The 68,013-nt window shown below is 56.2% G+C and overlaps 5 protein-coding genes across 15 annotated transcripts; 2 read left to right on the forward strand and 3 right to left on the reverse strand.

Annotated features, from left to right (window-relative positions):
- Positions 1–628: 628 nt before the first annotated feature.
- Positions 629–12,245, forward strand: DLGAP3 (DLG associated protein 3). Of its 2 annotated transcripts, none has more exons than XM_059868821.1 (11): positions 629–766; positions 3,368–4,448; positions 5,368–5,570; positions 6,042–6,156; positions 6,256–6,490; positions 6,960–7,300; positions 7,407–7,492; positions 8,849–9,273; positions 9,505–9,596; positions 9,800–9,943; positions 10,294–12,245. In XM_059868821.1, the coding sequence occupies exons 2-11, from the start codon at positions 3,423–3,425 to the stop codon at positions 10,510–10,512; spliced, it is 2,886 nt and encodes a 961-aa protein (XP_059724804.1). In that variant the 5' UTR covers positions 629–766; positions 3,368–3,422; the 3' UTR covers positions 10,513–12,245. The 2 variants fall into 2 exon arrangements, with proteins under 2 accessions (XP_059724804.1, XP_059724805.1); XM_059868822.1 differs by having other exon boundaries at positions 6,090–6,156.
- A 930-nt stretch (positions 12,246–13,175) lies between these two features.
- Positions 13,176–14,240, forward strand: SMIM12 (small integral membrane protein 12). The gene is made up of 2 exons (XM_059868776.1): positions 13,176–13,781; positions 13,912–14,240. The coding sequence occupies exon 1, from the start codon at positions 13,366–13,368 to the stop codon at positions 13,642–13,644; it is 279 nt and encodes a 92-aa protein (XP_059724759.1). The 5' UTR covers positions 13,176–13,365; the 3' UTR covers positions 13,645–13,781; positions 13,912–14,240.
- A 5,319-nt stretch (positions 14,241–19,559) lies between these two features.
- On the reverse strand, positions 19,560–23,201 carry GJA4 (gap junction protein alpha 4). Of its 2 annotated transcripts, none has more exons than XM_059868884.1 (2): positions 23,047–23,201; positions 19,560–21,737 (listed from the first exon to the last, which is right to left on the reverse strand). In XM_059868884.1, exon 2 carries the CDS (start codon positions 21,715–21,717, stop codon positions 20,686–20,688), a length of 1,032 nt encoding a protein of 343 aa, XP_059724867.1. In that variant the 5' UTR covers positions 21,718–21,737; positions 23,047–23,201; the 3' UTR covers positions 19,560–20,685. The 2 variants fall into 2 exon arrangements, with proteins under 2 accessions (XP_059724867.1, XP_059724866.1); XM_059868883.1 differs by having other exon boundaries at positions 22,566–23,201.
- Positions 23,202–23,648: 447 nt separating this feature from the next.
- GJB3 (gap junction protein beta 3) lies at positions 23,649–28,418 on the reverse strand. Of its 6 annotated transcripts, XM_059868891.1 has the most exons (4): positions 27,593–28,102; positions 26,289–26,424; positions 24,623–25,410; positions 23,649–24,343 (listed from the first exon to the last, which is right to left on the reverse strand). In XM_059868891.1, exons 3-4 carry the CDS (start codon positions 25,378–25,380, stop codon positions 24,328–24,330), a joined length of 774 nt encoding a protein of 257 aa, XP_059724874.1. In that variant the 5' UTR covers positions 25,381–25,410; positions 26,289–26,424; positions 27,593–28,102; the 3' UTR covers positions 23,649–24,327. The 6 variants fall into 6 exon arrangements, with proteins under 6 accessions (XP_059724874.1, XP_059724868.1, XP_059724869.1 ...); XM_059868885.1 differs by lacking the exon at positions 23,649–24,343 and having other exon boundaries at positions 24,580–25,410; positions 27,593–28,394; XM_059868886.1 differs by lacking the exons at positions 23,649–24,343; positions 27,593–28,102 and adding an exon at positions 26,916–27,415 and having other exon boundaries at positions 24,580–25,410.
- A 2,700-nt stretch (positions 28,419–31,118) lies between these two features.
- LOC132338844 (gap junction beta-5 protein-like) lies at positions 31,119–33,852 on the reverse strand. Of its 4 annotated transcripts, none has more exons than XM_059868753.1 (2): positions 33,607–33,852; positions 31,119–32,584 (listed from the first exon to the last, which is right to left on the reverse strand). In XM_059868753.1, the coding sequence occupies exon 2, from the start codon at positions 32,558–32,560 to the stop codon at positions 31,739–31,741; it is 822 nt and encodes a 273-aa protein (XP_059724736.1). In that variant the 5' UTR covers positions 32,561–32,584; positions 33,607–33,852; the 3' UTR covers positions 31,119–31,738. The 4 variants fall into 4 exon arrangements, with proteins under 4 accessions (XP_059724736.1, XP_059724737.1, XP_059724739.1 ...); XM_059868754.1 differs by lacking the exon at positions 33,607–33,852 and adding an exon at positions 33,388–33,551; XM_059868756.1 differs by lacking the exon at positions 33,607–33,852 and adding an exon at positions 32,946–32,963.
- Positions 33,853–68,013: the final 34,161 nt, after the last annotated feature.

Raw genomic sequence — 68,013 nt, forward strand, 5'->3', positions numbered from 1 at the left:
AATGTTTGCTTTCCACAATCCTTCTCACTTACAACGAGCAGGGAAAGAGTAAATAGATTAAAAGCACGGTGGAAATGACCTGGCTGTGTTCCATATTTATTTTCTTCCGACGACCGTAGATCAAATTTGTTCAGCCCCTAAGTGGGAAAACCACTTTATTTTATTTTTTTCCCCGGCTCCAGCTCGCTCACGCTGCGTGTTTGTTCTCTCCCGCTTTCATCCCAAGCCATAAAGGTCCCCAGCAGGACCCAAGCTGGCAGAACCTCGCATTAATTTGCAGAGCAGAACGGGCCGAGCTCGCACCTCTCCCGGGCTGGAGGGTGGATAAAAAAGTCCCTTTGGTGACGCTGGAAAGGCGGGGTGGCGGGAGGAGGCTTTGTGGAGCGAGCGGCCGGAGCCGGAGCAAATGAAAGTCGATGGCGAGGTGGCCGCTGGGCCGGCTCTGGCACCCGCTGGCAGGAGATTGCATAACAGGATGGGACTGGGGATGGTTTTGGGGCTAAACTGGGTGAAACACGTGGCCGTGGCCGTGCGGAGCTGTCCCCGTTGCTGTGCTGGTGTGGGGCGGCCTCTGGTGAGGATGGAAGGCTGGGCTGGTAAAACTACACAGGGAGGTGGCTCAGGCTGGTTTTGGGGGGGAACACCCTTGCTCTGGTTTCATCCCCGTCCTGTTCCTCCCCCAGAGCCTGCTGCCCCAGGGATTCCCAGCGTGGAGGAGCTGCTGCTGGTGAGACCATGAGGACAGCATCCCCCTGAGCGCCGGGCGGTGAGTGCCACCAGCAGGCATCACTGGGACCCCAGCATGGGCTGCCCATGGTTGGGCTGCTGGGGAAGGCAGGGAGCCAGGACCCCCTGAGTGCAGGGCCACCAACCCCAGCTCTTGGGGTTAGACCTGGAAGTGTTGGAAAACCCAGTCTTGCCCTGTGTGAGGGCGGTTTGCCAGACCCAGACATTGTGGTGGGGTTTTGTTGTCCTCTCACATCCCCACTGGTGTTCCTGGAGCTGGAGGAAGGATGGGAGGATCCTGGGTGCTGTGGGGTCTCAGGGAAACTCAGGCTCCTGGTGGGTCTGCCCTGAATCCCTGCAGCCCTGGGCCTCAGCACGGTGCTGCCTCCAAGGCAGAGATCTCATGGGGCAGCTGCTGGGAAGTGGAGCTGCCTCAGCCAAGTGCTCCCATGGGAAATTAAGCAGGAGGCTGAGTTTCAGGATGGCCTGGAGCACCAGGGACTACGAGCTCCTCTCCTCCCTGTGCTGACCCTCAAAATGGGGAGAGACATCAGAGGGAGGTGGTGATGGGGAACCACTGGTGGGAGTTTCTCCAGGCGCTGGAAGCAATAAAGGCGAGGAGTGAGTTATTTGTAATGGTAATTATGCTCTTCCAGTTTATCCTAGCACATAATTGTGTGGGCGGTAGGTTCCCACTGGTGGTAATTACCCTGGTGTTAAATGGCACAAAATTCAGCTGGGCTGGGTTTTTCCCCCTTGACTTAAATCTGTGCCTTGGTGGCACAAATCCCTCCATCCCAAGGGCTGCTCGGTGCATTGGCCTTTGGAGGGACACAGCTCCAGCTCTCGGCCATCTGCCCATGAGCCACGCTCTGGCCAGCCTGCCCCTGTCCCACTGCCAGCCTGCCCAGACTGGGACAGGGGAGAGGAGTAGGCTCTCTCATCATGGCACGAGGCCATTCCTGCTGGCACATGGGATGGGGACCCTGTGCTGTGCCACCCATTCTGAGCCCCACAGGTTCTCTCCCGGCCCTTTCTCCATCCCGAGGTTGCCCTCAGGGAGCCTGGCTGGTCCCCGGGCAGGGCATAGACGCCTGTGTCGCCTTGGTGAGCTGGGACACGGATCCTCCACCACGGCATGTCCCCACCCGCTGCCGGCGCTCCGCAGGTGCGGGGGAGCTGCGGCGCTGCCTCGCCCGCGGTTCCGGCTTTGTTGAATTCCTGCACCTGCCGAGCACAAAAGCCCGGCGGGCTCGTGCTGACAGGCTCCGCAGATATTTTGACTCCTTCTTGCCGCCGCGGCAGCAATATTTGGATCAGCTGAGAGCTTCCCTCCCCGAGCAGGAGATGATAGCTCAGCCTGCAGAGGCAGAGCTGGGCTGGGAGCCTGTTTGTCTGTCTGTCCTTCCATCCCGCTGCTCGATCCCAGGCCAGGGAGGCAGCTCCATCCCACGCTGCTGCTCCTGCTCCTCGCAGCAGCTGTCTCGGGAGGGGAGAGGATTCATCTGTACCAGCTGCACCTTCCGCTCAGCAATCAGGGAGCCTTGTTAGAGCAGGAGCGGGATCTGAGGATGGGGAGCAGTGCAGGATGGAGCCATCCAGCCTCGAAGAAGCTGGGAAGGAAGTGGTGGCTTAGGGCAGAGGTGTTCCCAGGCCCTCTCTGCTACTCAGGGCCAACCTGCCCAGCCCCACACCCCTTGGGGACCCCCAGTTGCTCTCTCCTCCAAGGCTGCTCGGGGGCACAACCTCCTCCCACCAGCACTGGCCCTCCCAGTGTCCCTTGTTTCCAGTCTCCATGGTCAATCCCCATGTGAAACAGGGAGCGTCCCATGGTCACCTTTCCCTGCAGCCAGTCTGGGAGATGTGCTGCCTGCAGCACCCTGCCCGATTGTGTCAACAAGAGCGTTAACGATGCCTGTTAATTAGCCGAGATACCCTGGAGAATAAGTAATTTCCTCATTTACAGTCCAACCAAAGACAGAGCCTTTGAGGGGCTGCAAGGCACACAAACCTCCATGGGTGCAGGCGGCTCAGCCTTGGCTGGCACAGGCTCAACGCCGTCCATCCTCCTGCTTTGCCCTGGGGCTGCCCCTCACATAGCACAGCCACCTCTGCTCCTGGCTCCCCATCCAGCGGGCTTGCAGGGCAAGAGAGCCTTGGATCATGGGTCTCCATGTGGGGCTGGATGGAGACATCAGAGCGTGGCCCCCCCGCGCCCCGCGGCAGCTCATTAGCGGCGCTGTGAATCGCAACGGCTGAAAAACTCAGCCAGAGCCGCTTTCTAATGGAGAAACACTTCATAATATTTGGTGTTGGAGAAGAAAACAAGGATCTGCTGATGGCAGCATGTCCTCCCTCGCCGTCTGCGGGCCCTGCTGCCTGCATTGCCACTGGCAGCACCTTCTCCTTCCCACTGCCCCCTCCGAGCACTTGAGCCGGGGTAACCCCAGGTGCCTGGCTCAGGCACTGTGCTCCTGTCACCACATGGAAAGCCAGGATTCTGGCTCTTCACAGGGCTGAATCTTGCCCTGGAAGTTTTCCAGCCTTCTCAGCTGGTTCCTGTGAGGTAGCCCCCAATGTTTTGCTGGTTGGGGAGAGTGCAGAGGAGATCTTGACACTGTTTTTGTCCCTGTCCCCACAGATGAGCCCGCAGGGGCATCCCGGCAAGATGCCGAGGCTATGGGGTGGGTGCTGAAATGATGAAGGGCTACCATGGGGAGCCTAGCCAGACACAGCCCTCCTCCGGCCACCGCTGCCGCTGCATCCCTGAGAACTGCGAGCATCCCGCCGACTACATCCCGCACGGCCCCGAGGGCCAGCCGTCCTACCTGCCCAGCCCCAGCGAGCCGTGTTCCCTGGAGCATCCCTACTGCCCGGCGCGGAGCCCCGGCGCGGGCAGCGAGTGCCCGGGCGGGCCCCTGAGCGAGCCGCCCTCCGCCAGCGCCAGCAGCACCTTCCCGAGGATGCATCACGCGCAGCAGCCCTACGACTCCTGCGACGAATGCATGGCGACCGCCCACCCTGCCAGCAAGATCAACCGCCTGCCCCCCACGCTGCTGGACCAGTTCGAGAAGCAGCTGCCGCTGCACCACGACGGCTTCCACACGCTGCAGTACCCCCGGGCCGGCGGCGCCGAGCCCCGCAGCGAGAGCCCCAGCCGCATCCGCCACCTCGTCCACTCCGTCCAGAAGCTCTTCGCCAAGTCCCACTCCCTGGAGGCGCCGGCCAAGCGGGACTACAACGGTGCCAAGATGGACGGCCGCGGGGACGGCTACCACCACCACCACCACCACCACCATCACCACCACCACCACCAGTCCCGCCACGGCAAGCGCAGCAAGAGCAAGGACCGTAAGGTGGACTCCCGGCACCGGTCCAAGATGTTGGGCTGGTGGAGCTCCGACGACAACCTGGACAGCGACAGCAGCTACATGGTGTCCGGCCGGCACGCCGCCGACCAGGGCACCCAGTACTGCGTGGACGCTCCCGAAAGTGCCTTCAGAGACTTGACCTTGAAGAGTCTAAAGGGCGGCGGGGAAGGAAAATGCCTGGCCTGTGCCGGCATGTCCATGTCTCTGGACGGCCAGACGCTCAAGAGGAGTGCCTGGCACACCATGACCGTCAGCCAGGCCCGTGAAGCCTATCCCAGCGCCGGCGGCACCGAGAAGACCTTGATGCTTCAGGAAGCAAAGGCCAAAGACCGAGCGTACCAGTACCTGCAGGTGAGGGGCTGGGCAGGGTGAGGGGATTGGGGCTGACTGTGCTGTGGGGCGAGCCAGGGCTGGGACTCTCCATCCAGCAGCCTGGGATGCTGTGGGGATGCTCCAGCTCTGCTCCGTGTCCCCAGCCCCTGTGCCCCATTCCCACAGTCCTGTGCCGGTCCCCGATGTTCCCTTGAAGCTCATCTGCTGCCTCTTGCCCTGTGCTGCATTTGGGGTCAGACCAGCTCTGTCAGCTCAGGGCCACCAGCAGTCCCTGTGCCTGCTCCCTTCTCACTGCTTTTATCCTGCCTGTGTGTCTGGCTGGGTGCCACTGCCTGCCTCATCACCGGGCTCCCTTCTAGGTCACCCCCCTTCCAATTAAAAGCTAATTAACTCTTCTCTCCCTTTCCTGGGGGAAGGAGACAGGGAGCAGCAATGCTGTGCTGGCCGGGGGTGGGGGTGGCCGGGGCCTGTCTCTGCTGGCAGTGGGGGCATTGGGGCAGGGTGCCGGCCCCATCACCCTGGCTGGGGGCCCCAGGGGACACCATCCCCCTGCCACTGCCCTATAAGGACCCCGTGGTGCTGGCGTCAGCAGCACGTGGTGGCACTGGTGCCCGATACGTCAGGCGGGTGCTGCTCTGGCATGGGTGGGATTTGGCCCAGACGCTCCTGCCAGAGGGACCGTGAGGTGGGAGCTGCTGTGCCACCCCGTGTTGTGGGAATGGGGAGCTGTGCCTGTTAGGAGGGATCTGCTCTCCTGGATTTTGGCGTTTTCCAAAAGGGTCAGAGCCCCCAGCGTCTGTCCCTGCAGCTCTGGGGTGCTTGGGGAGGACAGGGGAGCTGGGCACACATGCTGGATTTGGGCTGGCACGTGGCCTGGTTCTGTCCCACCTGTGGGACCCCGGCCACCACGTCCTCCCACGCTTGCCTCCTGCTCCAGGTGCCGCAGGACGAGTGGAGCGGGTACCCGGCGGGCAAGGACGGGGAGATCCCGTGCCGGCGGATGCGCAGCGGCAGCTACATCAAGGCCATGGGCGACGAGGACAGCGCCGACTCGGACATCAGCTCCAAAGTGCTGCCCAGGGCGGCCACGCGGCGAGACAGCTACCGCCGCTCCTCCAGCGCCGACCAGGCCAGGACCAAGTAAGGGCTGCTGCCTCCCAGCCCCATCCCAGCTCTGCAGGCAGCAGTGGGGCCATGGGCCAGGGCTCCCTGGGAGGACAAGTGGCATGTCCCTGCTCACGGCATTGTCCTCACTCACAGCACCGTCCCTGCTCACAGCACTGTCCCTGCTCACAGCCGCAGTCCCCAGCGCAGCAACACCCAGCCCTGTCCCTGCTCTGTGTCAGGGCACTGGGGGGACATGGCTGTGCTGGGCTTTTGGGGGGGACATGCTGCTGCAGCCACATGTAGACCGTGGGGAGAAGAGAGATGTTCAAAAGGGGGATGAGTGAGATGTGCTCCAGTCCCAGTAGGTGACAGGTTTGGGGACAGTGAGGAGTGGGGACAGCAGCAGCGGCCAGCGGGAGGATCTCTGCAGCTGCGTTTCCCAATGCTCTGCTGGAATGTGTTGCTTTTGGTGCCATCCCTTCTATTCCCACTGTCTCTCATTAGGTTTGCAAGTAGGCACTATTCTGATTCATATATCTGTAACTGTCCCAGCTGCTGCACGCCACCGCGAATGCTCCCGCGGGGACAGAGCTACGGGCGTTCCTTCACCACCGGCCAGGTACGTTCTGTGGCTCAGGTTCCACGGGGCAGGCTGGGGCAGGGATGTCGCTCTGAGCATCCCCTGCCCGGGCTCAGCCTCACCCACCGCTCTCCCCAGATCAACGACGAGCTCAACCACCAGTTTGAGGCCGTCTGCGAGTCGGTGTTCGGCGAGGTGGAGTCGCAGGCCGTGGAGGCGCTGGACCTGCCCGGCTGCTTCCGCATGCGGAGCCACAGCTACCTGCGGGCCATCCAGGCAGGCTGCTCCCAGGACGATGACTGTCTCTCACTCTTCTCCATGTCGGCCCCTCCTGGGCCGCCCATCACCAGCAGCATCCTGAAGCCCAGCACTTGTGAGTCCTGGGGGGTGGCGAGGGCTTGGCCGCGTGAGGGAACCCCGCATCTCCCTGCCTGCTCACCCGGGCACCTGCCAAGGGCTGCTGCTGCCCTCCTCCTGGCCCTTGACTCCTGTAGTGCCCAGGACAGGGTGGGAGCATCCTGCTTGTCACCCAGTCCCAGTCAGGGGGGTGCTCTGTGTCCCCAGCACCCATTTGCCATCCCCTCCTTCTGCCCCTTGCTGGGTGCTGCAGCAATGTGGCCAGTGTGGGTCTGAGGTGTTTTCCAATGCCAAAAATTGGTCAAACAGCCCCTCTGAACTCTGGCCCATATCTAACCCAGCTTAGGGGTAAACCCTGGGGGGCCATGATCCCCATGCTGTGGGAGGAGACGGGCAGCATTCCCCGGGGTCCCTGTTCGTGGCGGGAAATGAGCAAGTGTCTGTGTTTTCACGTGCCTTTTCATCCTGCGCCTCTCCCACAACAGCCTTCAGTTACAGAAAAGCTCCACCTCCCATCCCTCCAGGAACCAAAGCCAAACCTCTCATCTCCGTCACGGCGCAGAGCAGCACCGAGTCCACCCACGAGAGCTACCTGCCCAGCGAGGTCGCCCGCAGCCCCGCCTGGTCCAAAGATGCCGCGGCCCGCTGCAACTCGGCCGAGAGCCTGGAGAGCTCCAAGGTGACGGCCGTGGCCCTCGACCTGCCCCCGGTCCAGCCCCGCGCCGCTCCCAAGCCCTCCACGCTCATCATCAAGGCCATCCCAGGCCGGGAGGAGCTGCGGAGCTTGGCTCGCCAGCGGAAGTGGCGACCCTCCATCGGCGTGCAGGTGGGCTCCGCTCCTCCCTGCGGGCTGCCCGAGTGGTGTGGGCCGTGCTGAGCTGCCACGCTGCGTTTTGGGGCTGCCCTCCAGCTCTCTCTCTGCCCCTCGGCAGGTTGAGGCCGTCTCTGACTCGGATACGGAGAGCCGGAGCCAGAGGGAGTTCCACTCCATCGGGGTGCAGGTGGAGGAGGACAAAAGGTACCACATGGCTGGGCTGGGCTGAGACCTGCCACACTGGGGCATTGGGTTCCTGCAGGCTTCCTGCACACCACTGCTACCCCACAGCATCTTTTCCCTCTCCCCTCTGGGTGAAACCCCAGAGCTCAGCACCATTCCCATCCCAGGCTAGCTGCAGAATTTGGCCTTTTCTTTGTCCTCTCTGCTGCCCACCTTGGGCAGGATTTGGCCTTTCCTTTGTCCTCTCTGCTGCCCAGGGAAGGGGCTGCCCTATTCCTCCCCTGTGCTGGATCTCCTCTGCTGGGCTCAGCCCTTAGCTTTGAGCCCACGCCAGGTGCAGATGAACCTTTGGGCATTTCTGTAGCTAACCATGACATTTTGGCTGGGATGGGAATGCCAGGTGTGCCAGAACCTGCATGGCCTGCGGGAGGGGAGCTCTGGCATTGTGCCTGTGCAGCCTGGTGCTCCTCTCCATCCCTGGTCCAGCGCTGGTAGCCATGGAAACAGGCTGAGAGCAGAGGAGATGAGGGACTGGCAGATCGCAGCTGCTCAGGGTTGTGCCTGTGGCCCTGAATGCTCCGGGATCCACCCTGGCATCCCCAGCCCCATCCTACCTGTGGGTGTCCCTCAGCCTGCCCCTGCCACTGTCATACCTGACAGTGGTTTATTAAAAAAATATGGATATTGATCTAGTACCAATATCCGACTGTGACAGAAAAGAACTCTCTAACAGTTTAAAGTTAGAAAGTGTGTGTTTATTATGGGCTAGCTCCCAAATACACACTGCAATTTACAGGTGATTACAGAGCCCTTTTATCTACACAAGTATTGAATACCCAAAATACAAATACATATTCATAACTTTGGTACATCCCATTCCCTGCTCCGTATGGTAATTAGTTCAAACGCCATTAACCATCCATAGTTTGTTCCTTGAAATGGGTCAGTGGTCCCTTTCATGGGGAGGGGTCCCAAAATGAGGAAGCAAATGAAGTCTTCCTTGTTCTGACCTTTCTGCCTTTTCAATGCAAATATGACAAATGAACCCTTGGTAGGACCCCCACTCCCCGTCTTCAATTGGTTTCAGAGCAGAGGAGGCCCACAAATGTCTGATGTTCCTAAAAGCTATTTATCAGTTTCTATATTCTTCATTACAAACCCAGCTAACCAAACATTGTGCTGACAAGCAATCAATTATTAGTTAACTACTAACTCCTAACTTCATCAAGGCCCTCCCATTTATTTTAATTACCTCCAATAAAGCTTATCTCTAACTAAAAATCTTAGCTACTCTAAATTCCTTAAAGTTTATGTCTCAGGGGGACAGGACAATCCCTGCTGGCAACGAGGGTCCCCACGCTGTCCCTCTCTCCGCAGGCGAGCGCGCTTCAAGCGCTCCAACAGCGTGACAGCGGGAGTGCAGGCGGACCTGGAGCTCGAGGGCTTCACCGGCCTGGCCGTGGCCACCGAGGACAAAGCCCTGCAGTTCGGGCGGCCCTTCCAGCGGCACTCCTCGGAGCCCGAGTCGGGCCGGCAGTACGCCGTGTACAAGACGGTGCACACGCAGGGGCAGTGGGCGTACCGCGAGGATTACCAGCTGCAGTACGACACGGTGGAGGTGCCCCGGCGGGACGCCTGGATCGAGCGGGGCTCCCGCAGCCTCCCCGACTCCGGCCGCGCCTCCCCGTGCCACCGCGACGGGGAGTGGTTCATCAAACTGCTGCAGGCAGAGGTGGAGAAGATGGAGGGCTGGTGCCAGCAGATGGAGAGGGAGGCGGAGGACTATGACCTGCCCGAGGAGAGTGAGTCTGGTGGGGTGTCACAGCAAAAGGAGGGGCTGGGGATCCTGCAGAGCTGGGGGGGCACAGTCCTGCAGTGCTCCCACCTTGGAGCATCTTCTCTGCCAAGGCTAAAGAGGTTGGGTGAGGGCAAGAAACACTGGGAAAGCCTCTGGGGCTAGAGGGATATGAAGGAGAAGAGAGGGTTTGTTGGAGGGCTCTGAGCTGCCTGTGACTGTCTGCTCTCCCCCCCAGTCCTGGAGAAGATCCGGAGCGCGGTGGGCAGTGCCCAGCTCCTCATGTCCCAGAAGGTGCAGCAGTTCTACCGCCTCTGCCAGCAGAACATGGTGAGTGTGGGCAGGGCAGCGTGCCAGGGGCCAGCTGTGCTGGGGAGGGGGTGTCTCATACTCTCAGCCAGTGACTATGGACCACCATGAAGGAGAGCTGAACATAGAGCCCCCAGCACAGGGGGCTGGGATGGCCCCATGGCCAGCAGAGCCAACATCCCACTGATGGATGAGGATGGCACTCTGTCCCTCTGTCCCCACAGGACCCCAACGCATTCCCTGTGCCCACCTTCCAAGACCTGGCTGGCTTCTGGGACCTCCTGCAGCTCTCCATTGAGGACGTCAGCATGAAGTTTGGGGAGCTCCAGCAGCTCAAGGCCAATGGGTGGAAGATCATGGAGCCCAAGGTGAGGGCAGGGCTCTGCCACTGGTTCCTGTTACCTCTTCCTCCCTCCTCATCCCCAAGCACATTGCATGTGCTTGCACCCAAACCACTGCTGGGCTCCCACTGCTGACTGCTTTTAGCAAACCCTTAAAAAACAGAGCTGGGAAAAAGCGAGGCTGGAGAAAGGCTGTTCTCCCACTGACATATCCCAGCAAAGGGCCAGGCAGGGTCCGGGCAAGGGATGGATAAAGGCATGTGCAGCCCTGCCTTGCAGCCTGTGGGAGGGTCTGTGGAGCCTCTCTCCATGGCTTGAGCCAGCTGGGATGGCCATTCCTGGGAGGTCCCAGCCTGAAGCCCCTGTTGTCTGTGCAGGAGGAGAAGAAGGTGCCTCCCCCGATACCAAAGAAGCCGCCGCGCTCCAAGGTGCACCCGGTGAAGGAGCGCTCCCTGGACTCGGTGGACCGGCAGCGGCAGGAGGCCCGCAAGCGGCTCCTGGCAGCCAAGCGAGCCGCCTCCTTCCGCCAGAGCTCGGCCACTGAGAGCGCGGACAGCATCGAGATCTACATCCCCGAGGCGCAGACCCGGCTGTGACCGCAGCCTCCGCTTTTCTACCCGGACTGGACGGCGCGGCCGTAGCTCACTGTGATGGGGGGCCGCGGGGACACCCTGGGGCAGCTCTTGGCCCCACTCACAGCTTCTCTCTTTTCTATCTTAGCCCTTTCGTGGATCCGACGGCGGGTGAACGCAAAGCCCGGTTCTGACCCGTCCCCTTGACATCCCCCCCCCCTCCGCCCGCATGCCCCTGCCAGCCTCTCCTGGGGTCCGGGGCTCTCCCTCCCTCTGCCCTCCCTGGGGCTGTGTCCCAGCTTTCTGTCCCCTTCCCACTCCCCAGCCCTTCTGCACACCCGCCCCTGCATCCCAACCCAAAGAGAGGTGACCTTCAGCACCCGGCCCTGCCGGGCTGGAGGGGAGGGGGCTGCAGGCAGGCCCCCCCGCCTCTCTGTACTCAGTGCAATCCCCTGGTGTGTGGCGGGACGGGCCCCCAGCCCCTGCCCGGCCACAGCCCCCCAGCCCTGCCCTGCCGGCACGAGGCTTTGGGACGTGCTGGGGACAAAGGGGTCCCCTCGCTGCTCCCCCCACCCACGGCTCAGGTGCCGTGGGGACCCAGGGCTCCCTCCCCTATATACATATATAAATATAACCCAAGGAATAAACCAGAAACTACACGTGACCAGCGCTGTGTCCTGCCTGGTGGGACGGGCCAGAGCAGCAGAGGCCCCCGGTCACGGCGAGCCGCCCCGCTTCCCTCGCACGGAGCATCGCCACGCGCTTCTCCCCTTCCCGCTCAGCCCTCCGTCCCTCAGTCCGTCCCTCATCTGTCTGTCCTTCCCTCCTGCCAGCCTGGAGGCCAGGAGCACCTCTGCAATGTGGCACTAGCCAGGGACAGGCAACAGTCCCCTCGTGCCTTGCTGCAGGTGGGAGACGCTCCCCCGGTGAGCCCACCTGCAGTGACAAGGATTACACTGGGCTTGGCACCAGTGGGTGGGACCGGAGTGTGGGCATGGCCAGCAGCTGTCCCTTGAGTGTGGAGCTAGAGACCCCCTCAGGGGGACATCCCTTCCCCCTGAACTCCTGGAACTCTGTGGGACGGGACACCCCAGGACAGGGCTGTCACGTACCTGATGCCTCTCAGGGCCAAGGGACACCCTGGGATGTGGCTGTTCCCAGCTCCCCCATCACTGTGCACAGAGCCAGGAACAGGGTGGAGAGCTCCCTCCAGGGCAGAGCAGTGTGGTGGGGCAGGAGGCTGCATCTGCCTCATCCCTGTCCTTAACCCCGTTCTCCAAACCTGTCCCCTCCCTCAGTGTCCCTTTTGGTGGCAGAGGGAGGAGGACCCCACCCCTGTCCCTCACTCTGCCGCGCCAGCAGCCCCACGCAGCATCACCAGCCACCCCCCCGGGCAGGGCCAGTGGGTGCCAGGGAGCTCCCGAAATCTGGGGCCAAACCTCCTGAAATCTGGGGCCAAACCTCGCTCAGGCCCTCAGGCAGGGCGGTGGGGTCAGAGGCACCTGGGGGACGCCTCGCTGGGGTCCCTCGCTCCTGGGGGTCCGTCGGTGCTAAACACCTCCGTGACGGCAGCACCCACTCAGCCACCCAAAGCCCTTCCCCACCCCACTCCCCCTGCACCCCCAATTTAGGGATGTGCCTGGGAAGGGCCCCCGGCCCCCGCCCCGGCCAGCGCCGTGCAGTGACCGTGACACGTGGCTCCCTTTTTATTGTAACGAACCGCCGCAATTAATAAAGATGACTTTGGTTACTCCGGGCCAGCGGCCACTTCCCTGCGGGGACACGGCCGGCACCGGGCTCGCCTTTCACCTGTCTCCCATCCTTTTGTGTCCGTGGGCTGGCAAAGGCATGTGTGTGGTGTGGGAAATTGGTGACCATGGGGTGGCAGAGGGGTTTTTGCAGGTCTCCTCATGGATCTTCCCATGGAAACCTCTCATGGGTCTTTTCCAGCGGGGTCTCTGCCTCTGAGTCTCTCCCCATGGGTGACCCCCTGTGGGTGTCTCTCTGTGGATGTCTCCCCGTGCCTCCCCCTGTGACTCCCCACGTGAGTCTCCCCTGTGACACCCCCGTGGGTGTCTCTCTGTGACACTCCTCGTGACTCCTGCATGACTCCGTCTCCCCGTGGCCAAGACACCCTCTGTGATTTGTGCGTGTCTCTCCCTGAATCGTCCCTAGGTCTTTGCTGGGACTCCTCTCTGTGTGTTGTGTCCCCCTGATGGGTGACACCCCATGACTCTCCCCGGGGGTCTCGCCTTGTGGGTGTCTCTCCGTGGCTCCCTCCGTGACACTCCTTGTCCCCCGCATGATTCCCCTCCATGTTCCCCCCGTCTATTCCTCCTGTCCCCCCGATTACTCCCCCTGTGTCCCCCCCATGCCCCCCCGTGTCCCCCCTCATGTCCCCTTGTGTCCCCCATGATTCCCCCCTCTGTGTCCCCCTCGGTGTCCCCCCCATGTTCCTCCCCGTGTCCACCCCTATCCCCCCCGTGTCCTCCATGACTCCCCCCCATGATTCCCCCCCATGATTCCCCCACATGTACCCCCCGTGTCCCCCTCGTGTCCCCTCCCGTGTCCCCTCGGGGTCCCCTCGGTGTCCCCCCGTGTCCCCGGCCGCTGTCGCTCCTCCAGCGCTGCGGTTCCCGCGCTGTCCGCCAGGGGGCAGCCCGGCCCCGCCGCCCCCTCACGGCCGTGACCGGAACGGGCGGGGCCGGGACCGGGGCCGGGGCTGGGCCCGGCTGAGCGGGGCCGGGCGGGGGTCCCTGCGGACCCGGGCGGGGGTCCCTGCGCGGCCCACGCGGGTCCCCATTCCCTGCTGCCATTGCTGAAGGCCCGGTGCGAGCGGGCCCGGCCGGTGACCGCCGCGTCCCGCCCCCGGCAGGCATGTGGTCCGTGCTGTGGGCGGCCGTGCGCTCCAAGGCCCCGTACGTCACCTTCCCGGTGGCCTTCGTGGTGGGGCTGGTGGGCTCCCAGCTGGAGTGGTTCCTGCGCGGAGACCCCCCGGCCACGGCCCAGGAGGAGAAGAGCATCTCGGAGCAGCGGGAGGACCGCAAGCTGCAGGAGATCGTGGGCGAGGACCTGACCAAGGTGGTGAGCCTGAAGGACAAGCTGGAGTTCGCCCCTCGGGCCGTGCTCAACAGGAACCGGCCCGAAAAGAGTTAATAAAGGGTGATTTGGGCAAAGGCGGTGCCCTGGAGCTGGGGACTCCCCTGACACCTGCACTGCTTCCACCAGCCTCCCTCCTCAGCCTGCCGGGCCCTCCGGAGGGTCAGGTTTGCCACCCCATGGATTTGCTCAAGGTACCCAGAGCTCGGTGGCAGAGCGGGCAGGGAGCCGTGTGTGGAGATGGAGAGAGTCTGAAATTCCTCAGCTCTCGCCAGGCCTGCACCACAAAACACTTTCGGTCTGGTTCCATCTGTGTCTCCTCAGGTTTGATTTCTTCCATGGTGTGAAAGTAGAAGAATTTTGGACCTGAGTGCCATGAGATGGGGTCAGGCTGACCATCAGTGACAGGAAGAACTGCTGCCCTGCTTCCAGATCCCCTGTGGCTCTCAATGAACCCCAACACAGCCCCACACCACAATGTACTACAGCAGCCATGGAGCTCTCTGGGGACCCTCTCCCTGCATCATCCCACCCAGGAACGGTGACAGGGGGAGGTGAAAGTCTTGGTCCTGCTCCGTTGTGGTGCTCTGAGCGTGGCGATGTGTTGGGAATGGGGAGATCTCTGCCCTCTGCGCAATAAACTTCTGTCAGTTCTTGGGCCTCTGTGTCTCCTGCATCAGCACAGCCCCAGCCCTGTCTCAGAGCATGTCTCTGCTCCCCGCGTGTTCAAGAAGCAACTGCTGCAGTGGGACAAATGCCATTGCTGTCCCTGGCCGGGCACTGCCCTCCAGGCCTGGCAGCAGGGTGGTGGGCAGGAAGGAGGAGGAGGCACCAAATTCCCAGCCTGTGCTGTGGCTGTGCCTCCCTCCCAGCTCCCCTAGCTGCGTCATCTCTTTCCTCTTCATTTGACCTCTTTATCTCGAGGAGAAGGGCTGTGACAGCATAGGGTGGGGTCCCAGGGGACAGGGGTCCTACTGGGGTGCTGAACAGGGAGAGACTGGCAACAGGCATTGGCTGGTGTCCCCTCCAGGCTCAGGCATTGCTGGCACAGCGGGGACAAACAGCCAGAGCTGCCTGAGCAGGGCCGGGGCCGGGGTTATCGCTGCCTCCTGGCTTGTTTTTTCCCGTGGTGCCTGAGCAAGGCCCTGGCTCTGCCCCGGCCCGGCCTTCCCCTCCCGGGGACGATAAATCTGCCGCGCCGGTGCGAGCGCCGAGGTCAGCAGGCAGTCAGCATTCACACCGCGCTGTGCTGTGCCCCGGGGCCATTCCTGCCCCGCTGACAGCTTTACTGCCCCGCTCCCGGCTCTGTTTGCTGCCCGAGCTGCTGTCCTGGGCTGGACTGCTGCCCTCGGCTGGGCTCATGGCCCGCCACCGCCGGGAACGCTCTGACCTTTGCTGCGAGGGCAGCTGAGCCTTGGGAGAAGGTGCAGGAGGAGCCTGGGTGTGATTTAGAGCCTGTCCCAGCCCTGTGCCACTGCCACCTCCCGCACTGGGGCTCGCAGTGCCCACCATGTCCCCCCAGCAGGCTGGCACGGTCCCTTGAAGTAGCCCCTTCCCCTTTGTCTCCTGCTTTCCCAGCCAGGCTGTGGGGTGACGGCTGTTCCCTATTGTGTGCTGCGGTGGGAATGGTCCTGTTCCTTCTCCCAGCTGGGACCAGCTCGGAAACTGTCTCTGAAATGCCTTTGTTCACCCCGCGCCGCAGCGGCTCCCCCGGCTGTTTACAGCCCATTGATCCCCTCGTTCCCAGGGCCGGCCGGGCACAATCGGCCTTTGGGGGGGCCTCGCTGCCCCATTTCCTGCTCCATGCAGTGTCGGTCGGGGAGGCTGCTCCAGCACAGTGCTGGAGGAATGCCCTGGGGAAGGACTGAGCCCTGATGGTGACAGCTTGGGCATTGATGGCACCTGGCCGGCAGCCCCTGCCCTGCTCCCATCCCCTGCCTGTGGCACTTCCAGCTGTTTTCCGTGTGTCTGGGACTCCCGCTGCAGGTCTGTGGATTCCAGCAGGCGCTGGGACAGGGGTGAAGCCGCTTCCCAGACTCGTTGCCTTTTCTCCTAAGCCTTCAGTGCTGTAAACCCACCCTTCCTCCCATTGAATCTCAACAATGTGCCGCTTGGGAAGTGCCGGCGGGACAAGAATAGGAGCGGGCAGCTCTTAGGGCTAGGGCGAGTAGTCGTGGTGGCTCACGAAAAGCCAGAGGAAGCTTTGCTGAATAAGCCATTATGGTAAAACCCTGCCCTCCCGAGCCTGCACTCAGCCACTCACGTGCAAATGCTCGGTCTGGTGCAGGGGGTTTGTGATCCAGCTGTTCCCAGCACGGCACAGCTGGGCGCTGCTGTGGAAGCCCTGCCTGCAGTGAGCCTGTCCCTGTGCAAGGAGTCCCATGCCTGGCCAGGAGGCCAGTGTGTGGTATGAGAACATCCTCCAGGCTTGTCCAGCTTCAGGGATGTCCACACATCTGTGACTGCATGGTGCCACAGATCAGGGGGTGAACCCAGCAGCCACAAGTACTCCTGGTCTCAGCCAGCCTGTGGTGGCTGTGCCCCAGGCTCACAGGGGGTCAGGCTGACTGCAGTGCTCTTGGCATGGCCCGAGGGCAGCTGCAGCTTCCCGATGGACCCTCTGTCCTGCCCAGGTCCTGCATTGCTCCTGGAATCCATCATGAACAGCTCATGAGAGGAGGAGAGGTAGTTTCCTCAGGCAGGATGCTGGCAGCGAGCTGTGCCCCAGCTCGCTGAGGGGACTGGGACAGCTGCTGTGTCTGGGGGACAGTGACATCCCCCTGGCCATCCGGCACACCTGGATGCCTGCTCTGGATGTCCGGTTAGATCAGAGCAGGGATGCTCCAGCTGGGGATGAGGTGACCCTGTGCTGGCACTGGGATGGCCCAAGGCCATCTGGGCCCTTCCTGCAAGGCCTGGAGTGATGATGCTTTGGGAGGAGAGGAGCTGGGTGGGAGCTGGTGGGGGCAGCAGGGGCTGGCAGGGACTCACACTCCGGTGTCCCATCCTTGTGCAGTGCAGTGGCCCCAGGACACCCTGGACCTGCCCACAGTGGGGTGACCATGGGTCACCCAGACCTTCCCACAGCATGGTGTCCCCACAGCCCTGGGGCATGGCGGGTGCTCACCCCGGCTGTGCTGGAGAGCAAATAAAACATCCCTCAGCGTGTGTCCCACAGCCCCTGGAGACTTCTGCTCCCTCCCAGCCCAGGCTTTTCCCAGGCTCTGGTTTTGCCCTTTTCCTGAGAGCAGCCAAGTCTTTCCCAGCCTCCACGTCTCGCTTCCTGCTATGGCTCCCTCCATGCTGCTCCTGGAGGATCCTTCTGTGGCCAGAAAAGGCCCTGAAGTGCCGTGGGAGAGGAGCAGCTCTGCTCTACACCAAGTCACATCCCTCAAGCCATGGCTGGGGACAGCTATAGGGGAACATGTTCCCTTCCCATTCAGCACTGGCTCTTCCTGCAGGTACAGCTCAGGCTTGATTCCCTATCCCCAGCACTCCAGGACCACTGTGGGTCCTTGTTTTTAGGCCACATGGCTCTTCCTATGCCACAAAAAGTCCCTGGCTTTGCAGGCAGCAGCCTCTGCTTGCCTGGTGTTGCATCAGGATGATGGCCTGAGGTGCTGGCAGGGTTAGGAGCCATGCCAGGGTGGGCACAGTGTGCTGGGCACTGCAGTCCTGGTGCCTCCACACGAGGAAACGGCCGGGGCGAGCGACAATGTCAGGATGCAGCTATTGAGTGCATTTCCTCCCTCCTGCAGTTCTCACACAGGGCGGCATTGTCTGCCATGCCTGTGCATGGAGGGACCCTAGTGGAGGGCTAAATATAACCCCAGGGAGGAAGGGAGCTCTGTGGGGTTTGCTTTTCCTTTACTGTGCACCATTGGCAGTGGCTGGAAAGGGAAGGATTATTCCTGGTTTGGGGTTGCCCCAGTGGTGCCTACTGTGGGCACAGACTGCTGGGGTCAGGGCTCTGTGCCTAGCCTGGGAGGATGCTCCTGACTGCTCCCAGACCCCTTGAGGACACACCTGGGCATTGACAGGGCCCTGTGGGCAAGTGTGGCCATGCTGTGGCTCTGCCTGGCACCCTCCTGCTCAGTGCCCTTCTTCCCCCTCAGCTGTGATTCTGCTCCCACCTCGGCTCTTCCTGAGTGGGTCAGATTTAGACACTTGCTGTTTGCTTCATGCTGGGAAAGGTTAAAAATAAACTCCTTGGTGCTTGGCCAGCACCTCAGGCAGAGCCTTTCAGGCAGGACAGCCCTCTGTGCCAGGCCATGGCAGAGCTGAGCAGGGTGCCTGGCATGGACTGGTCTTAGCTGGGAGGAGGGCAGAAACCTCCCTGCAGAGGAGCCCCAGGGCTCCTGGGGAGGGTGACTGGTGTTAGTCCAACATCTCCAGCAGGAATTGGGGTTCCGGGGAGTGTATGGTCCCTCCAGGACTAGCAGAGCTGCCTCACAGTGTTTCCTAACTCTGGGGGTGCCCATGGGAGCCCCTCACCTCAGCCCCCAGGCTGCCTGTGCCAGCATGGGGCTCAGCATCATCATCCAGGGCCGGCTGTTGGGGGAGCGAGTGCTGTTCCCACAAGGGACCAGAGGGAGCTGTTTACTCAGGAGGGAGTGTGGAGGTGTGAGAAAGGCCTGTCTGGCCACTGTCTGTCCCCGGGCTGTGCCAAAGGGCTCAGCCTGGGCTCTTATCAGCTCCAAACTTTTATTTGCCTAAGGGCTGCCCGCCCACCTTCTGGGAGGCTGCTGCCAACCCCAGCCCCGCTGCTGCCCCCTCCCCAGCCCGGCCCGCAGGTAAGCCCCTCGCTGTTGTTGTTGGCAGCACGTCCCGGCGGCGGGGGGGTCACTGCAGCTGCCCCGAGGCACTTTGTCACAACACGGGAACAATGGTGGGACACGGAGCTGTGTTTGTGCAGCGCCTGGGCACTGCACTATCCAGGCAATGGGAGGGGGGGTCTCGGCTGTCTTGTTTTCCACCTTGCAGGGTCACTAGGAAAAGCGTGATGCTCCCCCCTGCCAACAAAAATAGGAGTCCAGGAGAGGGGAGGTGACCCGGGGACACTGCCATGGGTAAACATGGCGCGGCTGCTCCGCTCCCTTTCACTCGGGTGTTTCCTCCTGACCCAGTGCACCAGGCTGCTCCCCCCAGAGCTGCAAGGCTCGGCTGATACCTGGGGAGCAGTGGGATGTGGCCCCCCATTGTTCTGGGGTGGCCTGGCAGGTCCCAACTGGGCAACAGTGGGAGCAGGGCAGAGTCCTCCCACAGCAGATCTACCCCAGCACTCTCCAGGAGGGCCCAGGGAAGAGCTGGGAGCTGGTGGTGTGCTCAGACCCCCACCCCAGGGGGTTTCACCCCCCTTGTCCCCAGCAGGGAGGAAGCCAAGGGTGGGCTCGGCTCCCAGCCCAAGGGCAGCACAGCTGGGTGCCTCCCTCCTCATTTCCTCCAGTGGCCGATGGCAGCGATACTGCCCCATATCACCCATATTTCATTTTCTCCAGGGTATTTTTAGCCTGTCCCACCCTCACTGGAGAGGCCCTTGACAGAGAACAGGCTCTGCTCTGGCCCGGCTTGGCTGGAGAAACTAAACAACAGCCCCAGCCACATTGTGTGCCTTTATCTGTGGCTCATTTCCACCTATTATGCAGCCACGAGCAGCTCCATGGCCTCTGCTGGGTTTATCTGCAGTAGAGGGAGAGGTGCTAAGCTCTGCTTTGGGCCACCATGAGGCTGGGACATTACAGTTCTGTCAAAACCCTGAGATAGGGCTGGTCTCAGGGGGACAGGAGGCCACAGCAGGGAGGGTTGTGCTTTCAGTGGGTGAGTGGCACCCACAGCACAACTGGGTGTCCAGTTTCCCCTCCACCCCAGACCCATCACCCCCAGAGGACAGCATTTCCCCCTCCCTCAGCCCCAAACCCTCACCTGCCCTCCCAGAGGCAGCTGGAGGCTGCAGGAAGCACAGTCACACCTCCTTCACCTTTTCTCATTCATCCAACTTTATTCAACAAGATGCAACACAGAATCTGCCAGGGGAAGGGAAACAGTGCTGAGGGCAGTGCCCACACCCCACCCTCACACCTGGTCACACAGGACCTGCAGCCCCTTGGTCACAGCAGGACAATCTCCTCTCACAGCATCAGTGGGCTGAGGAAGTCAGGGTGACAGCTCCTGTGACAACAGTTTGTCCTTCCACCCCCCCTCCCTTGCCCCTCAGCCCACAGCAGGAGATGACTAGTGCAAAGTAATAAAAACCCCAAAACCCCCAAACTATCAGGTGCTGGGCTGTTTCCTCCCTAAACCCCACGGGGCTCCAAGGCACATGGCCAGGCTGCACACAGCTCCCCAAAGTCCCTGCAAACTGCACCTTTAAGGCAGAAACTCCATGCTCAGCCCAGCAGGTTAAAAATAACTTAAAGGCACACATCCCATGGGAAAGAGCCCAGGGCTGGGAGGGGAGGAACTCACACTCCTGGGTCACTCACAGTGACCCAGGGATCTGCTGGTGACAACAGAGCTGGCTTAACCCCTCTGTGTCCCATGGGGAGTGGGCAGCTTCTGCAGCAAACCCTGGGCAGGTGCCAGGGCCACTGGAATGGGATGGGGCTGGTGGCCAGGATCAGTCAGAGCTGCCCCAGCCCAGCTTTTCCCGGCAGTCCCCGGCTCAGCCTGCTCTGTGTGGAGGCTGGAGACGAGCAGCTTCCCACGGCTGCCCTCCTGGCTCTCATGCTCTGGGGTCTGGCTGAACCACAGCTCCCAATGGCCAGCAGCCCCCAGCCATGCCTCGGGGACAGCCTGTTCCACGGCGTGGCTCCAGGGCTTTCTCCCTTTCCCACGGCAAGGCACACAGGACGCGCTGTCCCGGGGAACTTCGTGCAGTTTCCTTCCTTGCAGGATCTGTGGGGAAAACCGGCGAGAGCTCCACGGCAGTGCTCCCGAGCATCCCATCCCAATCCCAGGGCAGGCAGGTCTCTGGAGCCTCCAGAGGGGAATGTGTACAGCACAGAACCGGGCAGGAGGCAGCTGCCTGCCCACAGCCAGCACCTTTGCAGGCACAAGGGACCGAGGAATGTCCCCCTGCAGGCCGGGGCCAGCCCGGCACTACACGTATTGCTTTTTGGAGGCTGAGCTCCCGGGCCGGCTGCCCGGCTTCTCCTCCGGGGCGGAGGCTTCAGCAGCCCCAGGGCCGTAGGGGTCCGACAGGGGCTTGCTGCCACTGCCCAGTGCCAGGTTCTCCTCGTTGCAGTAGTTGGCCCAGTTCTGCTCACTGGAGAGCTTGTTGTAGGTCTGGTAGGAGGGCGCGTGGCTCTCGGCCATGGGCAGGAAGGGATAGTGCTTGGGCATGTAGGGACTCGAGACCATGTCATCCACAAAGGTGTCCTGGCTCGGTCCAGCAGGCCCCGACACCTTCTTGATGTTGCTAAGCAGGTTCTTGCAGCAGAGGTGGAAGAGCTCCAGTAGGTTCAGGATTAAGGAGATCAGGCCCATCACCAGCATGAAGATGATGAAGATGCTCTTCTCGGTGGGGCGGGAGATGAAGCAGTCCACCTGATGGGGGCAGGGGTCCCTCTTGCACACGTAGCGGGGCACCATGGAGAAGCCGTACAGGTACCACTGGCCCACGAGGAAACCGGCCTCAAAGATGCTCTTGCAGATGACGCTGGTGATGTACGTCCACATCAGCGCCCCTCGGATCTTGAGCCGCCCGCTTTCTGTCACGTAGATCTTGGACATCTTCTTCTCCAGGGCTGCCAGGGCCTGCTCGATCTTTGGGTCCTTGCTGTGCACAGCCCGAAGCTCGCTCTCCTGCTTCTTCAGCTTCTCCTCCTTGCGGGAGAGATAGACAACGTGGCCCAAGTAAATCAGGGTCGGGGTGCTGACAAAGAGGAACTGGAGCACCCAGTAGCGGATGTGGGAGATGGGGAAGGCTTTGTCGTAGCAGACATTGGTGCAGCCTGGCTGCTTGGTGTTACACACGAAATCCGACTGCTCGTCCCCCCACACGGACTCCCCGGCCAGGCCCAGGATGAGGATGCGGAAGATGAAGAGCACGGTGAGCCAGATCTTCCCGATCACGGTCGAATGCTCCTGGACTTGGTCCAGCAGTTTCTGCAGGAATTCCCAGTCACCCATCTTCTAGGAACCCGTTGCCTCTGCCAGCAGAGAGAAGACAGCAGCCACGTCAGTTCCCTGTTTCCATGCTGGGGAGCACAGGGCAGATGTGACCACCTAAATGCTGCTTTTTCAGGATATAGCTGCTCCGCAGAGTGTCCCAGCAAACCCTCTGAGGAACATCCCACTTCTGAGGGAGGGAGGGTTCCAGGCAGCATTTAGGAGCCCCAGAGGGCTCCTCCTACACAGTGCAGGAACAGGGAATTGGGAGAGACAGGGATCTCTCCTCCCAGCAGCACCCACAGCTCCTGGCTCTCCTGGCCACTCTGCGGACAGCCTGCAGCCAGTGGGGTTTTGGGGCTGCCCAGGGAGCTCAGGGCACCTGGAGAGGAGGTACTGTGGGGGCTCACAAATTTGCTGCTTCCCTGGCTTTCCCAAAAAGCAGAGAGCAGGAGGGTCTAGAGGGGAAGCACAACCCCTTGGGGTACAGCTGCCATCCCAACGCCTATTCAGGGCTGACCCCAAACTGAACGGACAGCCTCCCAGCAGCTCCCTTGCTGCGGGGCGATGGACACCCAGCCCCAGTCCCCTCCCATCGTCAGGGGATCCCCAGCGCCGCTCACCACCCTGCTGCCACTCCCGGGATTCTGGGGAGCCAAACCCGCACCCCGCGGGCGCTCAGCCCGGCTGTGAGGGAGGGACAGGGCGGCCGCAGCCCCGGCTCCTCATTAACCGCTGCTAATTAAGCAGAGAAGTGCCGGCTGTGCCGTTAAAGGAACCCCCCCCCGGCAGCGGGGGGGTGCCCTGTCCCCAGCACGGTGTCCCCGAGCGGTCACGGTGTCCCGGCGGTGCCGGGTGCCCGCACTCACCTCCGCCGCGCCGGGCACGTCCCACGGGGCTCGGGCCGCGCTGAGTGTGAGGGGTCGGGCCGGGTGGCTCCGCTTATTCGGGGCCCGGGGAAGCCGGAGGAGGAGCGTGGGCAGGAAACTGGGGGCCGGGGCTTAGCACCGGGCCGGGCCGAGCTGCAGGTGTGCGGGGCCGCCCCCTCCCGCGGCCCCCGGACGAGGGGGCGGCCCCGGCGGGCGGGGCGGGGGCGGCGAGACCCGTCGGGGCCGAAGCTGGGGTGGAACGGTGGGAAGTTCGGGTGCTCCCGCACTCTCATCTACCGCTGCGGGTCCGTCACCGGGCAAACCCGCTGAGGCAGAGACCCCGGGATGCTCCGTTCCCCGCCCGGTGTCCCGGGGATGTTCCGTCCTTGCCCACCCCGGCCGGACCGCGGCTGCGGCGCTCGTGGTTTGCCCCCGAGGGTCCGTGCGGCGCGGCGGGCGCTGGGTGGTGCTGGAGCCTCACCGGAGCCCGGCTGCGGTCCCGCATCCCTCCGGTTCCCGGGATGAACCCCACCGTGCCTGGCCCCCATCCCGTATCCCGAAGGCTCCCGGGCTGAGCTACACCGGAGCCCAGCAGCGATCCCGCGTCCCGTCGGTTCTCGGGATGAACCCCACCGGAGCCCGCCCTGGAGCTCCCACGCAGGTTCCAGGCGGAGCTTTGCTGTCGGGGATCTCAGCACACCCCGACATGCTCGTGGGGCTGCGAAACGCGGGCGGGCCGAGCGGGGCTGGGAACAGCCGACCCTCCGCTAGTGCTGCTTAAGGAGAGATTAAATGGAAATCATTTCTATTTATTGTAATATTTATCAAGGTTTAGTAAATAATTGATGCTCATCCCTCCTTGATTTCCTTGGGGGCCAGCGTGAGGTTCTGCTGAATTAAAGTTTAACGACGCGTGACAAGCTGGGAGAGGCGGAACGGGCGGACGTGAGCTCGGCTGTGGGCTCGACCAATGCCCAGCTCAGGAGGATGAGAAGGACCTGGCTGCAGGCTCCTGAGGAACCTCTGCAAATCCACGTCTTCTGCCCTCACCAGCCCCCCAGTTTCCAGCGTGCAGAGCAGATCTTGGCGTCTTTAAACACGACATTTTATTGGACTTTTGGATGTGTAGCTTGTGCCGGATGTGATGTGCATCTGAAGTGGGGGGGGACACAGAGGCACCAAGGGAAGCAGCAGAGCCAGCAAGGGCTTTTGGGCAAGACATGGCTTGGTGCTTGTGTGAGCCAAGGGGGAGAAATAGCAAACTGGGCAAACTGGGCCAGCAGAAGAGTTGCCAACAGACTGGAGCCCTGGTCCTCTGTCATTACTTTGGATGCATGAAGAGAGCTCTGGCCACGGAGTCCAGAATTCCTTTGGTTTCTTGGTACAAAAGAAAGCAGTGCATGAGTGAGGCACGGTGAGCCGGGAGGGCTGGCACACACTGGGTGACACTGGCTGGGCACTAGCTGGGGGCACTCACACCCAGCATGGGAGCAGCAGAGCTGCAGGACCCAAGAGAAGCTGCTGGACACGGAGGATCTGTGTGCTGCTGTGATGTCCATGCTTGTGGCACTGCCACCTGCAGAGCTCCAGGGTTGCCCTTGCCTTACCTGTGTCTGCTCAGGCACCTGTGGGTCTCTCTCCAGGGACATTACTTTGTTGGGTTTAGTCATTTTTCACACAGGTCGACTCTTGAGGATTCAGGGATTTGCCAGGCTGGAAAAGCCAAGTTGAGGGGAATGTGAACCGGCTGGGATGGGTGAGGTCACAGCTCTTCTCCTCTGTGGGAAGAACAGACACCCTCAGTCACGGCCACAGGCAGCCAGCACCAACCTGCCACCGAGTGTGTCCACACCACTGGGACAGCCTGGGATGTGCCCGTGGTCCCAAGCAGGAGAGTTCCCATGGATGTGTCCCCCACCCCTTACAGCCACCAAGGTCCTGGTTGAAGAGTCTGGTGGTCACCTGTGGTGCCAACCATCCCTGGCACATACCAGGACACTTCTTCCCCCTCCACCCTTCCCAGCACCCCTCAGAGAGCAGTCAGGGCTGCCACACACCTAGGCTGGGACTTGTTGTCCTTCTCCTCTGACTTGACATGGCAGTGGCAGGTGGAGGCCTTGCTGTAGCTGACGGAGCGCTTGGTAGATTTCCTCCAGTTCCTTGTCCTCTGGAAAACTCGCTTGAAGATGAGGTAGAAGATCTCACAGACGGTGAGGACGATGCAGATGGAGGAGGCCCCGACCATGAAATAGGTGAAGACCCTTTTCTCGGTTGGCCGAGCGATGTAGCAGTCCACGATGTTGGGACAGGGATCCAGGTTGGAGCACTTGACCAGCCGTGGCAAATCAAAGCCGTCCCACATCTTGTGGAGGAGGTAGAGGAACAGGACCTCTATGATAAGCTTGAAGAAGAGGCTGAACAGGTAGGTCCACCACAGCCCGCCGTGCTTCTTGCCCGTGTTGCTGTAGAGCTTGGGGCAATTCTCTCCATTCTTCTCCCGGTTCTTCCTCTCGCGGTCCTCCCGGTAGGCCACGTGCATGATGACCAGGAGGGAAGGACAAGTGACAAAGATGAGCTGCAGGGCCCAGAGGCGGATGTGGGAGATGGGGAAGAAGTGGTCATAGCACACGTTGGTGCAGCCTGGCTGCCGCGTGTTGCAGTCGAAGTCCTTCTGCTCATCGCCCCAGACCTTCTCAGCTGCCACCACGTAGACCAGCACACGGAAGACAAAGACCAGGGAGAGCCAGATACGGCTGAAGGCTGTGGAGTACTTGTTGACCCCGCTGAGCAGCGCCTGCAGCGTTTTCCAATCCATGGCAGCTGAGAGAGACCAGGGTCACCCAACCTGGAGAGGCAGAAGGAGCAATGGAGACACCGCTGGGGCTGCACATCTCTCACTGCACTGACTCTCACTGACCTCTGAACCCTCTCCCCCACCACATTACACTCATCTAAGATGGAAGCTCTTTGCCCTTGCAGACAGTAAAGCCCATCCTCACACACTCCTGGTGACAGAGGTGACTCAATCTCTCTGCACTTCCTTCTGACAGAGTCTTTGCTGTCAGGGATGAGCCACCCAGCCAAGTCCCTGCCACCAGCTCTGTGCCTGATTGTGGGCTGGTGCAAACTGGCAGCACGATCTGCTGGAGCAGGCCAGGATCACCAGCCAAAGGGGAAATGGCTTCTCCTGCAGTGCTGAGGTGCTGGGACATGCCAGGGACCTGTTTTCTATCTCACAGGTGATACCCGAGGCAGCCAAAGGGGAAATGGCTGCTCCTGTCCCAGCTGGGGTGCTGGGACATGCCAGGGACCTGTTTTCTATCTCACAGGTGATACGTGAGGCAGCCCAAACACAGGCGACAGTGGGGCTGCAGAAAGTGAGAGTCCGTGTGTGTCACAGTCCGTGTGTGTCACAGTCTGCGTGTGTCACCAGCATGTCACCCTGGCCAGAGCTTTGCTCCTGCTCCAGCAGCAACGCCGGAGGTGCCGACGGCCAAACCGGCTCTGCAGCTCAGCCTGGGGCTGCCCTGTGTGAGGAGGGAGACGTGCTAAGCCTGACCCGGAGCTTTACTTCACCTGGATTTACAAACCCAGGTGGTTTTTACAACCCTCTGGGCTGTGAAGGTGTCTGCCCTGGCAAAGGGATTCACAGAACACTGGGTGGCTCCCACTTTTAAGGAATTGCTGCTGCCTCTTGCCCACCCAGTGCCTTCCAAGACGTACCTGGAGGAGGCTCAGGCTCCTTCCCCGCTCACCGGGGGCTGTGGGGTGGGAAGTGTCCAGCACGGGGCATAGCAAGGGCACGATGGCAGACTGGTGATCAGGGTCCTCTCATCCACTGCACTGCAGTGTCCCAGGGCTGTGGGGTGGAACAGAACCTGGAGCACTGCCCGGAGCCCATGGAACACTCTGGGAGCCTGTCCTTGGCCAGGGCCACCCCGCAGCAAACCCCAAACCTGTGGTTGTGCTCCCACACTTCTGGCCCAGGGATGCACTGGGAAGAGTGGCTGGGCTGAGTGCTCCAGGCTGGGGTCCCTGGGGTCCCATGTGCCAAGTGCCAGGGCTGTGCCTCTACCCATGCCCACACACCTTTGCTCACCACCCTGTCTGGAACCAGATCTTCCTCCCAGGCAAACCCTTGGCCAGGAGTCAGGGTGGGGAGCAATCACTGCGTTCCCACCCATCCTTGGATTTAAAACTGGGAGAGGGGAGCTGCTGTTTTCCCCCAAAAGCTGGTGCTGGTGGAACCAGGAGACTCTGCATGCCCCCAGTGCCAGCCTGCCAATTCACCCACCACCCCATCCCTGGTGCCAGTGGGACCAACCCAGCACCCACCTGCCCATAACCCACCTGCCCAGCACCTGTTTGCCCGCTTGAGCCCAGCGCTGGCTCCAGTCATGGACCCGCAGCGGGGCAGGAATGGGTTGTGATCTCCGTGCCAAGCTCTGTGCCAATCCCCGTGGCAGCGGGTGCGTGCAGCACTCTGTGAGCCCCCACGGGCTGGATGCAGCCAGGCAGAGCAGGGGCAGCGCTCAGGTGTGCTCAGCTGTGCCGGCAGTGCCCGTTTGCCTCCCGCAGAGCCCGGCACCTTTGCCAGCCCCCAGGATGCCAACCCACTGCGTCACAGGTCCTGCCCCGTGTGGGCGCAGGGCGTTGGACCCGACAGCGCCCTGCTCCCACCTGGGCTGCAAACTCAGCAGAACCACTTTTCTCAGGGGGTCTCTGCCTCTTTTGGGAGTGGGACAGAGGTGGCCACGGGGTGGCCATTGCTGCTCCTCAGGGTGCCACGCTGTGCCATCCCCCTTCACCACCCCATGGGATGGGGACCCTGGCACGGCCTGTGGGGTGCCGATGTGGCACTGTGTGATGTTGGGATCCCCACCTCTGACCCAACAGTCACAGCAGCCCCAGGTCCCACCTGCACCCCGTTGCACCTTAGCACAACTCCCACCTGCCCCCCGTTACCCCGCGGGGCTGTCCCCCCCCAACCCTGGCAGCCCCGGAGTACCCTGTGCCCCGGCAGGTACCTGTCCAGGTGGGAGAGCCAGAGGAAGGTGTCCGGATGGGATCGGGGAAGCTCCTTCCCAGCCTCAGCCCTCCTGCACTGGCAGGGTTTGTGTGAGCATGCAGGGGAGGGGAAGGCTGGTTGGTTTGGTTCCCAGTAACTGGGTGAGTCTGGCAAACAGCTCCCGGAGAGGCTCTCGCCGCGCACATGCACACACACGCTCGGCTCAACAACAAAAGGCAGGTCAAATCCCGCAGGGAGATCAGCACAGACACATTCCTCCACAGGAAACACCAGCAGCTCCTTCCAGGTGATGTCCCATCCCTGCAGGGCACTGCAGGCCGGCAGCAAGGCCAGAGACCTCGCGCTGTCCCCCAGTGTGGGCCCACCAGCAAGCGCTGCCCCGAGTCCGAGATTACGCAATTGCAACCCACTTTTGAAACGATTTTGCCTTAGTAATAGTTTTGCAACAGCTCATCGGTATCTCCAACCTACAGGAACTTGCAGGCACCGCCCTGGCGGGGCCGGTGTGGCCAGGTGGGACCTTTCCCAGGGAGCAGGTGGCACCAGGGTCCCCGTGCAGCCGGACCCTGCTCTGCTGCTGCCTCATGCTGCACCTCCATGGGACCTGCGGGGTGTCCCTAAGGGGGGTGTCCTTCTGTCCCTCTCCCCAGAGCACTGGGGGCTCCCAGGAGGCTGAGTCAGCCCCATCCCACCGGATGTCCCATGGATCAGCCGCGATAGGTGCCTGTGCCGAGGTAGCCGGGCAGGAATGTGCTTCCCTTCGCTCACCTGGTTTCTGGAGTGCCCCGAGGCTTCCCTGGAATCCTCCGGCACACCCTGGGGCTGATCAGCCCTGCTGGAGCCACTTCGGCACCCGGCCAGGGCCACCCCTCCCATGGGGACACGTCTGAAGAGCCCTGGGGTGCTTGGTGCCTGCAGAGATTTGCTCCCTACTCTCCTGGCAGACAAGGAGCCACTTGCCTGGAGGCTTTTTGTCTCCAGGAGGTCAAATAAAGCCAGGGAGGGTTTGCCAGGCTGGGGACACACAGGAATGGGAGCCCAGGAGACCCAAAGCAAACCCAGGTGGCAGCCTGGGGGTGCAGGATGTGGTGAGCCTGGAGGAGGGGGCAGCCACGGGCACCCCAATCTCAGATGAGAACCAAGCAGGGGCTCTGGAACCTTCCTTCACCCCGGAGCTGCCCGGATCAGGAATCTGAGCTATGCTGATGCAGAGAGCTGGTGTGGCAGGAGCTCAGCAGGAATCTGGGGGCTGTGGCCTGTGAGGTGAAAAACCCTGGAGAGAGGGAAGTTGCCAGAAGCACTGGCAGCTCTGATTCCTTGCAGAGGCAGCTGCTCCCTGCCCCACGGCCAAACCCTGTAAGGGCCAGGTGAAGAGGGGGGCTGGATCCCCCTGGGCAGCCTCTTGCCTGCAGTTTTGGAATTTCTGGAGTGGCTGTGTGGTCACGGTGAGAGAGTTCAGGTGCATTTGGCATGGGCAGAAGATCTCCCTCAGGCAGCTGGGTGGGGAGCTGAAACAGCCCATGCTTTGCAGTGCTTGAAATGCTGAGCTGGGTGTTTGGGTGAATCCATAAATCCATCAAGGGGCACATCCCTGCGCCCCCGCTGGCAGTGTGGGCGCAGGGACAAGGTGCCAGTGTGGTTCTGCAGATCTCAGCACTTGGGAGCTTCAGGGCTATGCCCAGGACGTGTCACCCTGGTGCCACCCTGCTCCCTGTCACAGCAGGGTGACAGCTGAGAGCCCTCAGGGCCAGATGTGAACACTGAAACACCCAGGGGCTTAGGGAGGCCCAACCTTGGCTCCTCCATAAAGGAAAAACCCAGACTGTGGAGCTGATGGACGCCAAACCAGCAGGAAAAGCTCAAACATAAAACCATTTTTAGAAGGGTCTTAAATGGAGCATGGCAGGATTCTGCCTGCCAACAGCTGTCCCCCTCCAGGGCCACATCCCCAGGGACGAGACTCCCCCACAAGAACAGGGGCAGAGGAGTCATGGGGTCCTGGGAGCTGGCAGCCAGGGCTGGACATAAATCAGAGAGTTTCTCCTCAATTCCCAGCAAACAGGCAGGTTTTGGCCAGGGCAGAAACAAGCTCAAGCTTGGGAGGCTGATTTACCCTGACCTGTGCATGCAATGCCCTCCACATCCTGCCTGGGCTGCAGTTAGTGGTGAGTTTCTTTAAAATCCCCTCACCCCAAACTTTAAGAGGTCTTCTGGGATTCCACAAGCAAATACAGGGAATTTCCTGTGTGAGGATGCAAAATCTGGGAAATATTCAGCTTTTATTGTGACACACCCCCTGGTTTGCTGACTCTGGTCCTGCCTCTGCATTCCAGGAGATATCCCAGAATACAGACCCCCATTTTTGGCACCAATATCAAAAGAAGCAGCCAAATGCTCCTGTTTTCTGGCTGACTGCTGCTTATCCCAAGCCTGGATGGTGCAAGACACCCAGAGCTCTGCAATGTTTGCTCTGAGCGTGACAAAACAGCACAACAACATCCAGCAACTGGATCTTCAGGTGTCTCTCAATGGGCAGCAGCTCCAGCTGTGCTTTGGTGTGCAGAGGTGGCACAGGGGGGTTTTTCTGGGGCTCATCTCTGTCCCCATTAATGCCTGGAGAGGGGAACTCCTCGGGGTTTCACTCTCCAGCTTGGAGGAGTGGCCAGCCTTGCTGGAAAACAAACAGCCCAGCCCATGCTCTTTAATTCGGGGCAATGGCTCGCACACAAAGAACAACTTTGTGTTCTCTGACGTGATGCACTCCATAAAGAAAACTTTCAGGTGGATAATCCGGCAGCAGGAGTGGATGGAAGGAAGGCAGTGCCAGCACAACTTCCCCTGAGAAGTGGAAAAAATTCTATTTCATCATCTCTATTGATGTATTTGATTTGTACATCTGGTAATACAGATGTATTTCATCACCTGTGCCTCTGACCCCAAAGGTCCCCAAACTCAAGGAGCTGCTGTGGGCTCAGAGGGCTCAGTGCCTGTGGCCAGGATCCCCCCAGGGCTTCTCCACCATCCTCACCCTCACCAGTGGCTGGTTCAGTCCCAGCCCTCCCAACCAGCAGAGCTGCAGCCCCACCTGCTCTTGGCTTCCCTTCAGCCCTGCCTGTCCCCAGCAGCCCCTCAGCCTCCCATCCAGCTGTGGGAAAGAGCTCAGTTTTGCCCATGGAAGGTCTCAGCTGGATCACTGCAACGATCTGTCACTGAGAATGGCCTCAGTCACCTAAAGGACACAGTGATGGTGTCCCCTCACCCCCTGTGCCACTTCCTTCGGGACAGAGCCAGGGAGCGCTGGCACTGTCACTGCTCATGGAAAAAATAATTATCACACCCTCAGAGTAAAGCAAAACCAGTAACAGAGCTGCATGTTCAGTGTTAGTGTTACTTGTGAGTGCATTTGCCATGAAATTATTGTTAATTATTCATGCCAGCTAATGCTCAGCTGCTCTGATGGCCTCGGAAGTGGCAGCACCGCCCGTGTCACGGCCGAACGCGATGTATGACAACAACAAACCAGATCAGATTCTGCCATTTAATGGTATTGTTTAATCAATGCTTGGGCTGTTTTCCTCTCCTGTGTTTGGCTGTTTGGCTCAGGTGTTTTGCCCTGGCCAGGCAGGATGATCCAGCAGCCCACAGCGGGCTCTGCCTGCCAGGCTGGATCCTCACATCTGAGCTCTGTCGTGGTGGCTGCGACACCAGGGACCTGCTCTTGTCCCCACTCAATTAATGAGTGTTATTAATGACAATTGCATCAGTCTGAGGTGGCCCTGACACCCACTGAGTGGCTGATGTAGGGTAAGAGATAGGGAGAGGGGTTTCCTGGGGGATCAGGGTGTCTGTCCTGGCTGGCACAGGCTCAGAGTCAGGGCACCACTGTCAGTTCACAGCTGCTGCTCCCTGTCACTGCCAGGGACAAAATGTGTTCTCCAGCCCCAGTTTTACCCCAAATTCAGCAGGATGATGTAAAGTGCCTTTCCCACTTTACATCAGAGGAGAGAGAGGCCGAGACCCCTCAGGCACAGCCCAACTCCAGGGTGCTGCCACCCTCAGCGCTCCTGCACTGGAGCACAGAGGAGGAAGAGCAGCCAGGAAGTTGCAGACCAGGTGAGCAGCTCCTGCTTTCTCCTGGGCAGCTCTAGGAACCAGCCTCATCCTCGGGCAGCGTGCTGGGTAAGGAGGCCGTGAGCGGGATGGTGGTCATGGGGGGTTTGTAGTCAGCCCCATGGAACACCTTCCCACCCACGGGGTTGGCACTGGAGACAGGGCAGTCATGGCTGTTCCTCCGGCTGTCCCCTTCTCCAGCCTCCAGGTGCTCGTGGCACCGCTTCCCGACCAGGTAGGTGGCCTCAATGAGGTTCAGCACCACGCAGACACAGGTGGTGACCACCATGAAGAGGGTGAAGATGTTCTTCTCGGTGGGCCGGGAGATGAAGCAGTCCACCACGTTAGGGCAGGGCGGCAGCTTGCACTTCACCACCCGGGGCAGGGTGTAGTTCTCGTAGAGGCGGAAGAAGATGTAGAGGAAAACCACGTCCACGCTGGCCTTGAAGATGAGGCTGAGCAGGTACGTCCACCAGAGCCCGCCCCGCTTCTTGCCGGGGTTGGGGTAGATGCGGCGGTAATTGTCCCCTTGGATCTCACGGAGCCTCTCCTCCTTGGCCTCCCGGTAGGCCACGTGCATGAGGACCAGGAGGGACGGGCACGTCACCAGGATGAGCTGCAGGGCCCAGAGGCGGATGTGGGAGACGGGGAAGAAGTGGTCATAGCACACGTTGGTGCAGCCCGGCTGCCGCGTGTTGCAGTCGAAGTCCTTGTGGTCATCGCTCCAGACCTTCTCAGCTGCCACCAGGTAGACCAGGAGGCGGAAGATGAAGACCAGGGTGAGCCAGACGCGGCCGAAGGCTGTGGAGTACACATTGACAGCACGGAGCAGCCCCTCAAACCACCCCCAGTTCATGGCTCCCCAATCCTCTTAGCCAGCCTGGGAAGAGAGAAGACAGCGTGACACTGAAGCAGCAGCAAAAGGTCCCCACTGGAGCCCCTGTGTGCACTGAGCCGTGTTCCTGGAGTCACCTCTGACCTGTGCTGGCACGCAGGGACACCACTGACAGCACTGACCTGCTCCGGGTGACGCGTCTCCTCCAAGCACCGTCCCCTACTCTGACACCACTCAGGGTTTCTGCCACAGCCCCAGCATCCTCCAGCCACCTCCGGTGCATGGCTCAGCCCCCATCCCGCCCCAGCTCCCGCCTCGTTGCCCAGGTATTTGTTATTAATTTCCCTTACGTTTCCAGGCCTGGCCTAGGCAGACAACAAATAGGAGCAGCCGGGGCGTGACTCACCGGGCTGCACTGTCCTCTCCCACCGCTGGAATCTGCCGTCGCCTCCGTGCTCCCCTGGGCAGCGCAGGAGGAGCCCGGTGCCACCGCTCCGTGTGCCCCCACCGTGCCCGCGGGGCACTGGGGAGCCCACGGCAGGGCAGAGGCAGCGGCTGGGCTAGGGGGGCTGCACGGCCCCTGCAATGCCGTGGTGCTGCCGTGGGGCTGGGCATCCAAAACAATCAATTTTCACCAGCCCCAGGCACCTGCGTGGCCGATTTGAGCCCGGCTTGCATCGTGCCGGATAAACGCACCCGTGCGCCCTGGAGCTGCAGCAAAGACTCCCCGGGCTGCGTTTGGCGCTGGCTCTCCTTAAATATTTTGCCAACCAGTGAAATAATAAATTTCCCCCTCGCCGAGGGCTGAACACATCCCCTGCTCTGCACAGCTCAGCCAATGCACCCACCTGCAGGACTGGAGTGGCCACGGACGCTCCCGGTTCTCGTCCCTCCCGTGGGAGCCAGTGGCTCCCTGGAGGAGCAAGCACACCCCAAATTCCTCCTTCCCTGTGCACGCTGCCGTGCCCGTCGCCCTGGTGCCAGGCTGGGCAGAGGCACTTCCCCAGCGCCCTCCCCACCTCCTCGGGGCCGGGGGTCGCAGCAGAGGGGGTCCCCAGGCCGCTCACCTGCGGGTGTCCCTCGGCGGCGCTGCTGCGGGTCGGCACCTGCCCAGGGCCGGAGCGCATTGCCCGGCACAAGAGACAGCACATGAGTCACCCCCGCGCTCCTGGGAGCGAGGAGGAGATTCCTGAGGGAAGGGACGAGGCTCCAGGTGGATCACCACGTGTCCCATGGAAGATTTCCAGCCAGATTTCCCTAGGCGAAGGGCGGCCCCGCAGCGCTGCCGTGCCGGGAAGGGCTGAGCCGGCTGCTCTGCCGTGGGGAGGGGTGGGAGCTCAGGGCTGGCTGTCCTCAGCTTTCTGCAGGGATGTTCAGCACTACCTGGGGTCCCTCCATGCGTTTCCTGCACCCACCTCCCCTCACTCCAAAGTGGCCGAAGCCCTGGGAGGACCCACCTGCAGCACCGGGAGCTTCTCAGCTGAACACCGCCCTTTATAATCCTTTTTTATTGAAACTTTGCACCATGGCAATAATTTAGCAGAGCCTTTATCCCTTGCCACCCTCTGTTTAGTGGGTGGCAATTGATAATTTCACTGGCAATTAATTAACTGCTTACCTGTTCACCCCTCACCTGCAAGCTGGCACAAGTCTCTTCCCCATCACCCCTCCTTGATACCAGAAACTGGAACCCTCCCAAGAAGATCCCCCAGCTCAGAGAACCCCCTCTTGGAGGTCTGACCCCCATCTCACAGCTGTGGGGTGCAGGGATGGGGGTCAGAGGGGAGGGAGTCCAAGGAGGTGTGGGGTGCAGGAGTTCAGGTACGGCCGGAGTCATTTGAGGAGCAAACACACATTTCATTTGCAATTCTGCTGGGGTTTAAAAAAAAATGTAGAGAAACAAATCTAAACAGCTGTAAAGTAAATTACCAATGTTTGCGGATGGCTCCAGGGAAGAGTTCTGCAGTTTGAAATCAAACAAGCCCGTTTTTATTTTTTTTTTAACGTGCCTGTGTAGTGGCTGTGCTGGGAAGGGGGTTCCCAGGGGCTGTGTCCCCCACGGGCAGGCAGGGAGGACCCAGAGCAGCACCCATCCACCAGCACCCAGGGGTGGGTGGGGGGATGTTCTGCCCCAGGTACCCCTAAATTTTCTGGGTGTCAGAAGTGGCTCTTGGTGCCTTTCTGGGTTAAAATCCCCTCTTTTGGGGAGCTGCCAGGTGTGATGGGCAGGTTCTGCTTTGGGTAGAGCCCCTCCATCCCTCCACAGGTGAGTCCCAGTGCAGGGGACACAAAGGTGTATTAATGGCAGCACTTTATCTTCCAGGAACAAGCCCCATTAGTACATTTTCACTACAACATGAAATATTAATAACACTTTGCATTTATATAGCGTCATTCATCCCGCAGTCACCAGCCAAGCCTCTGACATGAATCAAACACTGCAGCCAGCTCTGGAGGAGACAGGTAAACGGCATTAGACCCATTTTCCTGCTGCACACACCGAGGCACAGGGTTTTCTGCAGGTCACCGGTGCCACTGAGGATGTTTTGGAGGAAAAAAACCCGAGCACACGAGGCCAGGGACTGCTCCGACCTGGCCTTCCTCCTCCTCCAGCTGCTGCAATTGGTATTTGCTGTTCCTGATGCTGTGCTGACAGTGCAGGGAGGGGAGTTAGGAAACCTGTCAGCCCACGGAGAGGCAGGCCCTGACACAACCCGAGGGCTCCGGCAGCATGAAAGAGCAAGCAGGGAACCAGTGAGGAAAGAAAGGGCTCTTTTCATCTTATTAAAGAGCCTTGTATTTAAAGCCTCCTCCAGCTCTGTACCACGGGGTGATTGCGAAGGCTTTTACACACCAGCTGAGCAGGACTGGCTCCTGCTGCCGGAGGTGCTGCATGCAGATGCTGGTTAGCAGGGCGGAATCCCGAGATTGGTGATGGATAAGGACAGATAAACAAGTCCTGGGCAAAGTTCCGGAGCGGTGCTGAGCGGCAGGGAAGGGGTGTGGGCACAGCCCCTCCGCCCACTGTCCCCAGCACCATTGTTATTCCGTGAAGAAGGCACCTTGTTTGCAGATAATTAAAAAACCCCAAACAGATTAGTGAAAATTAAACACCCAGAGCAGGCTGGATGTTGGCTCAGCCGCCGGCAGAGTCGTGTGAGCATCGCTGGCTGCTGCCTCCAACCCGGCTGCTCCGTGCCTGGCTCAGCCCCGGGACCCCTGTCCCCAGCTGCATTCCCCATCCCACGGGATTGTTTGGAAGTTCTTCCATGGAAAATCTGTGTTCCAGGAGCGTCTGGATGGGAGCAGGCAAACCCTCGCTGGCCCAGCCTGGTCGTGGCCGTCTGACACGGCCAGCACCCATTAATCTTACATTTCTATGTGAGGCTGCAGGGAGTAACCTCATTTCTAGGGAGACCTTAATTAATCACCGATTCAAACTGCCTCGATGAGGTGGTTTGCAGCCGAGGAGATAAATTGATATGGTCAGCAGTGGCTGAGGATGAGGATGAGGTTAGCAGAGACCTACATCATGGCAGGTGATGGCGGTGAGCAGAGCAGGGGACACGCGAGCAGGGGACAGGGCACATCTGTCCTGTGAAACCTTCCTCTGCACTGGCAGGCTGATGAATGGGAGATGCTGCTGTGGCTCTTTGCCCCTAAAAAGGCAGAAATGAGAATGTTTTCATCCTGTGCAGCCCATGGCCCTGCGACGGTGGCAAGGGAAAGATGTGGAGGACAAATTCCAAAGCAGGAGGGGACCGTGGGCAGTCACACAGCCCCAAACCCCAGGCGGGGATGGCTCGGGGGCTTGATGCCCTCACGGTAGGAGCAGAATGTCAAGGACAGACCCATCACTGCCTGGTTTGGGTTGTTTGGCCAAATAATCACCGTGCAAAGGACATCGTCGCCCTTGCCACTGACCTTGGCGGCCTCCAAACGGGCGGCCCGCGGGTCAAAGTCTTTATATCCCATCACCATTCTCCTGAGTCACGCCTGTCTCCTGGCAAGTTACATTCTTCTCAGATGGCAGCTAAACGGGAAAGAGGTCGCGCTCCCAATACGGCGACAATAGGACATGACAGCACTTTTCTGAGTGATTAAGCCTCAGGTGATGGCGGGGCTACAAGACAAGTGGCTGAAGGCTGAAAGACTTTAATCACCTCGGACACGGCACTGCATCCTCGCACTCCATCCTGCCAGGGTGGGTTTTTAGTGCGAAACAGGAGCGATAATAAAAATAATCCAGCCCAGCCTGCGCACCCATCCGTTAGTTATCCGTGCTGCTGTTAATAACCAGCCCGGGCAGCCTGTTGGCCCTCAAAGATCCTTCTGCAATAAATCAGCGCTGATGCCTTAAAATAACTGTCCGGGGCTGCGGAGCTGACACTAGATGGCATTGGGAGAACGCGCGGCGCGGCTCAGCCGCCTTCCCCGGAACAGTCTGGCAAAACAGAGCAGAAAACTCAGGATGACGGAGCAGAAAATGTCTCAGCCGGGGAGAGGCCAGCAGCTCACCTCCATCCTCGCATGCACCGGTTCAACTCCATCCTCACAGTCCTCACTTCACCTCCATCCTCGCATGCACCAGCTCACCTCCATCCTGAACCCACCAGTTCATCTCCATCCTCCCATTCCCCAGTTCACCTCCATCCTGAACCCACCAGTGCCCCTCCATCCTGAACCCACCAGTGCCCCTCCATCCTGAACCCATCAGTTCATCTCCATCCTCCCATTCCCCAGTTCACCTCCATCCTGAACCCACCAGTGCCCCTCCATCCTGAACCCACCAGTGCCCCTCCATCCTGAACCCACCAGTTCACCTCCATCCTGAACCCACCAGTTCACCTCCATCCTCCCATTCCCCAGTTCACCTCCATCCTGAACCCACCAGTGCACCTCCATCCTCCCATTCCCCAGTTCACCTCCAGCATCTCACCTGCACTGGGAGCATGGTGGTGGGGCAGAGCTCAGGGTGTTTCACCTCTTCTCTGAGCTAGTAAAATAGGTTGTCCCCAAAGTATTATTTTTTTTCCCAGTGAGAAGCTGCACTTGTGGCTCCCCAGAGCCCAACTGCCCCCACTGGCACCAGCACAGCCCTCTGGGACTTGTGGTGCCCTCCCCTGGCAGGGATAGGGGCACCTGGGCACCTGCAGCAGGGATGGTGATGAGGAGTGGGGCTTTAAAGTGAGTCCCAAACCCCAAATGATGCTGCTGCCCCAGCATTCCACCAGCTCCCTTCACATGGAAAGGTTTTCCTGCTGCAGCCTGGGCTGGTGCCTGCCCTGATCAATCTCTCCCTGGAGATCTGTTTGTCTGTCTGTCCATCCACCCCTCTGTGTCTCGTGCCTGGGTGCATCCCTGTCCCCAGGGCTGGTGCAGACAGGTCTCTCCTGGGAAAATCCAGGGATATTCTCAGTGGAGCAGCACAGCTCCCTCACCCTCCCAGCCCTGCAGCTCGGCTTGGAGCCAGAAACTGCTTGCAGGCGCCAGCATCAGTCTGGCCTTCCCCTCATCACTCCAGGCTCCTTCTACCTGTCAGAGCCAGCCTCTCCTTCCCCCAAACCACCTTCTGCACCCCACTGAGCCGAGCTGACTTTGGCTCTTAATGCTGCATTGTGCCGGCAGCCCAGAGCCACAATAGAGCTCCTGATTGCAGCTCCCTCACTCCCTCCTTCCCAGCCCCAGCCCCGCGTGTCGGCCCCGCTGGCAGCACATGGCACACGGCTCTGCCACAGCCCACCCTCCCCTGCCCTCCCAGGGGCACCCCAAAAGCCTCCATCCTCCACAAAACTCCACACAGTTGGATTTTATGTCACTGTTGTTGGGGTGATGCTAAAGGTTTTGGGGTGTGCACCAGTTTACCCCCATGTCCTGGGGCTGGGGTTCTCCTCCCCTGTTCTCCCTGCAGGGTAAAACATAACAGTGTCAAGACTCAAATCCTCTCCCAGGCACCTGAGCTGGAGAGCTCCACTTTTTTTGGGATCTCTGCCCAGACAACCTGACGTTACAGGATTCTTCCAAAGGCTAAAAACTTGCTCACACTGTAAGGACAATACCACAGGAAGAACAACCCATCACCCCTCTCAGCTGGCTTGCACCTCTCCTGGAAACTCTGGGCAGCAGAACTAAACTCTGAAAAGGGCCCAGACTTGGCTTGAAGCAAGAGATTTCACATCATTATGTCTTAAAATGTCAGCACTTTAATTAGCTCCATCTGAAGCTGGAGTGGGTTTGTCACCCCTCTCTGCTTTCAGTTCAGGTTGAGAAATTTGCTCAGGCTGACCTTTTCCCTCCCAGACCCAAAAAAATCCCCAATCCATATTGGTATTTCCTAAAAATAGGACAAAATAGCCCCCCAAAAATACCAGCCAGCTGTAGGGATGATGTTGTGCAGCATCATGCCAATGCAGGGAAAGGGACTTCAGCTGTGAGATGCCTGCCCTGGCAGAGCTGAGGGGATGTTCCCAGGTTCTTGTGTCAGGTTTTTCCCTTTTATCTCCTTCAGACACTGCTGCTAGGCCCCCTTCTTCCAAAGGGAACCCCCCAGTTAGATCAAGGTGTCCCCTGCTCAGTGTTTTCTACAGCATCATTTAAATCTCCATCTCACCCCCCTTTTCATTTCAGTTTTTGTACCTGTACGGCTGCTGGAGCCATAGCTTACACTCCAGGATAATTTCTTGCTCTACAGGATACAGTGAACTTCTTCACAATTTGCTGACCAGCTGGGAATGCTTCTCCAGGTGGGATCCACTGGGTAATTATTCCATTTCAGCTGCTGGAGATGGAGGCTCGAGCCCACTTATCCTCTGTGTGCGTGTGATAAATTAATGAAAGCAAAGCCAGAGGAAACACCTGAAAAAACACAGGGAAGTGGGAGGCCACAGCTGCTGGGTTGGGAATGGCCATGCTGAGGTGTCACAACACCTCCAAGGGCTCTGCCCTTCACACCAGGAGAGCAGAAGCCACCAAACGCCAGTGACCGCTGTCAGGAGGGTCACAGGCGTGCCCACCATTGCGATGGCTGCAGGGATGAGGAGCTGTGGAGGGCTCTGGGATGTTGGGTTTGAGTCTGGCCCACGCAGCAGCTCCTGGGCCATGGGCTGGTGCTGTCCCTCTGCCCTCCTGGCGTGGCACAGCAGCAGCTGATCTCCTCTGCAGAGCGAGGCAGAGCTCCAAACGCCTTCCTCAGAGCCCGATCATTCCTCAGCACGTCAGAGGAAGAAGAGAGGCATCAAAAGCAAGCTGGCTTTTGCTCCTTGCTCGTTCCTCCCCGCTCATTGCCGGCCGGCCTGGAGCCCCGGCCCCGCGGCGCTCGGCCTTTGGTGGAGCGTGACTCTCCTCTGCGGCGTGCCACGCAATTATGGCTGGGAAAGGAAGGGCCAGATCGCCCCGGGAGGGGGAACAACGAGAGCCTTTCATCCACACCCCGCCTGCCGCTCGCTATTCTTATCCCTCCTGATCAAGGGAAGCGTTTCCTCCTCTCGCCATTGAAGCCGCGGCGTGGCTGGGGCAGCGCCGAGCTGGGATGGGCTTCCCCGGCCCCACGCTGCAGGGCATGACCCTGCCAGGATGGGTTTGAGCTCAGAGAGAACCTGGTGGGGATGGGCATTGATGTGGAGATGCAGGTGCAGCTCCGGCGGCGCCGCCCGCCGAGGAGGGTCAGCCTTGGTTCGCGCTTGATGTGGGAAACGCCGGAGCTCGGGCGGAGGGACGGCTCCTGCGCCTCTGGGAGGAGGAGGAGAGGAGCTCTGGGAGGGAAATGTGGTCTTTGGGATTTAAAAATTCCCTCGTGATTTCAGGAGAGAGGCTCAGGCTCTCGTTTTCTGCTGGGGTGGCTTTGCCCCCAACTCTTGTCCTGGTGAGGAAAGGAAGATCCCGTGAGTGATGATGGCAAGCGGCCCCTCGAGGTTGTGTCCTGCTGCCCTGCAAATGGAAGGTGCCCTTAGCACCAGCCATGGTGCCTTGGTGGTGAGGAGAAACCTCCCCAAGAGCCTGTGTCCCTCCCATCCCCACGGCAGAGGCTGATGGCCAGGCCAGGTGGTGTAACACAGCTGCAGGCAGTGTCTGGAGCAGGTAACTGGGCCCATCTCTGACAAGTGATCCCAAACCAGCAGAGCTATCCCAGGGTCCAGGAGACCCCACACTGCCCTGGGGATGCTCACAGCTCACTTCTGCTACAGGAACACTTCCCTCGTGCAGCACACGGGCGTGGCTGACACCTTCAGGCTGTCTTTGCTGCTCTTTGGTCCTTACAAAGTTCTCCAGGAATTAACCAACCCGAGGTTGCTGGAGATGCTGGAAGAGGAGCACTCCAAAGGCAGCTCCTCCTGCCCTCAGGAGCAGAGCCAAGCCAGGACTGCAGGCCCCAAACAACCCCAGGCTGGGCTGGAGAGACCCCACTGAACCTGACCTGCTCCACCACCACGTCAGGCTCACAGCTCTCCTCCAGCCTGTCTGGAAACAGAGGCTTCTGAGCACCTTCTCTGTGCCTACAGAGCTGCAGGAAATCAGCTTCATCACCTTGAAGGACCAGGAGCTCTTCCCAGATGTCAGGGATCCCGCAGAGAAATAAAATCTGGTAAAAATTCACTCTTCAGTTTGTTCCCAGGGAACTCCTCACCACCAAGCCCAGGATGAGGGCTCATGCTCATGGATGAAGCCTCGTGTTTCAGGAGCCAGGGCTGCTTTCTCCCAAGCTCCAGGGCCACAGATTTAAGGATTTTTGGCTTGTGGCACTGGGGGTGTCCCACCATCCTGGGGAGATGCTGAGGTGGAGCAGCCCCATGGAGAGGAAAGCAGCTCCCCACACCTCCTTGCACTGGGCTCCTTGCTGCTGGTCCATGCCTGACTGCAATCAATGTAACCTTTTAAAATTAATCTACTTTCTCTCCTCTTTTGCACACAAATACAGTTGCTGAAATTCCTCCATTTCCATGACATTTGGGAAAAAATTTGTGTCTCAGTGGAACGCTTTCTTTACACTATAGATGTCATTACTTTAAAGGGGAAATTAAAGTAAAGGTGCTGTGTGTATTTTTTTTTTTTTTTTTGCCTGTGATATTGGAAAATAAAGGTTCTTTCTCCCTCTGCACTTCTCTAAGTTCAAGCAGCTGCCAAGTGGAACGAGCAGAGCAGCCAGGACAGCCAGGGTCTGCTCCCAGTGCTCCCAGTCATCCTGCTCTGAAACCAGGGGAAAATCCCTGCTAGAAGTTCATGGCCAAAGGTCAGTCACCAGAGAGCCAGGGCAGCAGCCCCAGCACGAGCACAGGGAGCTGCTGCCTTCTGCTCTGGCTCCTGATTTCTCCACACAGGAGGGAAATTGGGAGTGGAGGCCCCAGTCAGCCACCGTGGGACAGGGGGAGGCAGCAGCTCCGGGCTGAGGGGCTGGGCAGGAAAGGCTGGCAGCCCCAATTTACACATCACTCTGCTTTTGGACCTAAAACACACAATGCAGGCCTTCCTCCCTGTGTCCCAAAAGCAAAGCTCAGGTCACTCCCAGCCCTGGAGGGTGAGGAGGGGACAAGGAGCTGTGGCCTGTGTGTCACAGGAACAGAGCTGCATTGGGATGCAAAGGGACATGGTGTCAGCTTGTTCCCACGGGCATGGCTGTAAAACAAATCTGAATGCAGGAGGGAGGAGAATCTTCATCCATGGAAAGGGTGGGAGATGCTTCCTCCTTTGGAGATAAACATGAACTCCCAGTCGAGGTGGACCTGTTGTGCTCTGGGACAGCAGCCAGACCTCCAGCTGCCTCTGGGAGAGAAGGAAAAGGGTTTAAACAGCTAATTCAGGCTCTGTGGGTGTCCCCACTGCTCCCTCTCTGTCCATAAATGCCCTCACTGTGCTCTGTGTCCCTGCCCAGAACAGCCCCACAGAGCCACCAGGGACTCTGCCATCCCTGGGAGCATCTTTGTGTGCACCTGCCCTGCTTCTGGGCATCTGAGGATGCAGGTCCTGAGCATCTCTCTGTGCACCTCCTGCTTCTGGGCATCTGAGGATGCAGGTCCTGAGCATCTTTGTGTGCACCTCCTGCTTCTGGGCATCTGAGGATGCAGGTCCTGAGCATCTTTCTGTGCACATCCTGCTTCTGGGCATCTGAGGATGCAGGTCTGGGCACAGGGCATGGGCAGGGCAGCAGGACCCCCATGGACCACACAAGGTCTTCCATGGAGAGGAGGATGGAAAGGGCAGGACAGCACTGCCCAGCCAGGCACGGTGAGGAGTTTGCAGTGTCACACAATGTCCCCAGTCCCCGGGCAGGTGCAGGATGGTGCCACTGCCCACACAGCCCTCCAGCCACCCCTCAGTCCCGACGTGGCTGCATTGCCTGGAACCAGCCCAGCATCCTGCTCCTTCTCTTTCCCAGGCTAATTTTATCCTGCTCCCAGTGACAGATTGAGGGCTTCACAACCCAGCCCCTGAACTCTCTCCGGCTTCCCCGCCATGGAAATTGCAGCGCGGTGGTTCAAAATGGGAGAGCAATTTGCAAAACAAATAAGTCTCGGATTAGCTAACGAGTGTCAGGCTGACCTTACAGGGACCCCTTCATTAGGAGACACTGAGCACCGATTAACTGCTCTGGGATGGAGGGAGCCACTTCAGACTGGTTTAATGAATTAAATATATGCTCCTATTTGGCTCTTAATGTAAAAAAAAAAGTTAAGTACAGTAATTGTCACGTTCCCGAAGTCAGTCATCTCCCTACCTCGCAGTTCACCGAGACTTTCCCCTTCCCAGCACCAAAGTTTAATTTGTTAATGTGCTTCTGGTGTCACGGTGTTTCCCTGCATTAACACCAGCCCGGCTGAGTGTTCTGCTCTGGGAGCTCGGGAGTGCTTTCCTCCAGGTCTCCTGCTGCTCTCCAGGAATATTCCAGCACTTGGATTGCTCCAGGCTCTCTCCTGGCCATCAGCTCCTTCTGGGGCTGCACCTTCTCCTCTCCTGCTCCTCCCTGTCACACAGGACAAGAGGAAATGGACTGAGCTGTGCCAGGGGAAGGTCAGGTTGGACACCAGGAGGAATTTCTGCATGGAAAGGGCTGCCAGGCATTGGAACTGCTCAGGGGGGGTTGGTGCCCACCCCTGGAGGTGTCCAGGGAAGGGCTGGATCCTCGGGTGAGGATTGAGAGGAATGGGGGATTTGTCTTTCCAAACCAGCTGTGGGTCTGCTGGGAGATAAAACCAGCACTGGGAGAGAAAAGAAACCGTGGGATGGATTCCACTGATTGGTGAATGGAAAAAGAGATTTGATTTTACAAATGAACTTTAGGTTTGCTGAGAAATGAAACTGGACATTGAGAGGTGAAAGAAACAATGGGGAGGGTTGTACCTTAGAGGGGAATCTTTGGGATCAGGTGTTCTGGGAAGTCTGAACCTCTCAGGTACCTCAAAAATGGGAAAGAGAGAAGGGAAATGCAGCTGGGAAATTGGGATAAAAAGGAGGCTGTGTCCTCCAAAAACTGGAGAGACCCCAGGGGAATGCCCCATGGCCTCTGCCTTGATTGGAATAAAGTTCCAGGACTGCTCTGTCTCCTTTCTGGGCACAAACCTCTGGTGTTTGTGGGTGAATTTTCCTAATAGGATCATGCACAGATTGGACACGATGCTGTTCCAACCAAAATGACTTGGGGAAAAGAGACAGAAAGGGAAAAACCAGAGACAAGGGAAGGAATCAAACACCTGATTGTCCTGGCCATGGGCTGTCCTGAAGCCCTGCCCAGGGGCCTGTAAACTCACACCTTTAGTGATGTGCCTCTGACTGGTGGTAAATTTAATTACAGCATGCTTAGGAGATTAAATCCACGATTAAAAGAATTTATATGGATTAGCCAGGATGATTTTAAATCACTGCCAGCTCACAGCAAAGCAAATGTGCAACCTGCAGCAGTGCTGGGAAGGGCTGGAGGAGACTCTGTGTGCCAGGAGAGCTGGGGAAGGGGCCAGCAGGGAGCCCCCAGCCCCTTCCCAGCAGAGCTGCTCCATCTGGGGCACTGCCATGGGCAGGAGGGGCTCACCTGCCCAGCATTCTCCTCTCCTGATCCATCACTCCATCACACCCATATCTGCTTAAAAACATTCAGCTCTTAGTCCCCAATGTGGATTTTAGTCCCTTTTTAAGCCAATCTGTTACTTCTCTTAAGTCTTTTATTAGATGTGGCTTTATGGGGAAGGAAAGGAGCCAGATGGGAGGAAAAGTGAAGAATGCAAACTGGGGAGATTTACCAAATCAACTGGTTTAAATCTAATTCCCAGGCCTCCAGCTAGAGCTCTGCCCCAGAAAACTTTATTGTTTCCCTCTCTGGGGTGAGAGGGAGAATGTGAAATTCATTTTTCTGTGCTGGGTGGGGAAGGGAGGATCACAGGCAGCTTTTTCATCAATTCTCCTCTTCCAAAACAGCCATTTGCAAATCTCCATCCCTTCCTCCAAGCAGCCACCTGACCCCAAACTGGGCAGGGGTGGGACTGAGTGGGTCCAGGGTTAAACCAGGGTAAACCCTGGAGCAGTCCCAGCGTGGGCCCAGCCCCTCTCTGCCCTGGGGAGGGCAGGCACAGCTCAGCACGCCAGGGATGTGCCTGGGGATGCTGGCCAAGATTGCTCCTGCAGCCATCTGCTCCCAGCCAGGCAGGGACACAGAGCAGCCCTTCCCAGCCTCCATCCTGCAGGGGATGGCATGAATCCCTGGGTCTGATGCCTTAGGATGTGCCTTTTATTTAGGCCTGAAACTCAAGGGCACCTTACAGCCTCAGGCCCCAAGAGATGTAAACAACAGTGAGTTAGAGGGGGCAAACTTGGAGCAAATGAGTTCATTACCTGAGACTATAATTGGAGGATTAACTCCTATATAAAAATTCTATTATATTAATTATTAATATCATTCTAACAAATGGTTAAATTATTACTATTATATTAATTTTAATATATGTTATGTTATGTTATGTTATGTTATGTTATGTTATGTTATGTATATTATATTATATTATATTAAGTATATTATATATTGTTATATTATGTTATATATGATATATCATGTCATGTCATATTATGCTATTTATATTATATTATATTATATTATATTATATTATATTATATTGTATTATATTATATGTTATGTTATGTTATGTTATATTACATTACATTACATTACATTACATTACATTATATTATATTATATTATATTATATTATATTATATTATATTATATTATATTATATTATATTATATTTATTATATATTATATTATATTATATTATATTATATTATATTATATTATATTATATTATATTATATTAATTAAATTAAATTGTGACTATATTAACCCCTATATATAAATGGACCAAACTTATAACTATATTAAAAACTCGTGACAGTTTTTCATCTTGGGAGCAGCCCCAGAGACCTCTGGCTGCCCAAGGTGTATCCATTGAAATCCTTCAATAAACACAATAAATACCCACTTTGAATCTCTGAATCTTGCCTAGCCTCTGTTTTGGGCAGCCACTCCAAGGCATCAGTTTCCCTGTGCAGGATGGCAGCACCACCAGGCCCCGTGCAATCTGTTTGATTTGAAATATTAGTGAAGAGATTAGAAACAGTGCTCATGATTTCGTGATGCAGATGGTAATTAAAGTGTTACATCGCAATTATGATGTAATTAAACTGTGGGATGCTCTTCAAGATGCAATTGCCACTCATTTGCATAACTGACGGATTTGCTTATTAGCACCCTTTTAATATATGTATTAAAAAGAGCATCAAGAGCGTTGGCTGCACAAGCAGCATTTCATCATTTCATCTTCCTCCAGCAAGCTGCAGGGCCCGGGCTGCTGCAGCATTCCCAGCACTCAGGAGGGCTCTGGATTTTGGAATCCCCAAAATTCCAGCCCCAGCTGGAGCAGACACATCTTCCTGCACGTCCAGCTTCTCACTGGGACCCCCAACAGCACCTGAGCAGCTCTTGGTCACTCCCCTCCTCACAAACTCTGCCATGCTCCAAATCTGCCCAGCTCTTATTCCAAAGGAAGAGGTTTTCCTTTTTCCAGCCTCCTGGTCACTGCCCTCCTCACAAACTCTGCCATGCTCCAAATCTGCCCAGCTCTTATTCCAGAGGAAGAGATTTTCCTTTTTCCAGCCTCCTGGTCACTGCCCTCCTCACAAACTCTGCCATGCTCCAAATCTGCCCAGCTCTTATTCCAGAGGAAGAGATTTTCCTTTTTCCAGCCTCCTGGTCACTCCCCTCCTCACAAACTCTGCCATGCTCCAAATCTGCTGAGCTCTTATTCCAAAGGAAGAGATTTTCCCTTTTCCAGCCTCCTGGTCACTCTCCTCCTCACAAACTCTGCCATGCTCCAAATCTGCCCAGCTCTTATTCCAAAGGAAGAGGATTTTCCTTTTCCAGCCTCCTGGTCACTCCCCTCCTCACAAACTCTGCCATGCTCCAAATCTGCCTGGCTCTTATTCCAAAGGAAGAGGTTTTCCTTTTTCCAGCCTCCTGGTCACTCTCCTCCTCACAAACTCTGCCATGCTCCAAATCTGCCCAGCTCTTATTCCAAAGGAAGAGATTTTCCTTTTTCCAGTCTCCTGGTCACTGCCCTCCTCACAAACTCTGCCATGCTCCAAATCTGCCCAGCTCTTATTCCAGAGGAAGAGGTTTTCCCCTTTTCCAGCCTCCCTAAGCCAGTTCTCAGCTCTTCACCCTGTCAAGGATGCCCTTTGGGGGTCCCTGTCTGGAAAGCCACCAAACCTGGCCTTTCCAAGCAATTCAGACAAATCCCTCCAGCTCTACAGCCACCAGCTGTGCTCAGCCAGCACAGCACTGCCATGGAAATGCTCCTGCTCTGTGCCACAGCTACCCTCACTCATAAAGAACATTTCTGGAGTTGTAGATTCTTGAAAAAAAAACCCACTTGAAAAATCAGACAAATTTTTTCCTCTTTAAACACATCAGAACTTCCTCTGAGGAGCTAAACTAAAATTACTCCCTGCTGGGCTGTCCCTAACCTGGTCCTGATCCCACATCTGGGAGTGGGTGCAACATCAGGCAGCGAGGTGGGAACACAGCTTGGCAGCCAGGGAGAGAAAACCATCACTGAAAGCCAAGTCCTGTGTGTGGACCTTGCTTTTATATTGAGCAGGCTGTGCCTTAAAACATCCCTGGCTGCTGCTGCTGCCTCAATCTGCCTCGCTGAGCAGCGTGCAGGGAAAGGGAAAAGGACTTTTCAATGGTTCCTTTGAGCTGCTGCTTTTAACCCACACTGGGGAACGTGAGATTCCTGAAAAACATGATGGCTGGTGTTCTGCAGGAATGGATCCACGGGGAAAATAGTGCTGCTGCTTGGAGAGGATGATGGGTTGGGCTCTGAGGAGTGTTTTGTCCCCTGCCTGGAGAGATCCCAGAGAACACACCCAGGTTTAACACTCCATGGGCAGGATATGGAGCAATCCCACCACCTAACCTGAGAGGTGTTGAGTGAAAAGGTGTTCTAGGCTGCTTCTTCTCCCCACAAACCACTCCAGGGTGGCCTTGGGAGGTGACAGGTGATGGAGGTCTCCATCAGTGAGGTCAAACAGCAGCTCATAAATCGCCAGTCCCCTGTGAGCCGGCATCTCCGAGCCAAAACCATTTACAGTCATTTAGAGGAAAAGCTTTTTCCTTTCTCTCCGAGCTACAACAGATCTATGATAGGGCTTTTCAAACTCCAGCATCCCCCTGGCAGCCCGTGTTAGGCCTGGAGGTGGAAATGAATGATTCCTCACCAGATTAAAAGATCTGTGTGACAGCAGAGCAGTGCTGCGCTCACAGCCCGGGGAGCGCCGAGCACAAGCTGGGCTGGTGCCTGCAGGGCACCCTTGGGGCTCACTCCCCTCTGGCAGAGCCACCTGGGACCCCAAAACGAGCCCTGAGCAGCCTCCAGTGCCCTCCCTTCACCACTTATTTTGGTTTGGTTGGGAAGTTGTAGATGGCTGCTAATTAAAATTGATGTCGTGTTCACCGGAGCCCAATTCCACATCGAGCTCCTGTTGCTTCCTTCTCTGCGAGAGCAGGTCTGCCATATTTAGCCAACTTTTAAACTCATTAGCAGAAGCAGATGCTTGGATCTGCAGTCCCTAATGACTGTAAATGAGAGTATTAGTTTATTGACTGATGCTCTAATTGTTGCCACCACGACCACAAGCGACAGCTCCAAGCCCAAGCGCTGGCTCCGTGCTGAAGGACACCCAGCCCGGGGGGGAAGGGGACAGAGGGACAGTGCTGCCAGGGCTGGAGGCAGGACAGAGGGACCAGCAGCCCCCAGGGTGTGACCCACATGCAGATGACTCCAGCAGGTGAAGAGCAAAGCAGGAGTTTATGAAATTACACTTCCCCCAGCAGAGGTCAGAGCCTCGGAGCGTGTTGATGCGTGACCTTTGCAGGGGGACTTGACTTCCCCGTGCTCTCTGCCTGGTAATGAGGAGCCTGGTGGGGCCTGGAGCAGCAGCCTGGGCCATCCCTGCTCCCCTCCTCCTTCACCTGTCCATGGAAGTGTAGATGAGGGGGAGGAGGGCAAAGTCAGAGCAGCCCTGCCCTGCTGGGGGATGTGCCAGCCAGCCCCTGATGGACACTCCAGGGTGATTGACTGTGGCTGTGCTTTAATTAAAGCATCTCCGACCTGCCCTGACCCAGATGGGCACAAACACCTCCACAATGAAGAGGTTTTGAGCATGTGAATGACCCACAGAGCAGGGATGGACCTAAGCCACGGGAACACATCTCTGCCTGGGGTGCTGGGGCTGCTCCCCTTCACAGCAAGGACAGGAGGAGAAACTGCCCAGCTTGCTGAGAAATGTGCTCCACCAGCTGTGGGAGCCCCCCAGGGCACAGAATCCCAGCCTGAGGCTGGCTGGAGGGGGGCACACCTTCCCCCAAGGGCTCTGGTGTCCCCCCACGCCAGGCAGGGCTGGCACTGCACCCCACACCGGGCTGGGGTCACCTCCAGGCAGTGCCAGCACCTGGCAGGGTCCTGCTCTTCCCCTGGTACCCCCAAACTTGGCACCCCCTTCCAAGATGCACTGCAGCCTTTTTTTGGCCACTATTTAATTGGAAATGAGACCAAGGGCTGCCCCACAGGGCCTGTGGGAGCTGCTGCATCCTGGAGCTGAACTGAGCCCCCCAAAATCTGACAGGGCATTGTGCCTGCCCAGCTGACTCCGGGGAAGAGAAAGAGCCATGGAGAAAGTTGTGTCTGCCCTGAGGGATTGGTGGATGCTTCCCCAACACCCAGAAATCAACAGAAAGAAACAGATTTACAAGAGGATTTAAGAGGCATCAAGTTGCCTGGATACCAGATCCTGTAACCACCCAAAAAACGTAATTTTAAAAGGAAGAAATCTGTCTTGGCTAAGCAGGTGGATGGGAAATTGGAAATCCATTTGTGGGAGACTTTCTGCTTTCTAACAAGGCAGGTTGGAGCTCAGCCCTGTTCTCTGCTGGCTGCTGGCCTTCCTAGCACTGCTGGTCACTGCTGCCCACCCCTCCAGGTGGCTGCCACATGCCTGTCCCCCAGGTCCCTGTCCCTTGCACAGGCTCTTCCCTCCCCTGGTATCCACTCAGCTCCTGCTCTCAGTTCAGGGATGAGGTTTGAGCTTCCCAAAAACCTCCCCTGAGTGGTGCTGGGGAGATGGAGCCCTCAACCCCTCCTGACAATGCTGATGGAGCCAGCTGGGCTTTGACTGCACTCAAACAGCCCCCTGCCAATGAGAAATCCACCGTAGAACCACCTCTGGGGTTTTTCCCTTTTGGAAAAAGGCTGAAAAAATTAATAAGAACAAAAAACTCCTCTCTATAATCCCCAAATCCAAATTTCTTTGCACAGACTCTCTCTCAGCCCACTGGTGCATCACAAGGACTTGTAATTATGACTTTTGCTGCTGTAACTGTTTCTCTGTGGCCTGGGAGGAGATGGGTTGTGCTGGCAGCGAGAGAGATTTTGCTGGAGCATGAAAAGCAAAGCTATTTAGTTTAGGTAACATCTCTGGAGCTCTAGGGGTCAAGAATGAGAACTCCAGGAAAATAGTTTTCAGGGCAGGATGGTCTGGAGAAAGGAGAGGAAAAAAGAAGTGAGAAAATGCATTTATTTGATGTCCAATTTAGCCTCTCCCAGGCTGTCTGCTCCTTTTCAGCCCCCAAAGAGGAAAGAAAAAGGAGCAGTGGCTGTGCTGGAGCCAGGGGCAGGGGCACAGGGAAAACAGGGCTGGGGGAAGGAGATGGGAACAGGGGGACTGAACTGCAAGGAGTGCAAGAGGAAGGGGAGAGAGCTGAAATCTGCAGGGGAATCCTGGTGGCAGCAAGGCCCTGGGCTTGGCAAATTTATCCCAGCATGGTGGGCACAGCCCTGAGGCTGCCAGAGCTCCAGGGGGGCTTGGGCAAGGCCTTGGAGCTCAGGGTGGGATTGTTGGGGGTCTGTGCAGGGCCAGGAGCTGCTCTGGATGGCCCCTGTGGGCTCTGCCAGGGGGCTGTGGTGCTGTTGGGTTCCCAGGAGGAATTGAGAATCTGACTCCATGCTCTTACTAGGCTAATTTATTATTATATTATATTAATAATACTAATTATATTATATTATATTATATTATATTATATTATATTATATTATATTATATTATATTATATTATATTACATTCGATTTATATGACATTATATGACATTATATTATATGAGATTTATATTATATTATATGACATTACAATATAATATAATAATATATAATAATATATAATATAATAATATATAATATAATAATATATAATATAATGTCCTATAATATAATATAATATAACATTATACTATATTACATTATATTATATTATATTATATTATATTATAGGACATTATATGACATTACATTATATGAGATTTATATTATATTATATGACATTATATTATATGACATTATAGGACATTATATGACATTATATGACATTAGATTAGATTTATAGGACATTATATGACATTATACTATATGAGATTTATATTATATTATAGTGTATGACATTATATTATATTATATTCTATGACATTATATATTATATTATATTATATTATATTATATTATATTATATTATATTATATTATATTATATTATATTATATTATATTATATTATATTATATTATATTATATTATATTATATTATATTATATTATATTATATTATATTATATTATATTATATTATATTATATTATATTATATTATATTATATTATATTATATTATATTATATTATATGACATTATATTATATGACATTACATGACATTATATTATATGACATTACATGACATTATGTTATGTTATGTTATATAATGCTATACTAAAACTCTACTAAAGAATAGAGAAAGGATACAGACAGAAGGCTTAGCAAGATAATAATGAAAAACTGGTGACTGACTGCTCAGAGTCTGACACAGCTGACTGTGACTGAGCAAGTCAAAACAATCCACGTGAAACCAATCAAACAACGACCAGCTGGATAAACAAACCACGGTCCAAAGCAGCAAAACACAGGAGAAGCAATCAGATATTTATTTTTTTCTTTTTTCTCTGAGGCTTCTCACCTTCCCAAGAGAGGAAATCCTGGCGAAGAGGATTTTTCAGAAAATGTGGCAGTGACAGGGGATATTCCAGAATTCTCTGGGGCACACAGACCCATGGGCTCCCTCTCCCTCAGTCACTCAAGCACCTTCCACTCACGATCTCTCCCTTGCAGGCAACATTTCTCCTTCCAAGAAGCCCCATACCTCTGCATTTCTGTGGGTTTGATGAGAAAAAGGGCGGCTTGGAGCCCTCCCTGTGTAAATCAGCTCATCAGTGCTGGGTGTGCAGGGCTTTGGTGCTGGGAACGAGGACAGTGCAGCTGGAATATCCCTCACTGGGGCATCCTGAGCTCTGAGATACCAGGGAGCACGACAGGGATGTGTTGGTTGGTGTAGGAGTGATCTCACAGCAAGAGGTGACCTTGACCCAGAAGATTTCTCCTTCTTCTTCTTTGTTTTTTCGTGTCACCTCTCAGCAGCATTGTGTTTTTACAAAGGGCTGCCAAGCAAGGAATTGTTAAAGGTTTATCACAACTTGCCTGGGGGATGTGGAATACAAGAGGAAATCTTCCCCCCCTCCCTCCCACCGCACCCGACCCTGAACTGGGCAGGAAAAGTCGTGTGAGTGACCTCAGCAGGAGCAGAACAGGCATTTACTGCTCTGTAAGGACCCACAAACCACTTGGGTGCTGTGCTGGTTTGTAGCTGACTATCTTCCACATTAGCCATTTAAATGAAAACATTTATAATTAATTGAAGAAATCATTTCCTCTTCCCCCCCTCCCTGCCCCTTTGGGGACTGGAGCTTGTAAGAGTTCAGTAAATTTTGGTCTCCCAAGCCATTTCCTTGAGGGCTGGTTCTCCTGTGGGGTGGGAAGCGAGGGCAGGCACAGAGTGGTTTTAACTGGAAAATCAATTGATGGGAAAGACAAATTAAGACATTTTTGTTTTTCAAAAAGGGAAATGAAAAGGGCACTGGGAGCCTGCCTGACAGCTGCCAAGGAATTCCAGGATGGAGAGGAGCAGGAGCAGGGCTCTGGCAGGGTGGGACAATGCCCTTGTGCTGGCTGGGAGTGCAGAACAAGCTGGGGGTGAGCAGAGGGACCAGAACCCAGGAGAGACATCACTGACCCAGGACACACCATGCAAGGACTTCTCTGAGTGGGTGGCACATGAAGGGACCGTGATGGGCTCAGGAGCCAGCCCTGAGCACGCCAGGAATGCCACTCTCAGCTGGGCAGCTGCAGAGGAGAGGGAGCTCTGGGGGATCCGTGGTCTTCACAGAAAATACAGTTTATTTTGATGCCCTGGAAATGCCTTTGTCAGCAGATCTATTCTTTCATTGTGAAAAAGCCTATTAGCTTCTGCTTTCTACTTCTGTGGGAATTTATTCCTCCATCAGATCTGCAATATAAAAGTGCTTTCCTCTCAGAGATTGATCCTGAGTGTGTGAAAAGCCCCGGGCCAGGCAGTCCCTTCCCTCAGGAGGGATGAAGGATGGCTTTGAGAGCAAAGCACTGAGCAGCTCCACAAGATAAAATCTCAATTCCAAGGGCTGCTATGACATCCTGGTGACCTTGGGCTGTCCCCCAGGCACCTGTGCAGTGCAGGATGAGCCGGGGTTTTGGCAGGAGAGCAGAGCCCTGGCCTGTCCTGGGGTCAGCAGTGACCCCTCAAAAGAGCCCTGAACTCCCCAAAGGGAGATGTAATGGGTGTGGGTATGAATATATGTATTTGTATAGATAAGGACAAAATACTGTGAGATAACAAATCTAAATTTCAGCAGGAGTCTGGGTATAACTATATGTATTTGCTATATATATTTGCTATAGATAAGGACTAAATATGATGAGATAAGAAATCTAAATTTCAGCAGAGCAGGGGGTGGGTGATGCTGGAACCTCATCCCACCCTTGTCCCACCCAGACCCCACACCCTGGAGCTGGGGAAGATTTACAGCCCCATCCCTGGCCTCTCAGGAGACAATTAGGGACAAATCTGGGTGTCACACTCTCAGCTCCCTGGGGCTGGAGGGGAGGGGACAGGGGACAGGAGGCTGTGCCCAGCTGAGCTCCGAGCAGGGGGCACAGGGCTCAGGTGGTGCTGTGGGTTCAGCCCCTTCTCTGAGCTCACCCAGCTGAGCAGGGGGTGACATCCCTCTGTGTGACAGGTTCAGTGCCCTCGTTTGCAGCCCAAGGAGCACCAGCACCCCCTGAAGCACCCCCAGACCCCCTGGGCACGCTGGGTGCTGGGGCTGCTGGGGCTGCTGGGGTGCTGGGGCTGCTTCACAGCAAGGACAGGAGGAGAAACTGCCCAGCTTGCTGAGAAATGTGCTCCACCAGCTGTGGGAGCCCCCCAGGGCACAGAATCCCAGCCTGAGGCCGGCTGGAGGGGGGCACACCTTCCTCCAAGGGCTCTGGTGTTCCCCCACGCCAGGCAGGGCTGGCACTGCACCCCACACCGGGCTGGGGTCACCTCCAGGCAGTGCCAGCACCCGGAGGGGTCCTGCTGTGACAGAGGTGCCACTCACCCAGAGAGGTTTATTAAACCTTGTCAAAAACACAACAGGAGACTGAACAGAGAAAGTATTACAGTGCAGAGGGGTTTCCCACCATGTGCTCACCCACACCACGGAGGTTTCACCTTTTAACCCTTTCACCCCCCCAAAGTTCTGCCCATCCACTCCTCCTTCCCTGCCCAGTGCTGGAGATCACTTTTTAAAACCTTGATTGGAGGTCAGCTGTTGCCATGGTAACAATCCCACCCTCCCAAATGTCCCAAACCCAGGGCACCCCCTGATAACAACACAAGGGGGGTAAAACATAACAATAAATCTACAAAACTTCTCCTAACACATATCCATGGCATTTGCCTTTTAATTGTGAGAGCCAGCCATGGCACTGCTCATCTGCCACCCTGCTCTGCCTGTGGTTCTTCCAGACTTGCTGGTCCTGTCCCTTCCAGCCCCTCTGGAAGATGCTGCTGGTGTGGACATCAACACCTTCCTTCCCTCCCCAGTGGAACTGCCACTCCTTCCACCCCTCCCTGCTGCCCACCTCCCCTCACTGCCCCCACACTCTGGAGCAGAGGCTTTGCACAGCTCTGGCTCCCACAGAAGAAACCAGGCCCAGATTAAAATAATAAATAATAAATAATAATAATAATAATTGTCTGCCAGGGCCACTCCAGCCCCTCATTGCCATGGCAACTGCCTGCTGGCAGCGAGGCTGCCTCGCTGATGGGAAGGGTTTTCTTGGGGTGGATGTGAACTCCTCCAACACAGCCCCAGGGTGGGGTCACTGCTCAGGGAGGGGCAGGGTGACAAGATCCAGCCCTGCCTGCTCCTCCATCTGTAATGTGGAGGTTCACAAGCAGCAGCAGCCACAGCAGAGCACTCAGTGACAGCCCTGACACCCACGAGTGACACTTCCTGGCACAGAGGCCTCTTGGAGGCCAAGTGACAGAATAAATTCTCACCAGCACAGAGCCATCATGTTGCTTTTAATTATCAGGAAAGGTCCCAAAGCGTTGCAGGCTGTTGATGGATCTTGTTTGTCAGAACTCCTTGGGTTTTTTTTCTGTCCTGGATGGGTTTTTTTCCTCCAAGGAACCCTGCTGGAGACCCAAGCCCTGCAGGGACAGAGGAGTGGGCAGGGAGAGCCAAACCTGCACATCCCACCTGTGCTGCTGAGCCAGGCCTTGGGATGGCTCTGGGGTGGGAAACGTGACAAAAATATTAAGTGGGAACATCTCCTGGCTCTGCTTGTGTGAAACACAGGGTTCACATCAAACAAAAATAATAATTATTTAAAATCAAAGATGCCTGGGCTGAGTGTGTTCCTCTGAACTGTGGTGCCCTGGAGAAAAGGGTCAGGTCACTGCTGCTTTCTGCTTGATCCACCCACCATCATGTTTAATATGCCACAGCTTTACACCAGGCACTCTCAATTTGTCAGCAAAACACCTTGCAGAGGGTTACCTGCCAGTTCCCTCCCTTAATCACTGCTGAGATAATGAGGTGACAGCCAGCCTCCAAGGATAGGGACATTTTTGTCAGGAGGGCTTTTGCTGCTGCTGAGGCTTGCTCTCCATTTGGCAGAGGTTTGGAGCTCGACTGAGACAAAGGAAATTTGGATGTGGAGGGGACAGGGGCAGGTTTCCAAGCCTCCTCCTGCCCACAGCTCTGGCCAAGCCAGGAGAACTCCAGCCTCAGTCCCTGGAGCTGTACCAGAGCCACGCTCCATGGCAGGGCACTCTGGACCAGTCACAAAGCCAGGCACATCTCCGCAGAGCTGAGGCAAAAAAGCTGATGTAGAGATGACAAGAGATCCCAAAAAACCATCTGTCCTGGGAAAATGTCCTGGGACATCTGCTGCTGTTGGGATTGAGCTCCTCCAAGGGGACCTGGCCCCATCCATGGCAGGTGGGTCCTTGCCAGGGGTTTGGGGCTCAATCCATTGGAATATTGCCAATCTAGCTGGATGGACGTGCCTGAGCTTGTCTGGCCCTGCTGCTGAACCAAACAGCAGCACGGTGGTGTTTCACCCCACAGACACTTTTGGCCATGGCTGTGTGGTGTTTCACCCACAGACACTTTTGGCCATGGCTGTGTGGTGTTTCACCCCACAGACACTTTTGGCCATGGCTGTGTGGTGTTTCACCCCACAGACACTTTTGGCCATGGCTGTGTGGTGTTTCACCCCACAGACACTTTTGGCCATGGCTGTGTGGTGTTTCACCCCACAGACACTTTGGGCCATGGCTGTGTGGTGTTTCACCCCACAGACACTTTGGGCTGGCTGGGTGCTGCAGCTGGGCACGTGGGGACAGGTCCAGGCGTGCAGGAGCTCTGGTGGCTGCAGGATGGAGCTTCCCCCCATCACAGGGGCTGCTCCTCGGGTTTCCCTCTGCCAGAGAAGCTTTAGGGCCATGGGGAAGGAAAGGAGTCGGTTCTGATGGAGGGTTTGGATCAGAGCTTTGTTCTGGCCCACAGCCTCTGAACCCAGCCCCAGCTCCAGCAGAACTCCTGACCCCGTGGGTGCTGCTCCTTTTAACCCCGGGGAGAGGGCAGGGAAGGGGTAGGGAGCCACCAGCCAGGTACAGGAGGGGAGGTCTCAAGGGACAAAGGACACCTGGATGGCCCAGTGCCCCCGGGGGTAGAGGGCATCCTTTGAATCTGCCAATCACTCGAGCCCTTCTGGAATGCCAGGACTGACAGACAGTGCTGGGAGGGGAAAGGAGAGGGGACTGACACACCTTGGGGGGAATCTTCAGGGAGAAACCCGGGTACCTGAGGCAAACCATGACATCACACTGCAACATCAGTCCTCAGCTAGGGACACTCCTTTTGTTCCAGCAGCATGAGGAAAGCTCCTGCCCCAGCTCCCCTCTGTCCTGATGACCCCTGGGCCTGGACATCACCCCAAATCCCAGCCCCAGGAGGGTTTTTGCTCCCCACCCAGAGCCAGTGAGGGCTGTGAGCTCCAGCCCACATTTACCCCTTCCCATGGCAGAAGGTGCTGCCTGACACCCACATCACAGCCCTGCCTATAAATCATATTTTGCCCAGATTTAGAGGAGAAAGGAGCTATTATGAGAAATAGATCAGAAGTGACACAGCTCATTATTGCGAGGTGAGTCCGAGCTGCAGACAAGGGCAAAGTTAATAGAAAACTTATGCAATCCACAATGGTAACTTTAATTGTTAGCACTAATGAAGCCTATTTAGGATGGATTATGTATCTGGCACTTCAGATGCAGCCCTCAATTCATCTTCCCCGGCACATGTCTCATCACATCACATCCAGAGGCAGAAGGAGAGCTTTTCCCTTTCCACTCAACAACTGGGGCTGAAAAACTAATTCTGTGCCATCCATCAGCCCAGAGGCCCAGCTGGCCAGGGCAGGGACTTGTGGGGACACTCCCAGGGGTGCCTCCCCTCCTCAGCATGGCCAGGAGCAGCGTTGATGTCACAGGAGCTGCTCCAGGTCCCCAGCTGGAGTTGTCACCTCCCCTGCTCAATTTCCAGCTGCAGCTGCCCCCGAGGTGGCTGCTGAGGGCCCTGGAGGTGGCAGGAGGCTGTGGCTGCCCTGGAGCAGCCCCCTCCTCCCCAGCCTCCTCCCAGCCACTTTCCCAGGCACACTTCTGGAATTAAGGACAAATTGTAATTACTTTTCTCGGTAACCAAACCTTTGGAGGAAAGGGCTGGTGATAGATTTCAGGCTTTATGGGAGCTGACAAAGAGCATTACTCACACTGCACGAGAGCTGGCACCTCCTCAGACAGGGAGGTCTGTGGTGACCATCCCCAGGGCACCAACAGACACCAGGAGGTTTTTTTTCCCTTAATAAGGGAATGAAGCACGTTGTTCTGCCGAGTTCCCCGGGCTGTGCTGAGTGCTGAGTGCTCCCCTCTTTGCCAAACTCTTGTTTGAAAGGTCACTGCAGCCCAAATATTGCAGGGAGGTGAAGTGCAGAGCAGGGATTTGGTGTTGAGGTTCTTGTGGGCACAGAGCTCTGCTGGGCACTGCCAATCCTGTGATGGTGCTCACAGGGGTCCCAGGGTGAGGGAAGAGATGAGAATCTTGACTCCATGTTCAGAAGGCTGATTGATTATTTTATGATATATATTATATTAAAACTACACTAAAAGAATAGAAGAAAGGATTTCAGCAGAAGGAAGCTAAGAATAGAAAAGGAATGAATGACAAAGGTTTGTCTGTGACCAAGACAGTCTGGACAGCTGGGCTGGGATTGGCCATTAATGAGAAACAACCAGGTGAGACCAATCCCAGATCCACCTGCATTCCACAGCAGCAGAGAATCATTGTTTGCATTTTGTTCCTCTCAGCTCCTCAGGAGGAAACATCCCAAGGAAAGGATTGTTCATAGAACATGTTGGTGACACCAATCCCACCCAGCCATAGGAGCTGCTCCTGGGTCAGGCATTCCCCAGGGAGCCCCAGGAAGATTCTCCAGGGTGTGGACAATGTCAAAATTGTTCCAAAGGGTGAGAGCAGCCTCTCCAGCTCCTGTTTCCTCCCTCCTGTGTCTGCACCAGCCCACTGAGCCAGCAGCTCCTGTTTAGTGTGGATTTAGCTCGATGATCACGGCTGTGTCAGGGGTTAATGCCTGGGGAGGCTCCCACCCCCCAAATGGGACCATTGTCCCTTTTGTCCCCATTTTCCATCCTCAGCAGTGCTGCACAAATGGGCAGCAAGCACCTTCTCAGTGCACTGGGGATTTTCTGCAGGGCAAACCAGAAGAATTAATCATGGCAACGATGACTCCAGTGCTCAGGTGGGTTCCAGGTGGCAGCTGGCACCAGGAGATGGGGGCTGGGACCCCCACACCACCCCCATTCCTGTTTGAGCATGGAGAAGGTGCACTGAACCTCCCATGTTGTGTCCTCCAGCTTTCCTCACCCTGAAAACTTAAATCAAGTGACTGATGGGAGCCACAGAAGTCTGAGATGGATGGATCCATCTCATCTTCCACCCGTGGTATCCATCATACCCTGGATTTTGTGTCTGTGTCCCTTTAAATAAGGCTCCTTGCTTTGCACTGGGGACAGAAAAAAAGGAAAAAAATCGATTAAAAAGAAAAGGAGGTGAGGGGGAAAAAGGATAATTATGTCCCACAAAAATTAAGGGAAAGAAAAATGATGTAAAAAAATCCCTTCTTGTATAAAAAGGTATTTTATAATAGACCTTTAAAGCTTTCCATCAAGTGAAACCAACACATTTACTCCAAGTGTTAAAGAGGAGCCTTCAATCAATCAGAGAACTTCATTTTTACTTGGTAATGAATTCAATTGACCTTGGTGTGGCAAAGACTCAGCAGCTGAGGCAGGGGGGAGGCTCTGGGACACCCCCTTGTCCCAGCAGCTGTGGGGCTGCCAGGGCCAGCCTGGCCCCCTCAGGAGAAGCCCTGGGAGCTGCAGCCCTGCTCTGGGGCTCTGGAATTTTGGGATGCAGTGTATGGGGACATCACTGGGAGGGTGACACTTCTGTGTGAAATCCTGAGCTGAAACCTCAGCTCTCAAAGCAATTATCAGCAGCTAATGGGAGCTGGGAAATCTCCTCTCCCTTCCCACTGATGGAAATCCCAGCTCATCCCCACAGGTTGTACAGGGAAGGACAGACACTGGCTAACCATGGAAATCAGAGTTTGTGGCACAGGGAAGGGCAGACACTGGCTAACCATGGAAATCAGAGTTTGTGGCACAGGGAAGGGCAGACACTGGCTAACCATGGAAATCAGAGTTTGTGGCACAGGGAAGGCAGACAAGGGCTAACCTGTGGTGTTGTGAGGTCCCCAGGATGAGGTGAGAGATGAGAATTTGACTTCATGTTCTCAGAAGGCTGATTAATTATTTTATGATATGATATTTTATATTATATTAAAAGAAATGCGATACTAAAACTATAAAGAAAGAGAAAGGAGACATCAGAGGGCTAGACAAGAATAAATCATAAAAACCTGTGACTGACTCAGAGAGTCCAACACAGCTGGCTGTGATTGGCCATTAATTAAAAACAATTCACATGTTTGGATAAACAATCTCCAAAGCTGCAAAAGATGGAGAAGCTGAAGCTTCCCAGGAGAAGAAATCTTGGCCAAGGGATTTTTTATAAAATATCATGGTGACACTAACCCATGGAAATCAGAGGTTGTGCCACATGAAAGGGCAGTCTCTTGCTAATCCATGGAAAGCAGAGTTTGTGTCATTTGCTGATCCATGGAATTCAGTTTTTGTCTCTTGCTAACCCATGGAAAGCAGAGTTTGTGGCACATGGAAGGGCAAACATTTGCTGACCCATGGAAATCAGAGTTTGTGGCACTTGCTAAGCCATGGAAATCAAAGTTTGTGTCATTTGTTAACCCATGGAAATCAGAGGTTGTGGCACTTGCTAGCCCATGGAAATCAGAGTTTTTATCTCTTGCTAACCCATGGAAAGCAGAGTTTTAATCTCTTGCTAACCCATGGAAATCAGGGTTTGTGGCAGTTTCTAGCCCATGGAAAGCAGAGTTTGTGGCACTTGCTAACCCGTTGAAATCAGAGTTTTTATCTCTTGCTAACCCATTGAAATCAGAGTTTTAATCTCTTGCTAGCCCATGGAAATCAGAGTTTTTATCTCTTGCTAACCCATGGAAAGCAGGGTTTGTGGCACATGGAAGGGCAGACACTTGCTAACCCATGGAAAGCAGAATTTGTGGCACTTGCTGACCCATGGAAAGCAGGGTTTTTATCTCTTGCTAACCCATGGAAAGCAGGGTTTGTGGCACTTTCTACCCCATGGAAATCAGAGTTTTAATCTCTTGCTAACCCACGGAAATCAGGGTTTGTGGCACTTTCTAGCCCATGGAAATCAGAGTTTTTGTCTCTTTCTAACCCACGGAAATCAGGGTTTGTGGCTGGAGATTCCCACCCATGAATATTTTGGAAGGTCACATGGATGTGGAGCCACAGGGATTTTGGGACATGGCTTAGGGGAGGAAGGACCCCAGGCCTGTGAGGTTTTTGGGGACACAAAAACCTCTGTGCTGCACCACCAGAGTGTGAGAACACCCCTGCCCCCGGCCCTGCTTCCCACACCAGGTCCCTGAACCCCCCAGTGACCCTGGAAGGTCCCAGCCCCACCTCCAGCCACTGGTCCCAGTCCCAGGGTGGCTCTGGGAGGGGCAGCAGCCCCAAGCACCCAAATTCTGCTGCTCCAGGGGTGAGCTGCAGCCCCCAGCCCTCCCTCTCATCTCCCACATAAGTACTGATAAAAGAGTGGCTAAAAATACAGGAAAAACATTTATTTCTGAGGGAAGAATCCCTTGAATTACACCCTGGCTAATTAACATTTATCCAAAGTGCACTCATCACAAACATACATTAACCTTTGAGGCATCTCTAGGAGCAATTGGGAAATATATAATGAGAGTGGAGAGGACCCAGAGCATGAGACCTCCCCTCGGAAAATGCCACCCTGGATGCATTTTTAAGCTGTTTCCCCTCAATTCCTGGTTTTTCAGTGCTCCCCAGGTAGGTCCTTGACCCCCCTGGGCTGCCCCTCCCTGCTCAGAGCTGGGGCAGTCGCCCACCCCCTGCTCCCCCTCCTGCTCCTCCTCTGGGGACCAGGGATCAGTTCCTGTGGTAAGCCCAGAGAAAAATGAAGGATTTTGTCCAAGATTTAAATTAAACCAGCAATCAATATTGCTGCTGAAAGCAGAGAAGAGCAGCCATGGTGCTGAGATGTCCTTAATGATTCCAGTCAAAGTCATCAGCAAAGTTACTTGCCTGGCTTTTATTTTATTATTTTATTTTATTTTATTTTATTTTATTTTATTTTATTTTATTTTATTTTATTTTATTTTATTTTATTTTATTTTATTTTATTTTATTTTATTTTATTTTATTTTATTTTATTTTATTTTATTTTATTTTACTTGGGAATGGTGAGAGAGCCCCTCATCCTCAGGGAAAGACAGAAACATTAAAGGGATCAGGGAAGGAGTGGAGCTGGAGAGATCAGAGGTGGAGTTGGTCTCCATGTGCCAGCTGGGCTGGGAGGGGAAAGGAAGACTTCAGAAAAAAAATCTGCATTTCTTGACCCCACTTTTTACCCCATGTGGGGAGGAAATGGGTGAGTGGACACTGCCTTCCCTCACTGAACATGAAATTAATGGGGATCAACCCTCAGCCTCCTCTGAGATTTATTTTATCTATTTTATAGATGTTTTTATATGTAAATACCATATCAGACTATCTTTATATATGACATATTTCTATGTAATACAAAATAACATGTAAACTAGAAATAGAAATATATAGATAGATATAAATATATATAGATATAAGCATATCTCTCTATATAATATATATTATATATTATATATATCTCATATATTTAAATACATATAAATAAAATACAATGTACCAATAAATTGTACATATTTATTTAATATTTATATAATAAAGTTATTTAATAATACAGTTATTTAATACCATTATTTACTATTTAGTTTAAATACTTATTATTACAGTTATTTAATAATATACTTATGCACAATATATTTACTTAACATATTTTATATTATATATTTTATACCTATATTTCTATATTATAGATATATTATAGATATTATTATATATTATAGCTATTATAGTATTTAGGATTTTTTTATCTCAGTATTTAGTCTTTATATAAAGCAAATACATAGATTTATATATAGCACATACATATATTTATACCCACACCCATTATGGGTCCCACTGGGGGGTTCAGGGCTCTTTTGAGGGGTCATTGCTGGACCCCAGGGCAGGCCAGGGCTCTGCCCAGGGTACCCCAAAACCCCTCATCCTGCCCAGGATATCCCAAAAATCCTGCCCAGGGTACCCCAAACCCCTCATCCTGCCCAGGGTACCCCAAACATCCTGCCCAGGATATCCCAAACCTCTCATCCTGCCCAGGGTACCCCAAACCCCTCATCCTGCCCAGGGTACCCCAAACCCCTCATCCTGCCCAGAGTACCCCAAAAATCCTGCTCAGGATATCCCAAACCTCTCATCCTGCCCAGGGTACCCCAAACCTCTCATCCTGCTCAGGGAACCCCAAACATCTCATCCTGCCCAGGGTACCCCAAACATCTCATCCTGCCCAAGGTGCCCCAAACCCCTCATCCTGCCCAGGGTACCCCAAACCCCTCATCCTGCCCAGAGTACCCCAAAAATCCTGCTCAGGATATCCCAAACCTCTCATCCTGCCCAGGGTACCCCAAACCTCTCATCCTGCTCAGGGTACCCCAAACATCTCATCCTGCCCAGGGTACCCCAAACATCTCATCCTGCCCAGGATATCCCAAACCCCTCATCCTGCCCAGGGTACCCCAAAAATCCTGCCCAGGATATCCCAAACCTCTCATCCTGCCCAGGGTACCCCAAACATCTCATCCTGCCCAGGGTACCCCAAACCCCTCATCCTGCCCAGGGTACCCCAAACATCTCATCCTGCCCAGGGTACCCCAAACCCCTCATCCTGCCCAAGCCCAGGTGGGGCCAGGGAAGGAGAGGCAGGGAAGGATTCCCTGTGGATCCAGCACCCAACCCAGGATTGCTCAGCACTCGGATTTCAGTGGGATGGAATCCCCAAAATCCTCCCTGAGCCAACAAAACCCATTGGACTGGGAGTGGGAAGGAGCTGGGGCGTGAGACTTCACCCAGAAAAATCCAGGAGTGGCTGCACTGGGCTGGGAATTGGGCTGGGATCTGGGCTGGGATCTGGGCTGGGATCTGGGATGGGATCTGGGCTGGGAACTGGGCTGGGATCTGGGCTGGGATCTGGGCTGGGAACTGGGCTGGGAACTGGGCTGGGATCTGGGCTGGAATTGGGCTGGGATCTGGGCTGGGAACTGGGCTGGGATCTGGGCTGGGATCTGGGCTGGGATCTAGGCTGGGATCTGGGCTGGGAACTGGGCTGGGATCTGGGCTGGGATCTAGGCTGGGATCTGGGCTGGGATCTGGGCTGGAATTGGGCTGGGATCTGGGCTGGGAACTGGGCTGGGATCTGGGCTGGGATCTGGGCTGGGATCTGGGCTGGGATCTAGGCTGGGATTGGGCTGGGAACTGGGCTGGGATCTGGGCTGGGATCTGGGCTGGGAACTGGGCTGGGATCTGGGCTGGGATCTGGGCTGGGATTGGGCTGGGAACTGGGCTGGGATCTGAGCTGGGAACTGGGCTGGGATCTGGGCTGGGATCTGGGCTGGGATCTGGGCTGGGAACTGGGCTGGGATCTGGGCTGGGAACTGGGCTGGGATCTGGGCTGGGATCTGGGTTGGGAACTGGGCTGGGATCTGGGCTGGGAACTGGGCTGGGATCTGGGCTGGGAACTGGGCTGGGAACTGGGCTGGGAACTGGGCTGGGAACTGGGCTGGGATCTGGGCTGGGATCTGGGCTGGGAACTGGGCTGGGATCTGGGCTGGGAACTGGGCTGGGATCTAGGCTGGGATCTGGGCTGGGATCTAGGCTGGGAACTGGGCTGGGATCTGGGCTGGGATCTAGGCTGGGAACTGGGCTGGGATCTGGGCTGGGAACTGGGCTGGGATCTGGGCTGGGATTGGGCTGGGAACTGGGCTGGGATCTGAGCTGGGAACTGGGCTGGGATCTGGGCTGGGATCTGGGCTGGGATTGGGCTGGGAACTGGGCTGGGAACTGGGCTGGGAACTGGGCTGGGATCTGGGCTGGGATCTGGGCTGGGAACTGGGCTGGGATCTGGGCTGGGAACTGGGCTGGGATCTGGGCTGGGAACTGGGCTGGGAACTGGGCTGGGAACTGGGCTGGGATCTGGGCTGGGATCTGGGCTGGGATCTGGGCTGGGAACTGGGCTGGGATCTGGGCTGGGAACTGGGCTGGGATCTAGGCTGGGATCTGGGCTGGGATCTAGGCTGGGAACTGGGCTGGGATCTGGGCTGGGATCTAGGCTGGGAACTGGGCTGGGATCTGGGCTGGGAACTGGGCTGGGATCTGGGCTGGGATCTGGGCTGGGAACTGGGCTGGGATCTGGGCTGGGAACTGGGCTGGGATCTGGGCTGGGATCTGCAGCTCTGCAGCAATCACCGACAATTTCAGCAGGGCTGGGTGGCACCGAGGGAAGATTGAGATGTTCTAATTACTCCTGTGAATACCAGGGGTGCTGCTGATGAGGGAGGCAGGCACATGCACATCCACACACACTCCCCGAGCCAATTAGGGAGCAAAAACAGCAGCAAGGAGCCTGCAGGCTCACAGGGATTCATAATCAAGAAAAAAGGGGCTAAGCTGTAGGTCTGGCTGTAAACTGTGACCATGAGCAAGCTGGGAGGGTTCTGATGGTCAGTGGCCAGAGTTCTGATGGTCAGTGCCCAGAGTTCTGATGGTCACTGCCCCAGAGTTCTGATGGTCAGTGGCCAGAGTTCTGATGGTCACTGCCCAGAGTTCTGATGGTCAGTGCCCAGAGTTCTGATGGCCATTGTCCAGAGTTCTGATGGTCAGTGCCCCGAGTTCTGATGGTCACTGCCCAGAGTTCTGATGGTCAGTGCCCAGAGTTCTGATGGCCATTGTCCAGAGTTCTGATGGTCAGTGCCCCGAGTTCTGATGGTCACTGCCCAGAGTTCTGATGGCCATTGTCCAGAGTTCTGATGGCCATTGTCCAGAGTTCTGATGGTCACTGCCCAGAGTTCTGATGGTCAGTGCCCCGAGTTCTGATGGTCACTGCCCAGAGTTCTGATAGTCAGTGCCCAAAGTTCTGATGGTCAGTGCCCCAAAGTTCTGATGGTCAGTGCCCCAAAGTTCTGATGGTCAGTGCCCCAGAGTTCTGATGGTCAGTGCCCAGAGTTCTGATGGTCAGTGCCCAGAGTTCTGATGGTCAGTGCCCAGCAGCAAAGCCCAGCTCAGGCCAGGGGAGGATTCAAGCCACCACCCAAAGACACCCCAGCCCACTGTCACCAGCCTGTACCCCAGGGCTGGCACGGCACCATTTCCAGAATGGGATCCCTGTGGCAAATCCAGGGATTCAGCCCCTCTCACCTGTTTGTTTAAGTCTGAAACTCACAGATGGGCTCAGCAGGATACAGGTGCCTCTTTCTGAAGAAAGAATTCTGAATTCTGGGGATTTTGGAAGGAATTTTGAATGAGTAGATACACACTGGATCCTCCAGCCCTGCCAGCTCAGCTCCTCCTCTGCACAGCCTCAAGAGCTCAGCAGGCAGCACTGGGAGGGGGCTGAACCACCCAAAAATGTACCTTGGGACTTTGACAGCTCCATTCCAAACCCTTCTGGTGGGATTTTGTGTGGATCTCCGTCTCTCTTTTGCCAAAAGCTTTCCCCACACCTTCCCTGGGTATTCCACAGCCAAGGCCCTCCTGCCCACAAAATCTGTGAGCACAGCAGAGAAAAATCTCCCTGCAGCCGCCTCATTTCATACCCCTGCTTAGAGCTCTGAGCTGGAAATCAGCTGGAGAGGCTGATTCCATCACACCCTTCTGTCCTGACCAGTCTGAAGCTCACAGGTGGGCTTGGCAGGATACAGGTGCCTCTTTCTGTCCTCTCCTTCAGCCTCTGTGGGCAGCCATCCCCTGCAGGGACCTGGAATAAGGAACTTAAGGCTGCAAAAGCAAAGAGGGCTTCAATCCTGGCTGGAAGTGTGGGAACTCCCCAGGAAATGCAGCAGCAGAGGTGCTGTGAGCAGGGAGGGGCTGCATGGAGTGAACTCTGCAAGGGGAGACCCAGCAGGGATGGGAAGGGAGTTCTGGTTGGCCAAAAAGTGCAGGCAGCAGCGTTTTAAATTTTTAATTTTTTTTTTTTAACCTGGAGATGCAGTGCTATTATCAATGCTATCACCAGTGTTATTTATCACAACAAGTGGCATTAATATTACCACACTTATTAATACATAAAGCTGTAGCATTTTTACTAAACCAGCTACAAAACTCTGAGTTTCAATTAATGCTGACATGAATATATTAATAATACATTAGCACTGGTTTGTTTTGTGGCTTCCACTTCCCTGAAATAATTTTTTGCTTTAACTCTTGATCCTGCTTGTTCAATATTTTGGCAAGGAGTGGGTCTGATCAGTAATCACAGAATCACAAAATCATTGAAGTTGGAAAAGATCTCCAAGCCCATCCAGTCCAGGCTGTGCCCGATCCCCAGCTTGTCACTGAGTGCCACCTCCAGGAATTCCTTGGACACCTCCAGGGATGGGCACTCCAAACCTCCCTGGGCAGTTCCAAGGCCTGACCACCCTTTCCATGGAGAAATTCCTGCTGATGTCCACCCTGAGCCTCCCCTGGTGCCATTTGAAGCCACTTCCTCTCCTCCTGTCCCTGTTCCCTGGAGCAGAGCCCAGCCTGGGGCTGTCCCCTCCTGGCAGGAGCTGT

Source organism: Haemorhous mexicanus, chromosome 27, assembly GCF_027477595.1.
Source record: "Haemorhous mexicanus isolate bHaeMex1 chromosome 27, bHaeMex1.pri, whole genome shotgun sequence".
NCBI lineage: Eukaryota > Metazoa > Chordata > Aves > Passeriformes > Fringillidae > Haemorhous > Haemorhous mexicanus.

What these genes read in the sequence shown, in the direction of transcription:
- DLGAP3 (XM_059868821.1), top strand. Translation starts at nt 3,423, where the DNA reads ATGATGAAGGGCTACCATGGGGAGCCTAGCCAGACACAGCCCTCCTCC. An exon ending in CATCCTGAAGCCCAGCACTT is followed by an intron (nt 6,491 to 6,959) that starts GTGAGTCCTGGG and finishes CTCCCACAACAG; the next exon opens with CCTTCAGTTACAGAAAAGCT. An exon ending in CTATGACCTGCCCGAGGAGA is followed by an intron (nt 9,274 to 9,504) that starts GTGAGTCTGGTG and finishes TCTCCCCCCCAG; the next exon opens with TCCTGGAGAAGATCCGGAGC.
- SMIM12 (XM_059868776.1), top strand. Translation starts at nt 13,366, where the DNA reads ATGTGGTCCGTGCTGTGGGCGGCCGTGCGCTCCAAGGCCCCGTACGTC.
- GJA4 (XM_059868884.1), bottom strand. Translation starts at nt 21,717, where the DNA reads ATGGGTGACTGGGAATTCCTGCAGAAACTGCTGGACCAAGTCCAGGAG.
- GJB3 (XM_059868890.1), bottom strand. Translation starts at nt 25,380, where the DNA reads ATGGATTGGAAAACGCTGCAGGCGCTGCTCAGCGGGGTCAACAAGTAC.
- LOC132338844 (XM_059868753.1), bottom strand. Translation starts at nt 32,560, where the DNA reads ATGAACTGGGGGTGGTTTGAGGGGCTGCTCCGTGCTGTCAATGTGTAC.